This window comes from Malania oleifera, chromosome 9 (assembly GCF_029873635.1).
Source record: "Malania oleifera isolate guangnan ecotype guangnan chromosome 9, ASM2987363v1, whole genome shotgun sequence".
In the NCBI taxonomy this organism is placed as follows: domain Eukaryota; kingdom Viridiplantae; phylum Streptophyta; class Magnoliopsida; order Santalales; family Ximeniaceae; genus Malania; species Malania oleifera.
In genome coordinates this window covers 92,076,895-92,130,252 of record NC_080425.1, presented here as the reverse complement: position 1 = coordinate 92,130,252, position 53,358 = coordinate 92,076,895, and the positions used below count along the sequence as shown (strand labels likewise).

Here is a 53,358-nt window from a genome sequence, read left to right as displayed (position 1 = left end):
AAAATATGTGAAAAAGGAGCAGGTTGTTACATAGTTCTTCTCATATTCTTTCAACTGTCGTGAGGCATAGGCTATCACTCTCCTCCGCTGCATCAACACGCATCCGAGCCCTTTGTGGGACGCATCACTGTAAATCACAAACCCTTCTTCTCCTAAAGGAATTGTCAATACAGGCGCAGTGATGAGTCGCTGCTTCAATTCCTAGAAGCTCTGTTCACATTCATTAGACCACTCAAACTTCACTCCCTTCCTTGTTAATCGGGTAAGTGGGCCTAACAATCTAGAGAAGCCCTCAACAAACCTGCGGTAGTACCCAGCCAATCCCAGGAAACTCCTGATCTCGTGCACATTCTTTTGTCATACCTAGTCAACTACCGCCTCAATCTTACTCAGATCAACAAAAATACCACCCTTGGATATAACGTGTCCAAGGAAGGTAACCTATTCCAGCCATAACTTATACTTCTTGAGCTTCGCATATAACTTCTTCTCTCGCAACACCTGCAACACTATACTCAGATGCTCCTCATGCTCCTTTGGACTCTTCGAATACACCAGTATATCATCAATAAATACTACCACAAACCGATCCAAGTACTAGTGAAAAACCTTGTTCGTAAGATCCATAAACACTGTAGGAGCATTCTTCAATCCAAACGGCATAACTAGGAATTCATAATGACCATACCGTGTTCTGAATGCCGTCTTCGGAACATCTTCCGCCTTGACTTTCACCTGATGGTACCCGGAGCATAAATCTATCTTCGAAAAGATCTGTGTCCCCTGTAACTGATCAAACAAATTATCAATATGCGGGAGCGGGTATTTATTTTTGATAGTTACTTTATTTATTTCTTGATAGTCGATGCACAACCTCATCGAGCCATCCTTCTTCCTCACAAACAAAATTGGTGCTCCCCAAGGTGACACACTGGGCCATATGAACCCCTTATCTAACAACTCCTGCAACTGCTCTTTCAATTCTTTCAGCTCTACCGGTGCCATTCTATACGGCGCCTTCGAAATCGGCACTGTCCTTGGAACCATATCAATAACGAACTCTACTTCACAATCATGAGGTAGTCCCGGCAAATCCTTGGGGAATACATTAGGAAAATCCCTCACCAATGGGATATCCTCCACCCTCAGTTCCCCTTCTGATACAGCCTTCACATAGGCTAAATATCCCTAACAGCCTTCTAATAGCCATCTATGCGCTTGAATAACAGATAATAACTGAGGTGGGGTGCGCACACGTGATCCCACGAATTTGTACTCTTGTCCTTCTGGAGGTCTGAACACTACCACTTTCTGATGGCAATCAATGCTAGCATAGTGGGCAGCTAGCCAATCCATGCCCAAGATTACCTCAAACCCATGCATGTCTAAAACCACTAGATCAGCTAACAAAGACCTCCCCTGAATATCCACTGGACAGTCCCTGAGTACCTTTCTACATACCCCTACGGTCCTAGTAAGCGTAGCAACAGACAAACTAATTTCTAACTATTGAGGCTCAAACCCACATAATTTAACATAATCCCGGGCGATAAACGAATGCGTCGCCCCAGAATCAAACAAAATAGTAGCTTTAAATGAAAGTATTGAAATAGTACCTGTCACCATATCTCCTGCTGCCTCAGCATCGCCCGGCATTAAAGCAAAAACTCTGGCTGGGGCCGTATTCCTTTGCTGGCCTCCTCGTGGTGCCTGGTAACCTCCTAGTGCAGGTCTAGGAGCAGTACCAGTCTGTGTCGGACACTCCCTCATCATATGTCCTGACTCCCCGCACCTGTAGCAGACACCTCGCCCAGCACGACACTCTCCCAGGTGTTTCTTCTCGCAAGATGGGCAAGCGGGAGATGGCTGTGCACCCTGGAAACTGCGATTCCCAGTCTTCTGTCTCCGGTCCCTATAATAGCCACCTCTCTTCCACGCGGCACGGTCGACTCCCTGCTAGAAATCAGAAGGTATGGATCTCTTCTTCTGCCTCTGCTCCTCAACCTCCAATCGCTCACCAATCTCTGCTATAGTGGCTCGGTCAACCAGCTCGGTGAAGTCCTGCAACTTCAATATCGATACCTGCTTGTAAATTTCTCTCCTCAAGCCTCTTTCAAACTGTCGTACCTTCTTCGCCTCATCTGGAATAATGTACGGGGCAAAACGAGATAGCTCGATGAACCTCGCCGCGTACTGTTGCACTGATAGCTGTCCCTGTTTCAGATTCAGGAACTCTACAATCATAGCCTCCCTGGAAGAGGCTGGAAAATACTTGTCGAAGAATGTTTCTTTAAACTGTTCCCACGTCATCTCTACAGGTACAATCCTCTGCTGCTCTAATACTCTCATCGCCGACCACCACCTCTCGACCTCTCTAGTCAATTTATAGGTGGCAAACAACACTTTCTGCTCCTCTGAATACTGCAGTACTGCAAATATCTTCTCCATCTCCTACACCCAATTCTTAGCGACTGCAGGATCCGTTCCCCCTGAGAAAGCTGGAGGATTCATCTTTATGAACTTCTCGATCGTACAACCATGGCCTACAGACGGACCACCCTGCTCCTTCGAACTCCTGGCAATTTCTGCCATCACTTGCTGTGCTACGCTGCGTAGGATGGCATCTGAGTCACTACCCGCAGTGCCCGAGGGTCCAGCACCCTCACTCGCACTGGCGTGGGCACTATGGACACCAAGTTCCATCCTGAAAAACATGTAACTTAACTCAAAACCTCATTCTCTATACATATCACTCAACTCATATGGTATATTTTCCTAATTAACTCGTCACTCTTAATCTTAATTCAAGGTTCAATCCTGCAACCTAGATACCCAACCCGACGATAATTTACAATGAATTTCCTGAAGTCGTCACCTCAGGAAAATCACACAAACCACCACGGAAGTCCTGCATCTAGACTACAAAATTTGACCTCAAATTCCCTTATCCTATACTCTGCTATTATTACTGCTGCACTCTAGAGTCTACAGAACCTAATATCCTAGGCTCTGATACCAAATATAACGTCCCTCAATTTCTTAACATAAAATATCACATAATAAATAAAATGGTCAACCCAAACCCGTGGGTAGCGAGGACACCTGTCAAACACAGCGAAAAACCTAGTAGCACTAAACATAAAATCTCAAACATCCAATCATAAAACATAATACCAGAGCTTTCTATAACATCAAAATACTGTTATGATATACAACCTCCAAAAGTCAAAATAACACTAGGATTAAATAACAAAAACTCCCGATCCTAGTTCAATGCTCACCCTTCTAGTAGGGAAACTCCAATCACTCAATGGCGGCTCTAGCCTGCCGGTCTCACTGGATTCCTGAAAATCATTTAATGTTCGAGGGTGAGACACTTCTCATTAAGGAAAAATAAACTAAATACAGCTATGTGGCAACATGAATATTTAATGTATTTATACGTATATAGTACATTTCATAAATCTATAAACATCATCATATCGTACTAGGTAAACATATATTTTCACATCTATTAATAAATTATAACATACATAAAATCATCTGTTATAACTGTAGTACTGAAAACAAACCCAGGATGAATAACTAGCTGGTGTCATGTATTACCCCCCATGACGGGTTGTGCAGCCCAAAGGCGGGACCCGACAATGGCTGGCCGACCATTGCCAAATCAAATATGTCTGTAAGTATAATGAGCCCACCACACCCTGGTCCGGACTGCCAGGTGGACGTCCACACTCTACTGAAAGCCACATCGACTATCCATCTCTCATCCCCTCGTGGGATGGTTAGCACTAATCTGATGTATATATCTGATCTACACATATAGCTACGGTACCGAGCCCCTGAACTGAACTAAACTAACATCCTGGTGGTGATAACATATAATACATGATCATATATATAACATCATTACGGTCTCGTGCCGAAAATATAGTAATTACGGTCTCGTGCCGAAAACATAAATACATGGCCTCGCGCTAATAACATAAATACGGTCTCGTGCCGATAACATAAATATATGGCCTCGCGCCAATAACATAAATACGGCCTCGTACCGATAACATAAATATATGGCCTCACGCCAAAATTGTTTCAGGTATATATATTCTAAAAATACATCATTTACATATAATCGTCAAAACCATCACAACATAATTCATCTTTTCATAATAACTGAAAACATGTTTCGTTCATAAAATTTTTCAAATCATAATACATTCCACGTAAAACAATATTCATGCCACACATGTGTTATAAAAAAAAGCCATCCTTCATATTCTAAAATCGTGAATTCCTTACATCTCATACATACATATACATTTTAATCATCATAGCAGTATTTTTCCAATCGTACATTTCATTCGTAATACACAATATAACATATGCTTTTCTGAAAATAAATTTACTCATAATGAATAATAATTTGTATGGAAAATTACTGTTTTAGTTTATTCCCTTACCTGACTACTGATAAATTCGTTAGGACCCAAATCATACGCTATTGGCGTCCAAAATTTAACCCCTGCAATTTACATTTTCCCTAGATTAATTAACCTATTTCTCCAAAATAGTACTCATCTAGCCTTCCCTAGCCTCCATATACCTCAAATTAATATTTAAACTATTATTTAACATCCCCACTTAATTTTTTAAATTTTACCTGCGGGTCCCAAAATTACACCCGCGACGCTCACTCAGGCCCTAAATTCCAGAAATCCTACTTCAGTTCTAGATGATTAATATTTTAGCATCTCTAAATTAATGTTAATTAATTAAAAATAAGCCCCTTAATAACCCCTGCATCCCAAATTTGGGGTTTTGGCCCGACACCCCCACGAGAATTTCGTCCCACTAGACTTGTAGAGAATCATCCCTAGATTCTCATGGTGGTGTTCGTTCGTTAATTGGACTTATATTTTGTAAGAAATTAAAGAAAAAAGGAAAAATAGCTTACCCCAGGGAATACGCTTACGCCGCTCCTAACACCGATCCGCTTCGGTAGAAATAACGGCAACGGCGAATGGAGTCGAGTGGTATTTTTGGATTTTTGATTGGGCAAAAATCCATCACGAAATCGAGGAGAGAGGGAGAGAGAACGTGAGGAGAGAGAGAGTGAGTTCAGTACTGCGCAGGGAAAGTGAAAGAAAAGAAAAGAAAAGAAAATAAGATAAAGAAGAAGAAGAAAATAGGGGGAGGGGGCGTGAATCAATTTTAAAGAATCCACCTGAAGCTTCATGATTCAAAGAATCCACCTGAAGCTTCTCTGAAGCTTCAGGTGGTTTAACATATATATATTAATATAATAATAATAATAATAAAATATTTAATTAATATTAATAATATATTTTATTAATAAAATAAAAATAAATTTTAATTATTTGTTTTCTTTTTCTTTTAAATCCAATTAATTAATTAATTAATTAATTTTTATTTTATTTTTATTTTTATTTTTTATTTTTTGAAAATCATTCCACTAATCTTTTATATATCTTTTTGGGGTTTTTACACAACATTTCTTATAATTGAGGGAAAGACAAATACTGAATAAAATATCTTACCCTGAGATTGGGACGAAATTCAACCCAACTTTTCCAACGATCAGCCCTGGCAGATTTGTAAAGAACTTTGCCAGAAGCGTCGTGGTAAGCTCAGATCTTCGATTCGGTGAAAAATAGGCCCGGAAACGAAGAGAGAAGGAGAGCGGGTTGTAGGAGAGAGAGAGGGGCGCTGAAATGAGATAAAAATATGATTTTTCCTTATTTATAGGACCAGATTCGTCGACGAAACACGTCACCTCATCGACAAGTCCTTCATTAAATTTGTCGACGAAACCTTGTATTCGTCGACGAAATTCAAAGCAGCCTATATCCGTCTCTCGGTATTTTCTCGTCGACGAAACCCTGTATTCGCCGACAAATTTCCTGGCAATTCCTTGAAATTATTATTATTATTATTATCTCCGAAATGCGATGTCGTCGACGAAGTCTACTGTCTCCTTCTGTTCCCGTTTCCATTTTCCTCTCTCTTTAATATTTAATTATCAGTATTTTCCGAGTCATTACAGTTTTACCCAACATCTTTCAGCTATTTTACCCAACATTTTTCAACTGTTTTACCCAACATCTTTCAGCTATTTTACCCAACATCTTTCAGCTGTTTGCATGGTTGCATTAACACACACAAGTAGTATAATTCATATCATATTTCATTTTCAATGCATTACTTACTTAACCTGCATCTCATACATTTAACATATATTTGTACAAAACTTACATTTATTCATACCACACAATTTAGTAATAAAATTAATACACTGCCTGTAAAATAAGTCAACCAACATTTAATGTTTATATACTGAAAATACCTTTTATTTCTTACATAATTATCCTGGAAATATTTTCCACTTTCATCAGTTTATTTTCGCATATACGTATCTAGTAAACAGCCCTAAACTCAGAAAAACATAATTTAAATGGTTGGCATTTTAAGCCCATACAGAAACCTATACACACGTATATAACACAATTCATTTTCCATTAAATTCATAAAAATTCTGATTTAATATATATTGTTTCCCCTTACCTAATTTCTTGAACTACGTCAACAAGGACTCTGAAAAATACCTGCGGCGCTCACTCGGAACCTAAGTCAAAAATCCTAATTCAATTAAATCAACCTTAAATAAAATATTATTTTAATATTTCCTAAGGTCATAAATTCCAAATAAATAGCTATACTCTCAAATATAACCAATTTATCTAATTTCCCAAATCTCACTCTCGCTTTGGAGTGGGACCTAAAAAATCCCAATTGAAATTTATTCATGCCAAAATGACGACGATCGCGACTAGGACCCTGTAGTGGTGTCTGATCGTCGATTTAATGGTAGACTTAAGGAGAAGTTAAAGATTTAGAGGAAATATACCTTTCCCCATGAATGATACTTACGCTGCTCCTACGACAAATTCGCTCCGGTAGAAATGTCGGTGGCGGAGTTAGGAACCCAACGGTACCTTCCGTTTTTTGATCGGCGCTCGTTAAACCAACAAAATTGAGGAGAGGAAAAAGGAAAACGGAGGAGTGAGACAGAGACTGAGAGAAACTGAGAGAGCATGCTGCTTCCTAAGGAAGATTTCTTCCTCAGGAAGTTTTTACTTCCTATATAAATAATATATATTATTATATTATTAAATCTTATACACACACACACACACACACACACACACACACATATATATCTATTCTTTAACTTATATAAACATATTATAATAAACTTATATATATATTTATTTATATATATATATATCTTTATTCCTTTTTTTTACTATTATTTATTTATTTATTTATTTACTTAATTTAATAATAATTAATTAATTAATTAATAACTACTCTTAATTTTTTTTCATACTATTTATTTTTACTTGTTTATTTTATATATTAAGTTAATAATGTTTAACTATTTAATGATTAATAATTTTAATTAATTAACTTTTTTTTAATTTAATTTTTTTAATTAATTTTTTTCCCGGGTAATTACAGCTTCTTTCTCATTTTTATCATCGGTGGCTAATCCATCGATTTGATCCCAAGTAGCATCATTCATGGGATTATGATCTCCATTTAGATTATTTTCTTCATTTTGATTTAAGGGGCAATTTATCATATCATGCCTAGATTTATTCCAAAAATGACATTCAATGCATAACTCTTCCTTTTCTTTTTGTTGCATTCTTTTGCTTAAGATTTTGTTAAGTTTTCTTGTAAAGAATGCAATATCATCCTCACCTATTTTTTGGTAATTTGCACAAAGTGTATCTAAGGCCATTTTCTATCTTAGGTTTTTCTAGATTTCTAACTTCTTCAATGGTTATTGATGACTTAGGTAAAGATTGGAGAATTTTCTGAATATAATCGTTCAATGAATAAACTCTACCATGTGCCTTTAAATTTTTTATGAGATGTGTGAACCGAGTAAGCATGGATAAAATTTCTTCATCTTCATTTAATTTAAACATTTCATATTCTCTAACTAGTTGCATGCATATTTTTGATTGTTCATTTTGTGATGTGTTTCCATATAAGTTTTCAAGTACATCCCACATTTCTTTTGCGATTTGACATTCGCAAATAAAACTATGTACATCATCATTTAAACCACAAAGAATAATATGTTTTGCTTTAAAATTTAGTTCAACTAACCTTTTTTGGCTTGGTGATTGTTCCAATAAAGCCTTTGGAATATCCTCATTTTTCTTTGTGATTGAGAAGTCTCCTTTGAAGATGATTTCCCACAAATCCAAGTCGTATGCTTGAATGAACATGGACATTTGATTTTTCCATGCACGGTAGGTTGAACCGTTGAACATCGGTGGTTGATAAATGGATCGTCCATATGAAGAGGTGTTCACTGAATACTCCATTTGATCTTTCATGCTCTAGATTTTACTCCGAAAATGCAAGCGCCTTACTCTGATACCACTTGTTAGTTGTCCCAATCCCAAGAGTATATAGTTTAGAGGGGGGTGAATAGACTCTTTTCACGGAATGCATATTTCTCTACAAAATAAAAACTCTTGGTAAGATACAAGAAATTATATTACAATATAAGTAAATATAAATCATGCACAAGACAAATAGAATGAAGAGAAGGGTAGAGAAAATTAATACCGGTATTTTTACGTGATTCGTCACCAAGCCTATGTCTAGCCTTGAGACCAACCCAAGGATTCCACAATCCACTAAGGAACTCCTTCACCGGCGGAGAAGCCTTACAACTCGAGAACAAATCCCTACCCGCTCACAAAGAGCCTCTTCAGTTCACAAAGAACCTTCACCAAATGGTTCACAAAGAGCCTTTACAAGAAGATGATGAAAATACAATATAATGCTCCTCAAATGAGCAAATATTAAATACAAAGAAAACCTCACACTATCTCTCAAGTAATGAATCAAACACAATTAAAGAGTAAGAGAGAATGATCACTTGTGAATGAAGAACAACAATACAAAGTGCTAGGTGCTTAGGTTTTGGTATAAAAAGATGTTTTTCACTAAGAATGATCAAAAGCCTTCAAAACCATGTTAATACAAGTCTAATAGCTTGTATAAAAAACCCAAGAGCCTTAGGAGCCGTTAACTAGCCATTGGGGGGGAAGAAAATATTTTTTTTTTTTGTAAACTAGTTGTTTTCCGCCCGTTAGCGTCATTCTGCCCGTTGGACTCGTCGACTAAGCCCCCGCACTCGTCGACTAATCACATACTACAACTCATCGACGAATCCCCTGTGTTTGTCAATGAGGTCCCTGAATTAGAAAAAGTTATCAACATGAAAGTTGTGACACTTTGTCTTAGTTTTCCAAAGAGACCAAGATCGTCCCATTTGGACTTTTCTAGCAAAAATTATGCCCAAAATACCAAAAGATATTTAGGACTCAATGCTGCACTACAGTAGTGACAATTGCTTTGTTTTTCCTTATCAAAAAGCGTTTTAATGACTAAAAACATTCTTGGACAAAAGTATATGAAATATATTAAGTCTAATGAAGATTAAAACTTGTCCAAATGAGTTTCCTTTTGAATATAAGATATCTTAATTAATAAAACACCTTTGAAAACCCATTTTGATATCTTATATGCTTAGTATGTCCTTTTATAAATATACTTGACTTTCTTTGCACCTTTAGGACATAAAACTTGTTTTAACACAATCAAACCTAAGTATAAAAATGTTCTTAAAATTAGGATGTTAAAAACTTGTCCCTTTGAAAACATATTTGAGTTTTAGGATTCATTTGACAAACTCTTGTTTTGACTTAGAAAACTATGAATCGTGAGTTTGTTACTTTTGTGCAGATTCTATATGCTCATGTGTCCTAGTATGCTTATGCACTGGCTCAACTCTTACTCAAAAAATTATGCAAGACACACATAGCAAGAGTTACAGTACGCACTCACTCACACAACCCTTATTACAATTAATTTATACATAATAAAAATTTCAGGATGTGCTTTGGTGCTTCTGAGTTAGCGTCCTTCCGATCTTTTCTATTTGATGTCTACTCTGTCCGATCTTTGCTTCTGATTTGGTACCTCTGTGTATTCGACACTTTGTACTTGTACTAGATAAGATCAGTAAGGATGAAAAATACTAGGAACAACAAATAGGTTAATATCATCAAAATATATAAACCAAGATAGTGTAACTGTCAGGGCTAACAAACTTAATTGCAATGACCTTGTGAAAAAAACTTTATAGTGACATTATACTAAGGAAGATTATATTTGTAGTAACCCAAAAAATAATAACATTTTAGTAATAATAAGAGGGAGAGAAAATAGATACAGAAACAGAAGGAGGTTGTAGACTTCGTCAACGAGCGCGGAGCGTTTGTCAACGACATTGCATTTTGGAGATAATATTAAATAATCATAAATTCCAGAAATTGCCCAGCTTCGTCGACGAACACAGGGCTTCGTCGACGAGAAAATACCGAGAGACGGTTCGGGCTACTCTGAATTTCGTTGACAAACACAAGGCCTCATCGATGAATTTTGTGAAGGGCTCATCGACGAACCTGGCCCTATAAATAGTGGAAACCCGGGATATTTCTCATTTTTCTCGCCGCTCTCTCTCTCCTCTCTCTCTCTCCCTTCTCTCTTCATTTTCGGCCCCACCAATTGCCGGATCGACGATCCGAAACTACCACGACACTCCTGACGGAGTTCTCTGCGAATCTGCCGGAGCGGATCGTTAGGAAAGCAAAGTTGGATTTCATCCCAAATTTAGGGTAAGGACTTTTATCCAGTTTTTGACTTCCTGACAGTTATAAGAAATGATGTAGGCAGAAAAATATTGATGTTTAGTTCTGACAAATATCGTTTTCAGGGTGTTGTATAGGAGGCCTTGCGGGTATCAAGCTAGAGTACAGTAGGGGCTTTTCAGAGTTAAGGTAAGGGAAATATGCTATGCTAGGTATTTCTTAAAATATTATACAACTTATTTATTTATGAAAATTATGTATTTATGTATGGTGTGGCTTGTGAATATGAATATGGTACAGGTATATGTTTTACGAATGCTAGTTTCATGATTTTACGGATTTCAATACCATGATTTTACGGATTTAAGTGTAACGACCTGCTCCTTTTTCACATATATATATTTTTTTTATATAAATAAATTATCATCACATCATACATTCCAACTCAGTAGGTCACAATCCACCTGGGCCCGTGGGCACCAGGGATATAACAAAACATACAGCAGAAGCCTACGCAGCAGAAAGTATAAAATCATATACATCTCATCATAATGTGCATAACACATACCAGAGTCACTACAATTACTATCTCACAGTATATAAATCTCAAAAATGAAATCTAGGGACAATCCCCCACAAAACCTAATTGTCCCTACTAAAAACTTACCCTTCCAAAGAGGGCAAACAACTGATCTAGATCAGCGGGGCTTTTCCCGCTCTCTTATCAGGGGCTCCTGAAAAATGTATAAGATTTAGGGGTGAGACACCTCTCAGTAAGGGAAATAAACTAATACCAGTGTGTGGCAACATGAGTATTCTGTGTTCTACATATACCATACATAACATATTTAATGTTGTTTATCAAATTTGGGAAAACATATGCATATCAAAATATGGTAGAATATACTGCATTTTCATAAACATTTCTCATCTCATATCATAATAATAATAACATAAGAACAACCCTGGTAGGTTAGCTGGCTGTTGTCATGTATTACCCTCACATGACTGGGTTGTGTGGCACGAAAGCGGGACCTGACAATGGTTGGCCGACCACTGCCAAGTCAAACAGTAGTCTGTAGGTCCGATGGGTCTACCCAGACTGGTCCGTACACCAGGGGCGATAACAGCACACTTCTTGAAAATAACCACATCGACCATCCAATCTCACACCACTCCGTACAGCGGCGTTAACACAGATATCATGATCACGAGGACCATGGACACATAGCAACGGTACCGTGCAAGTGCTAGCCTAGACCAAACCAACTAGGTTCTGATATCATATACATATACTAAAACTGTGATACATAAATATCTCATATCATTTATTTTCACATCAATCATATCATTTCACATATATACGTGTATCATAAAAATCTTCGGCCCGTACGCCGGTATTACACATTTTAACATAGCACGGCCCGTACGCCGGCAAATCACATAGCACAGCCCGTACGTTGGCAAATCACATAGCACAACCCGTACGCTGGCAAATCACATAGCACGACCCGTACGCCGGCAAATCTCATCCACATAGCACGGCCCATACGCCGGCAAATCACATATACATATAAAAATATCTCGGCCCGTACGCCGGTTTTTCATCATAGAAATCCATATCATCCCCATTCCAAAAAAAAAAACAGTATTTCACAACATTTTTATACTCATGCCACACTAAACAAATTTTCTACGTATTCAACATATCATCATTTAAACAGTATTTTCCAAATATAAATATATTTATTTTTCCTGAAACCAGATGCTATATATATACATACATTTTCTCAAAACAAAACTAGCTTAGTTTATCCCTTTACCTGATTCCTGAAAAGCCCCTAAGAAAATCTTCCCCGTACCCACAAGGTTCTCAACTCAATACCCTGAAAATGAAAACTCGCAGAATTAAAGTTTAGTATTTTTGTACGTACAACATTTTTTATAACTACCACTAAGTCAAATTCGACTTAAAAAGTCTTACCTCAACTTAGGGATGATTCCCAACGTTCCCAATCAATACCCTGGAACTGAAAATTTCCATTATTAAAGTTCAGTATTTTTACGCGTATATCACTTTCTTCAACTGTCAAAAATCCAAATATTGAATATAAAGTCTTACCTTGGATTTAGGATGAAATCCAACTTCGTTTTCCTGACGATCCGCTCCGGCAGACTTGTAGAGAACTTCGCCAGGAGCGTCGTGGTGGTTTCGGTTTGTCGATCCGGTGTAAACTAGCCCGGAATCGAAGAGAGAGAGAGTCGTAGGAGAGAGGGAGAAGAGAGAGAGAGAGAGAGAGAGAGAGAGAGAGAATGAACTCAAAGCTTCTTTAAGAAGCTTGTGTTATTTTATATATATATATATATATATATATATATATATATATATATATATAATAGTAAACATTTATTAAAGTGTAGCTTCTTGAAGAAGCTTTTATACTTTATATATATATACACACACACACACACACACACACACACACACATATATATATATATATATATATACATGCTTTAATATTTATATATATATATATATTTGTTCCTTATCATACTATTCATTTTACTTGTTAATTTAATTAATTAATTTTATTTTATTATTTTATTATTATTATATATATATATATATATATATATTTTTTTTTTCCCAGTTACTACATTAAGTACTATGATTACATGAACTTTAGTACCATGATTGTACGGATTTTAGTACCATGATTATACCAATCTCAGTACCATAATTATACGAATTTCAGTATTACGAATATACAGTTCCATGTTATGATTATTCAGATTTCAGTACGTTTTGCAGCATCATGGTTATTATGATTACTTTAGAATCATGGTAAATCAGATAAATATGTATAGAAAAATATTATATGATATCAGACCCTGTTGGACTTGCAGCTAAAGAGCACGGTACCGTTGCTACAGATACTATGTTACTTTACGAGTGCAACCACCTATTCAGATATACGTGGTAAAGTCGACCACCTAGGCCCTTGAAGAGGTTAGGCTTCCCATCCAGATATGGGTTGAGGTGGGCAGGTCGACTGATGGAGTTCAGTGATTTATTCCTGGTTAGCCAGCTAGGGTAAATCCAGCCTACGGGCCGCACAACCTCGTCATGAGGGGCATGTCATGACACAGATAGCCACAGGGAACAATTTCAGTTACTATTACTTACGTATTGATTTACAGAATCGGGGATCCTACTTATATACATTAGAAGTATTTTGAATTATAACCATAATACTGATATGTCAAGCAATAGGGAAAAGGGGTGGTGTACTTTATTATTTGTGCTGTACTTTTGTACTCAGCTATTCATGTTTATATGAAACAGATTTCATGATATATATATATAGTAGCTCATTTGCCATACACTAGTAACAACATATTTCTTCTTACTGAGCGTTGGCTCATCCCAGTGTTGAAATATTTTTTTCAGGTGATCCAGGTAGGCGAACAGATCAGGCTCGCAAATAATAGGGCGTCTGTAGTGCCCTGTCAGAGAGTGGGTATCATTTTTAGGAGCGTTTTTGTATATCCCAGTATAGTTGAGGGAATTTTTGAAAAACAGTTATATGTGTATATTTTGGGAAACACAGTAGTACTCTGGTATTGGTTTTGTATTGTATATAATGGTTATGTTTGTATGCTTCTGCTTCTTGCTGCATAGGTTAATATCATGGTATCAGAGTATGTTATTTGCCATTTAAAAAAAAATCAAAAATCAATTTATTAAGCAGGTCGTTACAATATTTATGTGGATAAGACTCCCATTAGATTATCTAAGAGAAGGTATGATCTTACTTCTTTCTTCTTTTTCTTCTTCTTTTGCAAATGATATCATTATGTTTGTAAAGACTTTTATAGATCAAATTCTGTTGGTTCAAAAATGTTGGGAGGATTTTTGAACTAGTTTGGAGCAAAATGTGGGTCGCAAAAATTGAGGATCTTTGTTTCTAAAATTGTTGATAGTGATTTGAATAAAGTTAGAAGTTGACTTCCCTCCAACTTGAGACTTGAATTTCAAGCTTATTCTTGAGAATGTTTAAAACTGATTAGTTGGTTGGAAATTAAGCACGTACCATCTCATTTGTTGGAAGAGTTGTTATTTGTCCAATTGCTAACTTCTTCAATCCTAATTTATGTTATCCAAATGGCTTTTCTTCCTAAATTTGTGCTTTCAAATTGAAAAGTAGCATAGATGTTTTATTTGGTATCTATGGCCAACTCTAGAAAGCTTGAATTGATGGGAAGAAGTCTATAAACTTAAAGGATAGTGGAGATATTGGGATTTGTTCAATGAACCAAGCAAATGTTATCATGCTAGCAATAATAGTGTGGGAAGTCATGAAAGAACCTTCAAATATAACAAATATTCCACTGATGCCTACTTGTGCATGTTTTGATTGGGCGCTATTGCAGTCAAAAATGTCGATCAACCTTTGGCGAGCTTTATATTTTGGGTATATCAGGTGCCTCATAAGAAGATAGATGACAACATTGCTAAAGTTGAATATTGAAAGCTATTGCTTTGATTAAGTATGAAAATATGTGGTTCATGTTGGTTGCCCCAGGGCTGGGGGAAAACTCATCCCTTCATACTATAAGAGGAATGTCTAATTCTTTGTGTGCTTTGGAAATGCACCAAATGGAATACTGGTAATGAAAGAATTGTCATGTTCTAGTTAGACCCATGATTGTTGAATCAATCACTTCTTGTGTTGCAATAAGAAATATGGTTATTAAGGCAATGAGAAGAAAAAAGAAAAAAAAAAAAAAAAAACCATAGTTGACCTTTAAGATGAAAACATTGGATGGTGTTGGATTATATTATTGGATTTTGAGATGGTTGAGATGGCAACTATTCATTTTACTTTGGGTGTGAGTATTGGCATGGGGAGGTACTTTTAGTAATTTGGTTTTTAGCGAACAGTGCTTTTTGGATGATAAGATAGGACCCACCACCATAGGCAAAAATGTTACCTAAAAAAAATTGAAATTAAGACACCTAAAAGAATAGGATGCTTCCTATGACAAATAATGCATAGGAAAAAAAATTAACAAATAGCAAAATTTGGAAGAGCAATTTTACAATGAATGTTGGATGTATTTTTCATGATAAAGGAACGAAGATGTTCTTTTATGTCTTGTGCAATTGTGAGGTCAATCGTTAATAAAATTTGGCTTGGATTAGTCATGGTTCTAATAGGTGAATATATTGCAATGGAGATCTTCACAATTGGATTGAGGTTAGTATTAGCAGTGCTATAGATACTTGGATTGATCTTTGCTGGGAAAAATGATTCCGAACTCCAATTGATATATGTTATTCATGATGTTCGATATTATACGACTTGGAAAGTACTTAGAGGATTAATGGAGCAATCAACACATGATGGGAACTAATATTAGGTGGGTTCAAGTAAATATTGATGGTATAGTTAGAGGAGCACCAAATTAGCAGGCATTGGGGGAGTTATTCGAGATTCCCGGGGAAAGTGGCTTGGTGGGTATGCATTTACAATTCTTTGCATGTATAACTTTAAGTCATTTGTGGAGGTTTTGAAACTACGTAGATTCATCATGTCTATAATGAGGAACCAATCTGAGTGGACATTCATATATCATCGCCATATAATCATCCCACATGACTAGGTTATAAAGCCCGAAGGCGGGACTTAGTCATGGTTGACCTACTAGGCTAAGTCAAAAAAAATCTCGTCTGTAGTACGATTAGCCCACCGCAACCTGGTCCGGACCTAGGGTCGGTCAACATCTCTCCGCAGGCCCAATCGACTTCCAGTACCAACACTCTTCCCAAGCAGTGTAGTTGCACTGACTCATTTCCTAGCAACAGTACCGTGCTCTCATGTACGTCACTGGTCCATAAGGGTTCTTATTTCCACATCTCAGTATAAAAACTGTTATTTCTGTTATTTTATTTCTCGGTATAATACTGTCATCACATATTTCGGTATCAAAAGTATCATGTTTGTATTTCGGTATAAAACCATCATCACATATTTCAATATAAAAAATATCATGTCTGTAAAAATCACATTTCTCAGTATCAAAATATCGTGTCTATACTTTCAAGATTTCCTATATACAAGTATAAATTACATTTCATCATAAAAGATTCTCACATGTTTAATATACGGTAAAAAAATCATTTCTCATGCCACACAAATTTTAATTAATATTTAATAAAAGAATAATTACCTAGATAAATATATTATAATTATTGTTAGCCCTGACAGTTACACTATCTTGGTTTATATGTTTTGATGATATTAACCTATTTATTGTTCCTAGTATTTTCCATCCTTACAGATTTTATCTAGTACAGGTACAAAGTGTCGGATACACATAGGTACCAAATTAGAAGCAAAGATCGGACCGAGTAGACATCAAATAGAAAAGATTGGAAGGATGCTGACTCAAAAGCACCAAAGCACATCCTAAAGTTTTTATTGTGTATAAATTAATTGTAATAAGGGTTGTGTGAGTGAGTGAGTATTGTAACTCTTGCGGTGTGTGTCTTGTATGATTTATGAGTAAGAGTTGAGCCATTGTATAAGCATACTAGGACACGTGAGCATATAGGATTGCACTAAACTCACCTTTCATGGCTTTCAAAGTTAAACTTAAGGAATTTGTTAAATGAATCCTAAACTCAAATATCTTTTCTAAAAAGACAAGTTTTCAAACATCTTAGTATTTTGAACATCTTCATACTTAGTCCCGGTTTTATCAAAACGAGTCTTGTGTCCTAAAGGTTCAAAGAAAGTCAAGTATATTTATGAAAGGACATACTAAGCATATAAGATATCAAAATGGGTTTTCAAACGTGTTTTATTAATTAAGATATTTTATATTCAAAATAAAACTCATTTGGATAAGTTTTAATCTTCATTAGACTTAATAGATTTCATATACTTTTGTCCAAGAATGTTTTGAGTCATTAAAACACTTTTTGATAAGGAAAAACAAAGCAATCGTCACTACCGTAGTGCAGCCTTGAGTCTTGAACACCTTTCGGTATTTTGGGTATAACTTTTTGTTAGAAAAGTCCAAATGGGACTATCTTGGTGTCCTTGGAAAGCTAAGAAAAAATGCCACAACTTTCATGTCGATGACTTTTTCTAATTCAGGGACCTCATCGATGAACACAGGGGATTCGTCGACTATTCGTCGATGAGGTGCAATATATGATTAGTCGACGAGTGCAGGGGCCTAGTCGACGAGTTCAACGGCAGAATGACGCTAACGGGCAGAAAACGACTAGTTTACCAAATAAAATATCTTTTCTTCCCCCCCCCAATGGCTAGTTAACGGCTCCTAAGGCTCTTGAACTATAAATACAAACTATTAGACTTGTATTAACATGGTTTTGAAGGTCTTTGATCATTGTTAGTAAAAAACATCATTTTATACAAAACATAACACATTGCATATTAGTTCTTCATTACATCTGCTCATTCTCTCTTGCTCACTTACTGTGTTTGATTTAATTCTTAAGAGAATAGTGTGAGGTTTGAATTGTAAATCACATTTGCTTATCGTAAGGAGCATTCTTTGTAATCTTTCATTTTCTTGTGAAAGGTTCTTTGTGAACCAAGTTATAAGGTTCTTTGTGAACCAAGTTATAAGGTTCTTTGTGAACCGAATCGGTAAAGGCTCTTTGTGAGCTGTAGGGATCTGTTCCCCGAGTTTGTAATGTGACAACCCGAATAATAATGAGATTTAAATAATGAAGAGGAAGGGAAATGGAAACAGCGACAGAAGGAGGAAGTTGGTTTCATTGACGAAAGCTCCGTGTTCTTCGACGACAATGCATTTTGGAAATAATAACCAAGGGAAATATCAGGGTCTCGTCGACGAATACAAGAGATTCGTCGACGAGGGTATAAGGGGACCTCATCGATGAAGGCAAGATTCGTCGATGAGAAAATACCGAAAGAGGTTTTTGAGCAGTCTGAATTTCATTGACGAGGAGTGGGTTTCGTCGACGAAATTATTGAAGGACTCATCAACGAGATGACATGGCTCGTTGACGAATCCAGTCCTATAGATATAAAAAACTCGAATTTTAACTTCAAAACTAAGAAATCTCTCTCCTCTCTCTCTCTCTCTCTCTCTCTCTCTCTCTCTCTCTCTCTTTCTCCGATTTCGGGCCGGATTTATGTCGGTTCGACGATCTGAAGTCACTATGACGCTCTTGGAGAAGTTCTCTCCATGTTTGCCGAAGCGGATCGTCAGTAGAGTTGAGTTGAAATTCGTCCTTGAGTTGAGGTAAGACTTTTTAAGCCAAATTTGGTATTACAGTAGTTATAGGAAATGATATACACATGAAAATACTGAAATTTAGTACTGAGAGTTTTCATTTTTAGGGTATTGAGTAGGAAATCCTACGCGTGTGAGACCAGAGTTTTTAGGGGCTTTTCTTAGTAGTCAGGTAAGGGAATAAACTAAAGCAGTTATTTTTCACGCAAATTACTATTGTTTATGAACAAAATGATTCTCTGAAAAATATGTACGATATTTGAATATTATGGAATAAATGCATATTTGGGAAAATACTGCTGATGAATGGGAATTATGATTTTAGAATGAAATGTATGATTTACCCAGCTTTGTATGGCGTGAATGTTATTTTTCATAAAAAGTATTATGATATGGAAGATTTTACAAGTAAAGCATGTTTTCAGAAATTACGTAATAATGCAGTATATGATGATTTTAAAATACATGATAATTGTTTTATTTTCAAATTGATATTTATGAAATGTTCGACACGAGGCCGTAATTATGAAATGTTCGGCACGAGGCCGTAATTATGAAATGTTCGACACGAAGCCGTAATTGTGAAATGTTCGGCACGAGGCCGTAATTATGAAATGTTCGGTGCGAGGCTGTATTTATGAAATTCTGAAATATGCTATAATATCATGTATTATATGTTATCAGAATCCGAATGTTAGTTTAGTTCAGTGCAAGAGCTCGGTACCGTAGCTATATAGATCAGATATCTATGTTAAGACTTGTGCTAACCACCCCACGAGGGGGTGGGAGATGAACCACCCCACGAGGGGGTGGGAGATGGATAGTCGATGTGACTTTCAGTGTAGAGTTGTAGACGTCCACTGGCAGTCCAGACCAGGGTGCGGCGGGCCCATTATACTTATAGACATTTTTGACTAGGTAGTGGTCGGCCAACCATTGTCTGGTCCTGCCTTCAGGCTGCACAACCCGTTATGGGGGGTAATACATAACATCAGCTAACTATTCATGCTGGGTATGTTTTTAGTATTATCAGATATAACAGACGATTTATGAATGATATGAGTTACTAGAAAAATATGAAAGTATATGTTGATTCAGTATGTTATGATGTATGTTCATAGATATATGAAATGTATTGTATATGTATAACTGCATTATATATATTCATGTTGCCACACAACTGTATTTAGTTTATTTTCCCTTACTGAGAAGTGTCTCACCCCCGAACATTAAATGATTTTCAGGAAACCTAGAGGGACTGGCGGGTCAAGGCCGCCTTTGAGTGGGTTTAGCTTCCCTACTAGAAGGGTAAGCGTGGAACTAGGATCAGGAGATTTTTGTTGTATGATCCTAGTGTTATTTTGACTTTTTGGAGAGTATTTTGACGATGTAGTAAACTTTGGTATTATGTTTTATGGTTGGATGATTGAGATTTTATTTTTACTGCTGCTTAGGTTTCTGCTGTTTATGTCAGGCTATCCCCACTACCCACAGGTTCGGGTTGATTTTTCTATTTATTATGCTACATTCTATATTAAGAATTTGAGGTCGTTACATGTAAGGCTTGCTCTGCTGTGGAAGAAGCGATTATAGTGGATTGTGGAATCCTTGGCTTGGTGCTAAGGCGTGGATGTAGACTTGGTGCTGAACCACGCAAAAATACCGGTGTTATTTTTTCTCTCCCTTACACTCTTTATTTTATATCTTGTGCATGATTTATATTTATATTGAAATATAATTTCTTGTATCTTACCAAGAGTTTTTATTTTGTAGAAAAATACGGATTCCGCAAAAAAAGTCTATTCACCCCCCCTCTAGACTATATACTCCGGGCTGAAACTCCCAACAATTATAAACCAGTATTTTCAAATGTATGATACATCGGGAAATCATATTCAATATTTTCATATTCTCATGCTTTTAATTAATCAGTTGATTTTCAAAATGCCCGACATAATTTATTCCCCTTACTTGTTTACTGAGAATATTCTCGTAAGGATCCTAAAACAGTGTCTACGACATTCGTACAAAACCCTCTATTCATATACTTAGTTTAATTAGTTCAATCCCATAAACTATTTAACATTCTTAGGCCCACACATTCCCAATAATTGATTAAATTTTTAAAAACATCTTCCTTACCTTAGTTTTGGTGTGGTGCCTAGGACCCCCAAACAGCTAATTTGTTACGGTTAAACTGTAGAGAAATGTCGTCAGGATCTCGAAATGACGTTCCTCATTCAATTCGAGCTTATACCGGGTGAGAAATCAAAGAGAGAAGAAGAGGGTCACAACCCTAGGAGAGAGAGAGAGGGAGAGGGAGAGAGAGTTAATTTTGTCTACAAAAAAATGACTTGAATTCAATTTATAGGCTGTTGGCTAGAGAAAAACCATCGACAGTTTAGTTTTAACCAGCCATTTTTTCACCGTTTTACCCTTACTATCCCTCAGTAACTCAAAACTGTTGACTATTTTCTTTGAGTTGAGAAAACCATAAAAAAAAAAAGACTTGAATTCAATTTATAGGCTGTTGGCTAGAGAAAAACCATCGACGGTTTAGTTTTAACCAGCCATTTTTTCACCGTTTTACCCTTACTGCCCCTCAGTAACTCAAAATCGTTGACTATTTTCTTCGAGTTTAGAAAACCATCAACGGTTTGACCTGTGCCAAACCCACTTCCCTCATTTTCTTTACCATTTTCATTATTTATTATTATTTTTCCTTCTCCGGGTCTCTACAATATCCTTACAACAAGTAATTGTTTAATTACTAAGAAAGTAAATTAGAATTGGTTAATATTTTGTTATTATAATATTTAATTTTAATTATCATGTACATGCTGCTTAATATTTTTTGGTTTAAAAATCAAAACAATTGCAATGTCACTAAAGCTTTGGAAGTCTAATAAACAGCGTTGATATATTTTTATGAAAAAAATTCTAAGGTATTATTCATATTCAAATACTTTTTCATATGTACTGTCGATACCAAGTAGCCATAAAAAATTCAAATTTATTCTAGCTTACCTTTAGAATATAATTATAAATAATTATTGGAGTCGAATAAAGTAAAAAATTAAATTATAAAATATTAAATTTGATTTCATTTTATGTTATTTATTTTATTTTTGTGTAATAATGGCTAGTGATAATAGATGACGTAGTATAAATAGAAACATAGATTAATGTTATTTAATAAAAATAAAAATAAAATAAAATTAGTTTAGAAAAAGATAAAACATGCAATCTACTAATTTTATTACTATTTTTATCAAAAAATTAAAAATTTAATTTAACATGAACAAATAATTCAAAATTTAAAATTCAAATTCAAACAAATCCCTCCAAATGTGCCACCGGCACTAGATATTATTCATATTTTGATTTCAATAGTCATTTCAATAATAATAATAATAATAATAATAATAAATCCCCCCTACATGCAAGACCCATTGCCTTCTAAAAAAGACAAAAAAAATAAAAAAATAACAAACTGGGAACCGGTGGCCGGGTCGGCGACCGGGTCAATGCAAGCCCCGTCTAGTCCGGTTCGCAGTCAGAGCGCGTTGCATTTAATGCTTCTCTCATATATTCGTCAGTGCTTGCTGAACTTTTTCTAACCAAACAGCATTTGGCGCCCATCGCTTCTCTCTCTCTCTCTCTCTCTCTCTCTCTCTCTCTCTCTCTTTTTCTCGCGAAAAGGTTTGTGATTTGAATTCTGCGATTTGAATCCGTTATCGAGAGACGCCAGGAATTTTGAAAAATACGGAGAGAGAGAGAGTGAGTGAGTGAGTGAGTGAGAGAGAGATGGGTCCCTTATTTTAATCTGTCCATTTTTGTATTTTCTCGAGAAACCTCAATTCCTTTCTCTCTCCTCCGCTCCTCTCGCACTCTGTCTCTTTCTCTCTCTGTTGACGGCTTTAATTTGAAACTGTTCTTCTGCTCGCAGACGCACAACTTCGTCTTTACTATTAATTCATACACCGACGACCCCAAATTTCTCTACTCGTTTCTGATTTGCCCCAAATTTTCTCTCATGCGGTCCTGATTTGGACGACGCCGTCGTTTCCAGGTACCCGTCTCTCATTCTCTCTCCAGAGTTTGTGTGCGTTAATGTAGTTCTGGTGAAGAAGTTTTCTTTTGTTTCTGTGACTGAATATTTTAGATCCGTTTGGGTTTTGATTTGACCCTTTCTCTGGGTATAATGTTTTAGGGTTTTTTCCTTGAAAAGAATTTGAATATTCCCCGTGTGTTGTACTTGCCCCGATCTTCTTGATCATTAAGTTTTTGAGTTATGGGGCATTTTTACTATTTCTTTTTCCAGTGAACAATGTCACAAGCGGGTATGCTTTGCGAGGGCTTAAACGCGACTCTGTTGCACGTTATGTTCCTATATTTTATTTTATTTTTACTTTTTTTTTTGTGTGTATGATTTTCTTGAAACTGCACTATTAGTGCCACAAAACATGATTCGCTGTTCAATTTCCTTCCATTTGACACCCATATCATTGGATTTTGAAAAAAATATATATGAAAGTTTTCATAAGAATTTCAAATTCAAGTTGTGTAACTGTTTTGCTTTCATGCTTATATTTTTATAATATACGACTATAGTTGTATAGAACTCCGTTCGGAATGATTACAATGGGAAGCAGTTGTCATTTGGTGGAGGTTATTTACGATGTCTATAGAGAAGGGATTGAATTTGTTAGTTGTATGTTTTTGTTTTTTATTTTTATTACGAGCGCTTGAGATGGTAATTACTAAATGAACTGATGAGATTATATTGCCATATTTGTAAGTTTCTTTTATAGACATGAGGTAATTGCCTGGACGAAAACTAATGATAATGCATATGCCTCTAGTTTCAGTAAGACTTACCTGTAGGGAATGAGAGGATTTCCCTCTTTGATTTATATATTTGGTATTTTTATCTGCGTGTTGGGGTGTGTGAACAGCATAATAGATTTTTTATAAAAAATTATTGTTTATAAAAGTGGTTTGGTTTTAGTCTATTTATACAGTTTTCAGTTTACTCTCAGCTCTAAATAATTCCCCCCCCCCCTACCCCCCTAATAATTGTGATTTATTCATCATTCATTAAATGACATTTCTATATTTATTTACAATAAATATTTATAGTATTTGAAGTTTGATAACTTAGTTGCGTTAAGCAACCACATATGCCCATAGTTACCATAAAATGCCAATACCCTAGTGAACCATGTATTGCTACAAATATTTTGAGACACAGTACAATTTTATTTGAGAATGTTAAATTTAACTATTCTAAGTTTTAATTGAATATTTTTAAAAACATATTATGTTTTTCAGTTAAATGGAGAATTATCACATAATAATTCCTTCCTAATTCGTTATTTATATATTTCACAAAAGAAAATTTTTGATTTTGAAACACTTCAACATCCTCCCCAAAAAATACAAGTGCCATTGCATATCTTTCACCAATATATAAATATATAGAAGTATACTACTAACATTCCACATTTTAGAGCATCTACGGTACCACAATCCCATTCCCATTCCATGAACAGGAGCATTCCACATTCTAGGTCACAATGTATTGGCTCATCTCCTTGGCCTAGTGTTTCTTTGAGTTCATGGCAAAAGGGTAATCGTTGCATAAATAATTGCTTTTTCCTCAAGCTAAGTAATATGTGAAATTGTTGGAGGTCTAATCCATTGTGCCTTTTAACCATGATAGGGATGTGGAATTCAGAATTATTTTGTTTGTCCTGAGGCCATCCATTTCAGTGTTAAGAGTCACCCAACTTTTTAGTATCATATGACTGGGATGATCATACTTATAGGACAAACAAACATTCTATCTTCCTATTCATTGTCCTCGATAATTTTCTTAGTTAGATTGGGCCTATCTGCTGCATATGTGTTACTGTTTCATTGCTAGCTCGGCTTCTTGGATTTTGCCCTTTTTAATATTTTTCTCTTTGAGAGGATTCATCTCTCTGGAAAATCTTTTTCTTTGGATGCAGCTAGGAAGGACACTCTTTTTGGTTAATCATATTGTAATAATTATCCCCTAGCCATATAGAGTACTTTTAACTTTTAAGGGAATTTGCGAGGTCATGGAGCCGTTGAATTACTTGAAATTTAATAAAACCTCTTGATGATCAATCTGTCGAACAAACAAAAATTGACTACCTTAACCTGGTGGACATTCATGCAAATTGCAAAGACTTGTCAGTTTGGTGCTTATATTTGAGATGGTAATCGCAATTTTGAGCTTTAGGCTGAAGTTTGTTAGGAATTTTGGATATTTGCAACTTGAATTTCTGCCCACATATAGGGGATTATGTGAGTATCATCAGAGCATGGAGAAAGTAGAGAACAATACAATAATGGGAGATTTATAGATGACCTCTCATTATAAAAAAATATTTAGATTACCTAAAATAGTTGATTATGACTGTTAAAGAAAGTCATGTTAATTGTTAAAGAAGAAGTGTTTGGAATGATAATATTCAGATGGTGGTCAAGTAGAACTACAAGTCCAACTCAACTTGGACGATTGGATGGGCGACTTTGATGATGGATGGATGAGAATTTTTGTAGTTTTGTGAAAATAAAGTAAAATTTAAGGGATTAGTATTAATTAAATACAACCATGTGGCCCATATTTTTGCTGGTTAAAGGAACATCATACATAAAAAATTATGATATTATATTTAATTTAAATGGAAAATTTTTTTAGTTTTGAGATCAGAATATACTGTGTTTAAATACCATATGGTGGTAAGGCATTAAATATACTGCATGATAGTTCTCTTGATAGTTGTTGTGCTTGCCCCTCTTCTTGTTCCTCTCTCATAACGCTCTGGTTCGATCATGGCTCCTGCTTTCCATGGGAGGGGGGTGGCTCTTATCAGACAGTACAGATCAAAGGGCCCTTCAATCTGCATATAGAGGGAGTAGGGGGGGAGGGTCGTTTCATTTTCTTCTTGAAAGGAGGAACCCCCTTTGCATAATTGGATAAAGGTTTCTTTGGCAGCAGTGAGGTGGTTTGTCGATGGTCTGTCCTCATCTCTTGGGTGGTGGAGAGTTCCTTTCTTAGAACAAGATAAGGGAGGGGGTGGATTAATAGCTGGTTGTTAGATTGATGACGAAGGGAAAGTTCTTAGAATTAGGGTTGCAGTGCAATCGGAAAAGATTCTCCATTTGCATCCCTGGTGGTGCTTGTGATGAGTGAGTTAGGATTAAATATCCTTGAATTTATTAAAAGAAATGGTCCATGATTGCATAAATTGGCGGAAAATGATTCATATAGCCACTCCAACCTAGTGGGACTAAGGCTTGGTTTTGTTGTTGTTGTGTTTGTTGTGGTGCTAGTGATGAAGGCTGGCGGAGTTTTGTGAGGGGACTTTGTGTGTTGGCGGTGGATTCAGTTAATGAATATAGGTGTAAGGGGACTGGAACTTCTGGTGCAGGGCAGCAAGCTCGTTGTTCCCGGAAGGAAGTTGTATTGCCGAGGAAAGAGCAATTTTGTGGAAACTGTGGTGTGAACCTGCAGCCATGGTTATAAGTAATGGTAAGAGTCTGCATAATGGTAAGAATCATGGTGTAACAGTCACAGCCATTGTGGACATTGTTTATGGGTAAAAGACATTGCGTTCGTGAATTGATTTTTTGCATAAGCAAATTTCTTAAACCATATAGATTCACATGTTTTGATCACAAAATCCTATATACTAATGTTTTAAATTTTTTCTAATAAATTTTAATCAATTTAAATACAACCATTTCTTACAAGAAAACCTTCACTAATGCAAGAGAAGGGAAAATTTTACAGGAAAAAAGAGGAGAAACCATCCTCCTTCGCAATTTAAACATGACATGTACTATAAGTATTGGATGTCATTGTGGTTGCTTTTGGTGAGAAGAAGCATGCATTTGCTACTTTTAACTACTTTATTGATTATAATGAAATTTAAACTAAGAAATGACAAATATAAAGAAATATAAAATATAGAATGCCATCTTTTGTACTCCTTTAGTCTATATTGGAATTTTTGTTATCCCAAAAATAAAATATAGAATGTTCATATGTTAAACAAGAACAAAAAAAATGCATATAATAGAACATATTTTAGTCTCCAAACTAGATGTAAGAAAAACAGGAAAAAATAAAATTGAAAGAACTTAGATGAACATATGTAATTTAATGAGAGAAAAAGTTGGGTTTATTTGAATGGTAGTTATTAAAAAAATACATACTAAATGTAAGGAAAAAAAACCTAAAAATGATTTTATTTTTTAATTTAAAAATCACTAACTAAATAAACCAACTTAAAATTGAGTTTCTAAAGGGAAAAGAGTTGAAAATGCAAAAAAAAAGGGACTAAAATTAAAAAAACCTATTTTAGTCATTCATAGCCAGTTTGGCGCTATAATGGCCCGTAATTGTCCATAATGGCCATTACAATTGTGAATTGGACCACCTCTGAGATATCTGCCCCGTAATGGTCTTGAAAGCTACCGATACTGTTACATAATGTCCATAACGGCTGTTACACACCAATTTTTAGAACTATGCCTGCAGCAGAAGTCAATTAGGAGTTTAGAACTGATGTGGGTCAGTTGGAAGGGCAAGGTGAAGAGGGTGGGTTCCAGCCTTCAACAGAAGCGGCTAGTGTTTTGCAGGAGGCTACTTAGGGGTTGAAGGTGGTGATGTAGTCTGGGCCTGGATCTCTCACTATCATGTTAGATCTGGAACATCTGGTTATATGATTATAGTGAATACATGCATGCATGCATATATGCATAAAAGGATGGTTATTAGTTACACAAAATATACTCGCATATGATAAAATTGATTCAACTAAGAGAGGAAAACCAGGGTTGGAGCAGATGAAAGAATGAGAATTATTAATTTTAGTGTATTTTTTTGGACAAAGTATTTGTTGGCTAAGATGAATATGTAGGTTGGAGGAAAATATTGCTGCAAATTGACATTTTTGTTCACTTGTGAGCAGGATAAGGCATGAATAGGTGTGAAGCCAACTTTGTCTCACCCTAATAGACCACAGGTACTAATACATGCTTCAAAATGGATACAATATGTAGTTTATGTTAGGAAATTTAATAAGACTTTGAAAGATGTAAAAAAATATTTCCTTAGCTTGAAAAGGCTGACTTTTTTTAGGGTAAGTTTCATCAATGAGATTCTGAGAATATTATCAAATAGGTTTTCTAACCCAACTATCAATTATTATTGGTGACAGTGTAGTCCGCCACCGTTTTCAAAACTGTGGAGTAATATTCTGCTAGAGAAAGAGAAATGGTGGCAGAAGTGCAGCATATCATGATAAATATCACATGAGAATAATTTGGAAGTCTTTTTATTGCACCTAAAAATATAGTAGTATATCATAGCTGTGTTGGAGCTTCCTTGTGGTTAAACACCCTTCCACTTAAATAAGACGAACCCCAGAAATTGGGGCCTTGGACACATGCCGTTTTTAGGAAACATTAAAAAGTTGTTTTCACTATTTGTGAAAAAAAATGCTCTTTAGAATGTTGAATCGAATGGAAAATCATTTAATGCCACTTGCTAGTGGCGAACAGACTATAGTGGTGAATAAATTAATTTGTTTGTTCAAGACAAAATTTGTTTTCCTTGCGCACACGATTTATTAATATAGTTATTAGAACAGACAAAGATAATTATTGAAGGTTGTGTGTTTCTCCTTTTCCTGAACGCAAGGAGCTTTTGCTGCTGTTTCTCTTTTGTAGCATCATCTGGTCCATGCTTCAATAATATTGAAACTAATCTTGTATTGTGTTCTGTTCTACGAGTTATTTGATAATAAGCATTTTGTTTTGGCTTTTAGATTTAAAGTACTGGCCATAATAGCAATGGCATCTGCAAATGCTTATTTTGATGACATGCGGAGCAAGCCTGAGGTTATTGATCCTCCCCAAAGTGAAAACATGTTGGATGTCAGTGAACATGTGAATGATCCTGCTCAAAATGCTCTAAAATCTAATGTGACTGTTTCCAGTAGTGTCCGTGAGCTGTTGGAGTGCCCTGTGTGCTTAAATGCTATGTATCCTCCTATCCATCAGGTTTGATTACTTGTTTGCCTTCCAAAAATTTGTTAGTATGAATGTTTTTGGTGTTCATACTATATTTTATTAGAATCCTTAATTTTTAAATTTTATTTATATAGATTGCACTCAGTCTGTTTTCATCTTTGAAGGCTTGATGTGTTTTATCATAAGACTAAACAAATAATTTATGCAGGGTTCCATTAATTTGCAAGTGCATTTATATTTGCAGACATACTTCTATGTTTATACATTTGTTTTTTTTTTTTTCCAGTTTCACTTGATTAGAAAATTACATCAATGGTTAAGTGTCTCTCGATTATAAATGTTTTAATTTCACTCTTTTCTCCTTGATTTTCTTTTAACTGCTAAAATACTTGATATTTATGTGCTGTACTATCTTCCCAAGTACAGTCACTATACTCCTAGCATAAACACCCAGTGTTGTGCTGCTAAAACAGAAAAGAGGAGCAAGGTTTAAATGCTGCATTCATGAGTTTTGTACCGTAATTGAGTGGAAACTCTTTCTGTTGTGTTGCAACAACCCAATAGGCAAGGGGCTAGTCAATTGTCAATTTTAGTATGTGAATTGTGTGTCCAACATGGACCTCATCATAATTGAGCCTTTTTTAAAACTATACCATTTCTAAATGATAAATTAGGTGTTCAATATGCCCACAGCATTACTGAGGTTAGTATAATTGCAGGCTAGATGATAGTTTCTCTGAATATCCTTGTTAAGTGGTCTGTCCCTCTTCATTTAAGGTGACAGAGATTGGGTATTATACATATATTTCTCCAAATATTCCTTTATCAACCACTTTTTTGGAGGGTAATTATTGGCATTTTAAATTGGAATATTTTGAGACAGTAATGGAGAACGTTTTATGCATCTATATTTTTTTCAAAGAAATTGACAACCTCTGATGATCTGACAAATAATGCAAGGGAGATTTTGAAGTCAGCTCTAATCAGGGTTCATATCCTACTTTCTGGATTCCAAGCTCTATCAGGTCAAATATAGGGTGTTGCAAGCTATATGCAGAAGAGCGAATCAAAACTGTGAATAAGGCTTTGATATGACGCATATTGCAGTTTCATCCTTATCTGAACCACTATAGGCTTTGCTTCACTATGGTGACGAGTTGATTTGGTTAGGCAACAGTTTGTAATTTGGCAGACAAGCCTGGCTAAGTTGAAGATTACCATGAAGCGGCTGGTGTACAGGTTGAAACGTGGCAAGCTAGGCAATTGCAATTCATTGGGTTTACTGAATGAGAATCTGTTCATGTTGCTTAGTTTAGCGATCACTCAATATATTTCTCTACAATGGATTGATAACTGAAGTCAATTCTCTCCTTCTCTCCGCCCCACTCTTTCTTCCCCACAAATATAACACACACATATATTATTATTATTATTATTATTATTATTATTATTGCTTGGTATAATCATTGTTTATTAAACCTTGTGTGAGCCTTTTCTAAAGGTATAGTTGGTTTTCTTTCTTATCAGAATTTACCTTCATTTTCTTGATTGCAGTGCTCAAATGGTCACACATTGTGCTCTGGTTGCAAGCCCAGGGTGCACAATCGTTGCCCCACTTGTAGACATGAACTTGGCAATATTAGATGTTTAGCATTGGAGAAGGTGGCTGCATCCCTTGAGCTTCCTTGTAAATATCATAATTTTGGGTGCGTGGGCATATATCCTTACTACAGCAAGTTAAAGCATGAATCCCAATGCGTCTTTAGACCCTACAACTGCCCTTATGCTGGATCAGAATGCACTGTCGTTGGTGATATTCCCTATCTGGTGGCCCACCTGAAAGACGATCACAAAGTTGACATGCACAATGGCTGCACTTTCAACCATCGGTATGTCAAGTCGAATCCGCATGAAGTTGAAAATGCCACATGGATGCTGACGGTATTACTTCCATCCTTGTCTTGGTTCTCTTTATTTTACTTTGTTTCCCTAGTAGAAGAGGAGTCATCAAATTTACTTTTTCAATTTCAGTCCCAGATCAGTGATGTGATTTTTTTGTCTATCCACTACAGAATTTGAAAGAATGGATTGACATTTATATTGCTGCTTTGAACATCCTTTGTATCTGATTAATGTGGCAATACATGTGAAACTGAACTCAAATTCGCTTTTTGTTGCTTATAATGGAACAAGGATCTTGGCCTGTCAATAGGATGGTGATCAATCCAAACCAGTGTCCTGTATGTTTAATGACGAAATAACCTTGCCACTGCATAACATGACCCAGAATTTTATGCATATATATTTGGGTTTTTATTTATTTTTGAATGTGGGGGGTGGTGGGGTGGGGGAAGTAGGGGAAAGTAAGCTCTTATTTTATAGGTAGGTGACATTTGAGATTTTCCTTGCGTCTCCAGGTTTTCAGTTGCTTTGGTCAGTACTTCTGCTTGCATTTTGAAGCTTTTCAGCTTGGAATGTCCCCTGTTTACATTGCATTCTTGCGGTTCATGGGTGACGACAACGAGGCAAAGAATTACAGCTACAGCCTAGAGGTGGGAGGGAATGGGAGAAAGATGATATGGCAAGGGGTGCCAAGAAGCATAAGGGACAGCCACCGGAAGGTTCGTGACAGTTTCGATGGTCTCATCATCCAACGCAACATGGCACTCTTTTTCTCGGGAGGAGACCGGAAGGAATTGAAGCTTAGAGTGACTGGTAGGATTTGGAAAGAACAGTGATGGCATTCTCTCCCCCTAATGTAACTTCTCTCCTATGTTGTTACCTTCAATGCTATCGTAGGTAGGTTAGTATCTCTCTCTGTAGTAGCAATGCGAGTTACGAGAGTGTATTTTTTTGGGACTGGAGGAGAGGCAAAGGCTCTTTGCTTGTCCATGCATTCATCAGATGAGTGGAAAACGCACTGCTTTGTTATCATGAAGAGATTTAGATATTGAGGATAAAGTGTAATATAGCCAATTGCCATTTATCTGGCTTCATGCATGGATGGTAAAACACTTGATCTAGAACTGTCCTGTATTTGAGCTTACCATCGGAAAAACTGAAAGCAAGAATTTGCTTGAAGTTGTTAAAAATTGCATTCTTGCAAACCAGCATTTTTGTATTTTTGAAAATTTGCATGAGGGCGACTAAGTTGCAAATAACCCATTAATAAAAAAACAGATTACAAGAATCTTTCCCTGCTGAGCACTTTCTTGACGAATGTTTGGCGCCCAGGGAATGGATTGTAATTCCTCGCTCTTTGATTTTTTATTCCATTCCTCTGAAACCCTAATTCATTCTTACACCCATCAGCACTATCATCATCACCCACATTCTGCCCTTTAATCACCAACTTCTCCTGCATTCTCTCTCTCTTCCCTCTCACTCTCACTCTCCTCTCTCTTCTACCCTTCCCCTCCACGGCCATCGCCACCTTCTGTGCACCGTCTTTCCCCAAATACCCGAAACCTTTTCCCCTATTTCCATCCCTGTCCCCGCCAAGCCTGGGTATTCTTCCCCCATTGGTGGTCCCCAGGAGATCAAAATCGACCTTTCTCCATCCAACCTTATCCTCAACATCCCACCCGAACCTCTGGCTTATCTCCAAAAAAGCATCCATGGCGTGCTGATCACTCACAGGCCTCGAGGAAGTGGAAAAAGAAGAGGACAAAATGTCACCGTTCAGGAGCCTCTGGGCGTGCTCCCACTCCAATCGGTCTCTGTAGAGAGGGTCGCGGAGGACCTCCTCCGCAAGCTCGGCCCACTCGCGGAAGTCGCGCGCTCTGAGATTGTTGGAGACCCATTTGAGGTAGGTGGATGGGAGGGTGCCCAGCTTCTTGCCCTTGTGCTTTCCGAAGTCTACCACTCTGTCACGCGCCGCCGGCAGCCGGGCGAAGACGGTGCTTCTTGAGTTGGGCGGGCAGGTGCCGCGCAGGAGAGAGATTGAAGCGTTCATGGTTGAGAGAGAGAGAGAGAGAGACAGAGGGGCCTTCCTTGGGAGATTCTTCTAAATTCAACAAAGCAAGCTTTAAAAAAAAAAAAAATCAGTAAATTGCAGCAAGCTATTTGGGATGAATCATCATCGTTTGGAGACTATTAATATAGTTTATAAAAAATTGGTACTTCTATTTTCTGGAATTTTGAAAATATTTACATTAATTACTATTCAAATCAGTATGTTTATTTTTCGCGCTGTAATCTTAGTTATTATATTTTAAAATTTTTTTTGGTAAATTGCAATAAGTAAGGGAAAAAAAAAAAAACTTTTAAAGAACATCTACATAATCAAAGATTAAAAATAGAAAATTTTGGGTTTCAACATTTTTCAGCCCCCTTCCTTTTATGGGTTCAAAAATTTACACTTAAACTAAGTCCACTAAATTTGTTACCTGCTTATGATGATTTCACCATTAAAAAAGTCATACATAACCTGTTTAAGATTAGGTCGACTGAACATGTTACTAACTTCAGGAGTCTACAGAGACAAAATAGAAACATAATTTAAAGTAAATAATTTTAAATTACACTGTTAGTTCCATGAATTATGTACAATTTTTAAAAATATCTTGACATTTTTAATACATCAAATTCAGATGGTTTAACTGAATTTTTGCACATTTAAGAACAATCCCCGAGCAGTTTAAAAATGCTCCAAACTACAGAGAGTAAAGTGAATATCATTCAAAATTTAGTCACAGAAGAACAATTTACTCAGAGCTTATACATGTACGCCAGAAGTCCATGGTAAGTGCCAGTGTTTCGGAATATCAATTTTCCTTTTTGAAATTCATTTTTATGGTCTATTTATCAGATTTATTGCAGTAATCATCATACAATACGAAATTTTAATTTGCCATGCTAACAACTCGACAGCCTAAATCATAAAACTCACTCCTTGTAGTCTTAAATTGTACAGAGACTGATGAGCAGGTTGAAGCAGATTTGGGTAGGTTACTTTGTTGAGATTATATTTCCCCTCTTGCTTACAACTTTTCTCACGCCCACACACAAAGCTGGGCGTCAAAACATCAAATACAATAATAATAACCTCAAACAATCATTTATTGAGGCAAAATATCTGTTGACTAATACAACGTGAACCGAAAAAAAAACCTTAGGCTCATCTGGTTTCATATCGTTGCATTAAATAGATCAGACGAGGGGAAAGCAACTAACTCGAGTTCTCAGTGCATTTAGCCAAGTATGCATCCCATCCTTGAAGACGATACTCACGAGCTGCATCCGCAGGGTGTGCAGCCTTGATGATTCCACGCCCGACAATTATTATGTCGCTTCCTCTGTCATGGATTACCTGCAATACCACCACCACCACAATGATCATGTATCTGATTTGGGTTTGAAGTTGTATATATTTGACCAAAATTCAAACTAAAATTGTATTGAAAGTAGATCAATTTCACAAAAGCTCAAATATAAAGCTCGAATTTTGTGCTCCCACACTTTAGTTTCAACAGTAACAATGACTTGCATCACTGTGTGGAAACTTACGGAATAGGGGGTGTTGTATTGCTGGCCCAGAGCATCACCACCAGTCACCATTTGAACTCCGGGAGTTGCATGGATAAGTGCAGGGTTCACAGGTCCCCCTGCCCATGATGCTGGGTTCACTGAGATGAAGCCAATCACAAAATCTGAGTGATCCTCAGCAATTTTCACAGCTGCTGCGGTGTAGTCTCCCTTGGCAAGGTTACCAGATGAACTCATCTCTGCCAGCAGTAACAGGCCTCGCCCACGGGGCAATCCCTACAATTCAAGATTATTTGAACACCAATAGATAGATTAGTTCCCTCTCAAGTAGTCGCCCTTAAGGTTTGGTTGCTTTGTCTTTGTGTTAGTGAATCAAAATGGCTCATGAATTACTCCCAACTCAACTCCTCTATCACTTGGCTCCATAAAGTTTGAGTAGATTGATAAGTTGTTTCAGTTCGACAATGCTACTCGTCAATCTAATTGAGCTTAATAAGATTTTTATTATTTTATTATTTTTATGTTATATAAGTTATACATTAAATAGTTTATGCATCAACACACGTTAATATTATTTCATAACTACATTAAGCTTAATTAGTTGAGCTTGAGTTCATCAATTATAAGAAGAAATTCAAGTTGACTTCAAGCTCAAAATTTTTTAATTGAGTCGGGTTTGAGGATAAAACTGTTTCCCTAATTGTTGTCATTGTTGTGTTGTAAATAGATTAGTTCCCTGGCCTTGCACAGGTCCACCATGAAATTAAGAAAATTCGTTGATGCATACCTTCAATTTCAGCCCATCCACGATTCCAGGACCAGAGATTATGTGAGCATTAACTATATCTGCCCAATCCAATATACGGAAAATGCCCCTACAAGAAGTAAAGCCAAGAGTCCTCAAGGTTGGTTGAGGAAAGGAATATAAAAAGGAACTGGGGCACACGTGAGGGAAAAAGCTATTTCTCACCCTTCATATTGCATTGTCACTGTGTTACCAATGTCAGCAAACTTGCGGTCTTCAAAGATTAAGAAATTGTGTTTTTCTGCAATCTTCAATGGATTTAGGCAAAATTAGCTAATATAGTATGGATATTTTTAATTGACAATAACCCTATAGAAATACTGAAGAATACAGTCAAATAGTCATTTAACAAAAGAATGAGTAGCTTCCAAATAGTAAAATGTCACCAATTTCAGATACTGATCATCACACAAATAATTAAGATTATTAGACTCGATGAATTTCAAAGGGCTTGTATTGTTAAGGTTTCAAATACAAAGAATACACAAAATTTGAGCTGGTTAAGTGTTTTTCAAAAACTGTTTTAGAAATGTATCCAAAAACATCACTAAAAAATACAGGTTTTTAGGACGACTTAAGGAGTTTTCCGTGATTTCAGCTATAGTTTTTCGGATGCAACGGAAGACATAGGTAAGGGGCATAAATTCATTTTTCAATAATAATAGCAATAATGATAATTATCATTATTACTATTTTATTAAAAAATTGCAACTAGGATCAACCTTAACCAAATGTACTTTTACTATTTTCATTTCTGTGAACAAATATAGATAACAGTTGACCAAACGCGTTTTTTAGGATAAAAAATACATGATACAATCCCTTGTTTTCATTTTCAAGAACAATAATAAAAAAATTCGTTTTTGAATCCTTAACCAGACAAGCTCTAAGCTATTCTTCTATATTCAGTTGAAATCAAATAAAAGTCTCCAATTAGCGGTCAAAACCCTGAAAAAAAAAATATGACTTTGTTAACTTGAGTATAGTATAAACCGACCGAGGAAGAGAAGTGATTCAATAGAAGAATAGAAAAATAATTACAAAAACCATCAAACCATATAGGCGTGCACAAACACACAAGAAAATAAAGAATTTTTTTACAACAACAATAAGCCTAGCCTAAAGTCCCACTAGATAGGGTTGGCTACATGAATCCTTTTTGACCAATTCACACAATCAAGAACATTTTCCTTAGAAAGCTTAAGAGCTATTAAATCCTTCCTCACTATCTCATTTCTTATTTTAGGTCTAACCTCGGCCCCTTCTACTACCATTCACAGTAATTAGTTCACACATCCTCACTAGTGTATTATTTTGCATGCATTGCAAATGCCCAAACCATTTAAGTCGTCTCTCTCTTATCTTATCTTCTACTAGTGCAATGCCTAACATATCGTGAATATGTTCGTTCCTTAATTTATACCTTAATGTCAATACCACTCATCCACCTCAACATTCACATTTCAGAAACTTCTACATTTTGGATATGTTGCTTCTTAGTTGCCCAACATTATGATCCATACAATATGATTGGTCTTCTAGTCGTCTAATAGAACTTTCCTTTTAATTTTAAAGGTATTACGATAACATGGCAAGCCTGAAGCACTCATCCATTTTACTCAATTTGCTCTATGTGTACATCCTCTTCGATTTCTCTTTCCACTTGCATAACAGGTCCAAGACATCAAATTCTACAAGGGCTATTAATTTCTTGACTATCAAGTTAAACATTTTCTCTAGTATTCCTTCAAATTACAGTTCATATATTACTTATGTGTTACAGTTCATGTATTCATCCATTTTACTCAATTTGCTCTGTGTTACATCCTCTTCGATTTCTCTTTCCACTTGCATAACAGGTCCAAGACATCAAAATCTACAAGGGCTATTAATTTCTTGACTATCAAGTTAAATATTTTCTCTAGTATTCCTTCAAATTACAGTTCATATATTACTTATCCTAAAATCTCTAAATTCTAAAGGATAAAAAAGAGTGTCAAAGATCAAGAATGATTTTCCAAGTAAAAATCAGAAAAAATAAAAAAGAAGATATTTCGCAACAAAACTTCAAACCTGACTTCCATTTCACTCGGTAGTTGAGAAGAATGCCCAACGGCAACAAAAAGAAACCAAGACATGAAGTCCACTATCAGATTGCCAGTATCGCATTGTATGGGAGGTTCTAACATGATTTGTGTTACAAATTTTACAGAAAGTCATTGGAATTTTAAGCAAAACAGCATCTTTGTTGCTTTATTTAGGTGGACAATTCAGCGCACTTCACAAGTCGGAATTGAGGAGACATACACCATCTTCCCAAGTTTAAGGAATACAAGAATTCACAGATGCACAATGAATCATGGTTTAAATGGATAAATTGGGTAGTTGAATGTTATGCTTCTGCTGCCTTGAGATCTCACATTATTAATTGAACTGAAGAGAGATCGCAGACAGCTATAATTCTCTGAGATCTCATATTTTTACAGACAATTACAACAATCAATCATGGCATAGACTTTATAATTAATGAGTATGTGTTTATAAAAAAAAAAATCATGTATACAATATACAATCATCACCAAATATCTACTGAACTGTGAACATCAAACATGCATTTGCTCATTCTAGATAATTGTTTAAGGCATAAAGGCCATATTACTTATGTGTTCAGATCTCATAAAATGAAACCAATTCATTTTATTAGAGCATCATACATGGCCCCTTGTATATAGTGGGTTAAACACTACACGTTGAACCCATAGAGCCAAGGAGACAACCCACCTCATTTTATAGAAAAAATGACATATTTTTTTGATAGGCTACATTTTCACAAACAATGACAAATATTAATGCATAGTATAGACTTATAATTATTGATTATGTGTTTATAAAAAATAATAAGGATCAAGTACATGTTGTGCAATCATCACCAAATACATACTAACTGTGAAACATCAATAATGCCATTTGCTCATTATATATAATTGCATAAGACTATTACTATGTGTATAGAGTTCATAAAATGAATGCAATTCATTTCATTAGCACCATACATTACCTCATGTAACAGAGGGTTAAATGCCATGCACCAAACTATGAAGCCAAGAAGACAATCCACCTTTTTTAAATAATAATAATAAAGCTAAGTAGGAACATCCTTTTTTTTTTATAAGAGATAGGAAACATGTTGTTTTGTTACATGCATAGAATTCATGTTCATCAAAACAAAAGAAAAGGTCAAATATTCCATCGTGGGACACCAAGAAATTAGCTATCATATGAATTCTCTTAACAAAAAGAAGTAAAACATTACATAATAACAGAGAAATCAAAGGGCAAAAGAATTATTAGTCAAAAATACAAACCACTGTACAACTTTAGGAACTTACTGAGCGAAGTTTAGAACCAAAATCTGGGGTGAAATCAGGCAGTATATCCACATGAGTTTTCAACATGCAGATCTCTGGTCCCACCTGGATAAATATTAAAAGAGCATCAAGATCCCCAAAAAAATATCTGCTTCTTTTAATTTAAAATTAGTTCAAACAAACTTTAAGAAAGAAAAACAAAGCATGAAAATTAAGTGAATGTGTGCCGACAGCACATGATACAAAACCACACAAAAATGCATACAAGCATGCACAGCCATGCAAATAAAGCACTCAATGAATTTTATCATATGATCAATGAATGACAACTGAAATGTTTTACTGCTCTCAAAGCAAAAAAATAAAAAGAAGACTTTTTTAAGCTCCTACAACCAATTGTGATGAGGAAAAAATTCCATTTTCTCCTCTATTTCATGAATGAATTGCTCTCTCTCTCTCTCTTTCACACACACACACACACACACACACACACATGCCCACACACAAAAAAACATGCACACACACAACATCTTCCATTTCATGCACAAAAGGCAATCAGAAAGTAATGCCATAATATCTCCCATATCTTTCATGTAAAATTCATCTATCATAGACATTTTTCTTCATTGGTGGTCTGGCCCATTTCCTTGCTCAAAGATATCCTTGTTCAGTATCTCTCTCTCTCTAACAATCCAAAATTTTGAAACAGAGTCAGTTCTGAGTTTCTGTCTTGATGTTACCTTTGCACTTGCTATGGGTGTTAGTATAAGCCCAGCTCAAAGGAAATTTGTGACTTGCAAAGAAAATGGAAGAGCATGGCTCAAGCTAATTGCTTATTAATATAATCTATAGGCCTCCTAGTTCCAGGTACTTTACCTTTTCTGTACAATGTAGCTCGTATTTTCTGCGGTACTTTCACGATCTAAGCTTTAGGGCCTCATTTTCTTTTCCTTCCCTTTTCTTCCTTCCTTCCAAGGTCCAAATACTTATTTTATACGATGGATTAGCGGAGTGATTCTATTGCATCGTACTTGATGTGCAAGTATCATTGGCATTACTTGCAAATTTAAGAATGAAAAGACATCTTTTTCCCCCCTGATCAGCATCATTAAGGAAAATGTAACACTGATTCCATATAATCCATTTTGGTCTCTCGGGAATCAAGCGGAAGGGCTTCCTTGTTTTGGTATCTTGGCATAGAAGGAAAATGGTTTGCCCACAGTTTTCTGGAAGCGTAAAGCAATCTTTAACCTAGTAGTCAACATTGATGAGCATAAGTGATAGACCAGAATAATATCAACATGATGAAGAGTGATTATCTGCACTATAATTCTGTTACCAGCTCAATCCTGAACAAAGACAGCAGTACCGACTCTATCTGCATATCCTATCCCCAAGGCACGGTTGGTGGCAATTCCTCCAAGTTAGCATCTGATGATCATATAGTCATTGTGGTTGAACATATTCCATGAAATCCCACTTGATTGGAGTGATAATGGGGGAAGGAAGTTTCCCGATTCAAAACAGCATTTCCTATGTTTCCAAGTGTGCCAAAAAAATATTTACTTGGGAGGAAAATGCAGACAGATTACTCCAAAAAGTTAAATAAGATGTAAATCTTGTGACTCTGGCGCATTCACAGTATCAAAAGACATGTTCCACAGTTCCCTCAGCTGAATGACAAACCAGGCAGACGTGGAGCTCCTATTTTGCTAGTAAAATGTTTCTAAGAAATTTCACCAGGCCACCTTACCTGCCATTTCTATTGTTGTCACTGCTATAAACAGTCTCTTTGGTTTTATTTATTGCCTTATTTCATAAATGTTCCTATTCTAGAGTTTCCATAATATTGACTGTAAAGGACAGCCCAGTGCACAAAGCTCTATGTATGCAGAAATTAAAAGAAAGTAGAAGGGCCTCTATTTTCACCATTTCTGCATGACAGTCGAGCAGTTTGGGTTTCAATATTATTGACTGATTTTAGCCATAAAAAAGTACCTATAGTTCAGAAATTAAAAGAGAGAAAAAGGGCTACTGTTCTCACCTTTTCTGCAATGTCAAGCAGTTCGGCGGCAGTGGAAACATCAGCAGCCAAACAAAGGTTACTCTCCTTCTTCACCATCATCTGGAACAACCTCTTCCCCGTCCCATTCTTCGCCATTTTCGCTCTCTCTTCATACGAACAAACCGCAGCCCTAACTCTCGGGTTCGCCGCTACTGCCGGCGCTGCCACTCTCTTGTTATCCTCCAAGAATGCCCTAACGGTCCGCTCCATATCCTCCGAAAGCCGCTCGTTTTTGCGCAGTATCACGAGCATGTCCGTCAACTTAATCATCGCGTGCAAGGTGATCCCATTCTCAGCGAGATTCTCCTTGCCGCCCTGCTCCCTGTCAATCAAGACGACGGCGTCAGTGACCCTCAGCCCGCAGTCTCTGAGCGGCCCGGCGGTCTCGAGGACGGAGGTGCCGCTGGTGACCAAGTCCTCGATGATGAGGCAGGTCTGGTTGGGGAGAAAGTGGCCCTCGATGGCCTTGGCGGTGCCGTAGGACTTGATTTCCTTGCGGCGCATAACCATGGGCACGGACTGAGCAATGGAAGCGCAGGTGGCGATGGGGAGGGCGGTGTAGGGGACGCCGCAGAGGAGGTCGAAGGTGGTTGAGGAGGGGAGGGAGGCGATTAGAGTTTGGGAGATTTGGGAGAGTAGAGAAGGGTAAGAAACGATGAGGCGGAGGTCTATATAGATGGGGGAGGAAATGCCCGATTTGAGCTTAAAGTTGCCGAACTTCACAGCGGAGATGTCGTGGAGTTGCAAAATCAGGGACTCCATTGATGACAGCGACGATGACGACGACGGCGGCGGCGGCGACATCCTCCCAAAGTTCAGTTCAAGTGGCACAACGAATATAGATTGAGGAGAGCACTGAGCGGCTGAGCGAGTGTGTCTGCAGTGTGTACGGTCGCCACTCGCCACTATTTGCCATATGTTTTTTATTATTATTATTTAAAAAAAAATAAAATTTATGACTAAATAATTTTTTTTATTTAAGTGATTTTGTATATTTCCTATAATCCCAAAGACAATTATAATTCTCCATAAATCATAAATTTCCACTTAACAATCACAACTTGGTCTTATTTTGTATGAATCAAAAGTCACTCTTTTTCATTTTAAATAATATCTCTTTCAAGTTCTAATCCATCAACATAACAATAATTTTTTTTATTTAATATGTATGAATATAAATTTAAAGTCTTGCATCTAAATTAGCATAAATTCAAATGAAATTAAATAATTTTATATTTTATTTTACCTAAATTTATTTAAATGAAAATCTAAAATTTAAATATAATGACTAAAACTTTAGACTTCTAGCAATTATTGCCTTAAAAATATTAGGGTAAAAGATATGATCTCCCCTAGATTTGTCAAGAAGACAAAGACCTTGAAAACTGTCAAGCTATTCCTTACATTTGCATCACATTCACACCCCCTTACAGAAACTTAACACCATTAAAAAAAAATTAATAAAACAAATTTGCCCTTAAAAATCAGGTGGCCTGTAAGGACCCGAACCCAAGTGAAATCCTACATATAAATTTTTTAGTCGACGCAAATAAATCTAAATTATTTTTATTACCAGAGTATTAAGTAGTTTTATTACAAATATATGTCTCAACTATTAAAATGTAAATTTTTAAAATTCGAAAATACATAAACATATTCTAAATTGTATTATTCCCGCTCAAGCACTTGTTACGCTAGATTTCTAGTTTACTTTTCAAAATGACCTGAAATGTAAAATAATGATTGGGGTGAGACGACGCTTAGTAAGTAAATAAAATTATTATTAGTGTGTGGCAAAAATGAACTTTCATAATTTTGTAAAATAATATTTAATACTATAACTTCAAAATATGCTTTTAAAATAAATATAAATTTAAAAATTTTTGCATAAAAACTTTTGTCATCAACTATAACAATAAAATTTTATAATCATATACTATAACTGTTAAATTAAACTTTTAACTTTAAAAACTGTAATTATAATTTTTATTATATACATGTATATACTTTTCCTTTTACGTTTCCTTTAGATCATCATTTAGGTACAATAATGGTTATATTCATATAAACTTATATTTTACTTTCAAATCATCAATAATTTTGTATACGTAATTAAATATGTATATACATATATTATAAAAATCACCTTCAGGCCTGTTAATCGTAAGTCATGTTTACCTCCATGACTAGGTTGTGCGGTCCGAAAATTGGACTTAACAACTGGCTGACTGACCAAACTAAATCAACATACATCACCATCATTAAGTGAAATTTTCCCTATTAAATCCTAATCAAACCTAGGTGTACATTTAGGAGAAATCCACTATCATATAAAATCACTCTACAAACAGTGTGGGTGCATTCTAATCCGTTCAAATTTTAAACTGTGGTACCGAAACATTCGTAATTTTCTGGATCGTTTGTATCATAAGGGATTTTAAAAATATCTTATTGTAGAATTTATAAAATTACAATAATATCATTAAAAATATTATTTTTACTCATATTTTTGTGAAATACGTAACGTAAAAAAAAATAACTCATGTCATTTTTACTTATTTTTTCGTAAAATATGTAACGTAAAAATAAACTCATGCCATATAATTTTCGTGTTAAAAAAAATTTCTTGAATAAAAATTAATACTGTAAAATACCCGAGGAGTTTAGAATATTTCTTAACTCAAAAATAAATGCAAGTATATTAAAGATAAAACTGATATAATTAAACATGTATAAAAATAAATTTGGAAAAATTTTATTAAAATAATTAGCATAATCAAAATTTACATACAAATAAACTTGGATATAAATAAAAATCTAACAAATTTACTTACCAATAAATTTAGGTTTAAATTTTAATAAAAATATAATATAATCAAAATTTACTTACAAATAAATTTGGGTAAAAATTTTAAATAAAAATCTAACATAATCGAATTTACTTACCTTTTACTTAACCTTATACTATGATCACAACGAATATCTTAAAAAAAATGAGGTCGAAAAGAGTGGGTGAGTGAGAATTTTAATTATAGCAAAAATTCTCCTTTCACCACTAATTATTTCACTCACTAATTATTCTCTTCATTTGAAAATTTTTTTGTGAAAAATAAATGTTGAGAGCTTCCTATTTATAGGAAAATTTTGGGGCACAAAATTGAATTTATAAAAGTGTGGGGAGAGGGATGAAATTATAATTTTTTAAAATTAAGGAATGAGCATAGATGTGTTAGGTATGAGTTAGATATGGGATGGGGATGGAGGTTATGTGGGAGAAATGAGAGTACTTGCCGACACTCACATCTAATTAAATTTTAATTAATTAATTTTTTTTAAATTATTATTATTATTATTATTATTATTATCATTGTTATTATTTTTAAGTTATATTTTAGTTTTTTTTTTTGAAAAAGAATTAAGTTTGAAATTCGAAAACTCATGTAAGCCCCACATAACTTTGAGATCTAAGTGAGTCTTATGTAACTCTAATAATTCTTACACGATTTTATGAGTCTTACATAATTTCGGGACTCATGTGGACCTTACATGACTTTGAGACTCATGTGGGCCCTACCTATATTATTATTATTATTATTATTATTTTATCATATATTTTTACAAATTATGTCTATCAAAATATTATTTTATGTATATGTATTTATTTAAGTGTACAAACAGTATCTATCCTATTTATCTTATAAAATTCTATTTTGACCAGACCGACCTCAAGGGAGTAACTGAGTCACAATGGTCTCTGAGCACTTGCTAAGATAAGGTCTTTTTTAGGCATCAAATATGAAATCAAGAATCCTACAGAAAAGTACTTCTGTATTGATATTAACTTAATGACCATTATTATTATTATTATTATTATTATTATTATGCTTTAATCGTATATAATGTTAGGCTTAGTACTTATATATTATAAATTAAATACATCTATGTTGTGTATGAGGTGGAAAAGTCATAATATAGTATGCATATCAAACATATTTGTAAGATAATATACCTTAAACATATTAAGCTAATACAAATGAAATTCATACATCATTTAAGTATTATTTATTATGCAAATAATGATAATTTAGACATAAATGATTAAATACAATGTTGTTGTAAGTTTATTTTTCATATAATTTCAAAAGCACTAATGATAACTTAGACATGAATGATTAAATAAAAGTTTTTGCAAGTTTATTTTTCATATAATTTCAAAAACACTTGTAATAATCTTTTGTTTCGATAAAACATAAATTAAATAAATTAAGATAGAAATTTCACTTTACTCCTAAATCTCTCATTTGAATTTCGAGGAAATTTCACTGTAGAGTTAAAATTTGGATAAATTTTGCTAAAATTTCAAGATTTCAATATGATTTGTTGAGATTTCAATGAAAATTATGCATGACAAAAATTGACTGTCATTTCAATTTCGAGGGTAATGGAAACCGAAAATTTCAACAAAAATTTCGACAATTTCATGAAAATTTAAGACCATGGGAGAAAGCACTCCTGGGTTTAGGGAACATCACTCGTTGGACTCCCTCAAGTGCCGTTTCGATTCAAGATCTCTCACTTTAACTTTGTATATATGTGTGTGTATGGAATTAAAGAATGCGGTTGAGATATTTTTCTTTTCTAGTTGATTTCTTTCATTTTGTTTGTATGTGTATGGCTTTCGAACTTTTTGTGTGTGGTGGTCTCTTTCGTTCCATTTGTTTGTGTGAAAGTGAAGATTATTTTCATCTACATTAGAAGGATTTTCTTCTCTGATTGTTCTGATTTTTTGGAAAAAAGAATATTGTATCGTGCCCAAGCATTCAATATTGCAATTGTTTGAGAGGTAGTCTTCATTTAATTGTGTTGGCATTCGAAAAATATAGTCAACACATTCTGATGTACTCCTTTGTGGAAACTCGAGAAATAGCCAAGAAAAGAAACCGGAGAATATGACATCATCCTTTTTTAGAACTCGTATAATTTGCTAAATATGAATTTTGAAATTAGTTTTCTTTTTTGTTTTTACAGTTGAAGAATGCATCCAAACCAGTCCATGAACTGGTTGTGTTCTATGGCTGTGAAAGGGGCAGAGTTTTGATAATGGACCTAGCAGTTATGCATGTACCCATTTATTAAATGATGTGTATGAGATTACTTTCAAGGGTTCTTGTGCTTCTTCTGCCATGGAAATCTCTTTGTTGGTCAAGGTCCCAGGAAAAAGGGGTGATACAATAATAAATTCTGATTCTCAAGTGTTAGAATTGTCTGAGAGGTATAGGGGAATTAAAAGTATTCCTATTATAGTCAGTGTTAGTCAGCTGCAATCTCAACCTACACAATTGGCTTTTGATTTGGTTGCTTTTCCTGTTTACAAATTTATACACACTGGGTCAGTGGATGTCACATTGGATATAGCACAGGATCTCCTCAGAGTTGCTGATCAGTACTTTTTAGAGGGATTAAAGCAAATGTGTGAGTATACCATTGCACAGATGTGCTGAGAAGGCTGCTTTGAATTTTTCTAATTCAGCCTTTCGGAGTTACTTGATGACCATTTCTATTTTCATTGGCAGGATATATCATTGGAGAATGTCTCAAGCATGTATGACCTTTCAGAAGCCTTCAATGCTTTATCATTGAGGCACACATGCATCCTGTTTATCTTGGAACGACTTGATAAATTGAGCGTTCAACCCGGGCATGTACTCTTACTGATTTAGGATGCTCCATCTATAAGGGAGGGAAGAATGCGCGAATCATAATCAAACCAAAACAGAGTATGTCTAGCCTAATATTCTGTCACATATTCTGTCATTAATTCTATATTTATAACTGATTCTAAGTTTAAATTCTATAACTGTACATTGTAACAGTAGCATAGATTTAGCTTCAACGTTTGTATAATTCCTAAATTAGCTCCTCAACTATTGTGTATATAAGATAGAATTGTTGTCAATTAAATGTGTGGGAAATTATTTATTGAAACTATGGCAGCATTTGTTTCTTTACACGTTGTTATCAATGAAATGTGTGGGAAATTATTCATTGAGGTTAGGGCAACACCTGTTTCTTTACACCAACTTCTCTTAACTTGGGGTCCTTCTGTCTATTCGAGCTAAATTATAATTTTAGTATGTTTCTTTTTTCATCTTAAAAATGTTGAGGTAAGTCTAAAGTTTTAAGTATCAGGTTCCATGGGGAGTATTTTATTATTAGAAGCGATGATTATCTCAAAAATGCTTAGAAGCTGGAGATCTTAAGTTTTGAGTCCAATAAGCATACTAATCGGTTGAGGCCTAGTTGTGCCTCTGCTTCACAATCTCGGTTGGATCATTCTAGAATTTTAAACATTTGTTCGATCACTTGATGACTCGCAGCCTTGAACATTTGTTTGTCATAAAGGAAAAAACAACTGGCAGGGCCAAGGTTAATCATGCTTATTAAGTTTGATTACTAATTTAATTGGAAATATGTCATTGAAAATTTGTATTGAATAATTAAATGATAGTTTTGTACTAAAAATTTTGGATTCAAACTTGTTTCATCATTTGATGAAATTATATAATAGGTGTGATGGGCTAGTTTTAAAAGAGCATATGTTTGAAAGTTTTGGTGGGGACATGTGCTCAAAATTTTCCTTTGAATGGGGTAAATCTCCTTTTCAACTATTGACATATACCAACCTGTAAACTAGCGAAAATAGATTCCACTGTTCACAACTTAGAAATGGTAGCCATATATATATATTTAAGGGTTTGTAAAGCTATAAAAAATAATTTTTGATATACCCCAAATATATCACCTACCATAAGTCAAGAAGAGACTAGAGTCCAACATTGATGAGGTCTGTTACCACCCAAGTCAATTTCTCGGTCAGAGCAATTGACGCCGATGTTACGATGACCAGAGTAATCTACGCCAACGCTATAATAATCGGAGCGATTCACACCCGCACCATAATTCGTCAATAAATGACATATCACCCTTGAGTCAAACTCCATCGTTATAAATGAGGATTCAGAGAAGAGGTTAAGATATTTCATCCTAACTTATTTATTGTTGCATAAAATCTCTCAAACTCATCCCTTAGACATCGGAGTGATCCCCCGGAGTACTCCTCGGGTCCTCAAAGCCTTACTTATTTATCTCTTTTCAGGTGGTCGTGATTAGGGATCGTGAATGTCGTTTGATTTTTGGCTGCAACAATTTTAAATTTTTTTTCCAATATATTTTTTTTCAATTTTCTAAGATTTGTATGAGAACTTGGAAAACAGTACAAAGATGCTTTTCAAGTATCTTATGCGTGTTAGGATGTGGCTTGTAATGGAGTAGGCAGCCGCGTAATGGAGTAGGCAGCCGCACCACCCAACCACAATCATTGATGTTGGAGACTGGCGGCTGCCTACCCAGCCCACCTGCATTGAAATTAAGCCACCTAGTTTGACTTCCACCCTCTACAGCTATGCCTATATATGTGTGTGTAATCTATGCTGTGAGGAGTGGCAAAAACATTGTGAGTGCAGAGGGTGTTGTGTGGAGTTGTGTGTAGAATAGAGTGCAAATAGTGAGCAGAAGCTGTGAGTGTTGTGTAAGGCAGAGTGAATCTTTATTGAGAGAGAGAGAGAGAGAGAGAGAGAGAGAGAGAGAGAGAGAGAGAGAGTTGAGTTGAGGGCAGTAGCCTCCTTTTCCTCCTTGTAATTCTCCCAGTTTACAGTGAAGTTGTGCGTGCTCCGTGGACGTAAGTCGATTCGGCCGAACCACGTAAATCCAGTGTTCCAATTTTTGATTGTTTATTTTGCTTGTATGTGATTATTGCTCCTAGATCTACCCCAACAATGCAAACATTGCAAAATAGAGAAATGGTGTCATATTTTTACTATTCTTTAGAAAATTAGAAATGGAAAAATGGAAGTTAAAGACTAAACTGAGCTTGATGCAAACCTTCATGGGTGGAAAGGAATACCTTGTTGGTGGATCATATCACGGTGTTAATTTGAAGGCAAACATCACTTGCAATAAACTTTTGTGTGTGTGCGCGCGCATGTGTGTGTGTTTTTAAAAAATTTAGTTGAGTGGATGGAAGATTGGTGATTATCTCAAAAATGCTTAGAGGCCGGAGATCTTAAGTTTTGAGTCCAACAAACATACTAATGGGTTGAGGGCTAGTTGTGCCTCTGCTTCACAATCTTGGTTGGATCATTCCAGAATTTTAAATATTTGTTTGATCACTAGATGACTCCTAGCCTTGAACATTTGTTTGTTATAAAGGAAAAAGAACTTGCAGGGCCAAGGTTAATCGTATTTGTTAAGTTTCATTACTACTTTAATTGGAAATTGTTGGGCTTTTGTGGAGTCTAGTTGTGTTTTAATTTGGATGACGACCCGACTTTTATTTAATTAGAGATTTCTATCCTAAGGCTTAGTCCAGCCGTACTTGTGGGGGTCCGGGGGTGGAAAAAAATTTTGGAGCCCATTCGGAACGGAACCCTAGGCGTAACATATAAAAAGGATTGCTTTCGGGTGATTAGGGTTGGTGTGGTTGTACCTGCGAGAGAGCGAGAGGGAGAGCATTGTATCGCCGCACTCTCTGTGTTTTCTTCTTGATAATATTGAAATCCCTACAACTCCGTGGACGTAGGCAAAATTACCGAACCACGTAAATATTGTTTTGTGCGTGTGATTGATTTTCTTTGGCGTTATTTTTCTTCTATTTTGTTTCTCACAGGTTTCGGAAATTTGTTCTTTATTCATAATAGAAATATGTCATTGAAAATTTATAATGAATAATGAAATGATAGTTTTTGTACTGGATATTACATGAATTTTGGATTCAAACTTGTTTCCATCATTTGCTGAAATTATATATGCTGCTGAAAATTTTGCAGGCATTCTCTTCTTGAGCAATCACCAAACCTAACCCCTATAACTTGAGGTTGTAGATGACTGGTTTTGATTATTCTGTCTAATCAAATACCAATATACAGAAAGTGGAAGGTCTCCTGGCCGCTGTTGAGCATGTGGAAGGTCTCCAATATTTTTGTGATGCAAGTCATGGTGTTGGATATTGCATTTTTAACTTTTGGCCTTTCACCATAAAGATATCTTTCATGTATTTGACATTGAATGGCTAGATGTGTCCTCCCAAAAAAAATCTTCTATGAATTAATATTAATTGGTGAAACTCGTATTTGTTGTATATCGATGGGTGTCTTGAATGAGCTTTTCTATTTTGATATTTGAGCAATTTTAATGGCAAAGACATTGAAATATACTTTACATATTTTGTTCTTATCGTAACGTAATGTAGTAGAGAATTTGACGGGAGATTGAAACAAATGAGAGAAATTTTTTTTATTATTTTTGTTTTAATTTAATAAGAATATAAAATTGAAGGTTGATTTTTATTTGGTAGAAATGTTTCTATTGTTTTGATGCTAGGCAATATGAAAAGGGCTTAATAAGGGTAAAGAAAGGGAAAAAAAAAATTCAACGATAAAAATATGCTGCTGTAACGACCTGAATTTAAAATGAAATTTAAATAATAAGGAAAGGGAAATGGAAATCAGAAACAGAAGGAAGCCGTAGACTTCGTCGATGACATTGCATTTCGGAAAAGAAAAACAAAAAGGGGGAGTTTCAGGGCTTCGTCGACGAATCCCCTGTATTCGTCGACGAAGGCTTAAGAGAATTCGTCGACGAGAAAATACCAAGAGAGGTTCAGAGGCAGCCTGAATTTCGTCGGCGAATATAGGGTCTCGTCGACGAAGGTCAGGCTCGTTGACGAAATCCTATTTTATAAGAATTAAAAATCTGGGAGAAATATCATTTTGTATGAAACCTCTCCCTCTCCTCTCTCTCTCTCTACGGTTCTCTCTCCCTTCTCTCTACATTTCCAGCCCCACCAATTGTCAGATCGACGATCCGAAGCCACCACGACGCTCCTGGCGGAGTTTTCTCCAAATCTGCTGGAGCGGATCGTGGGAGAAAGCTAGTTGGAAATCATCCCAGAGTTGAGGTAAGGCTTTTTAAGTCATATTTGGTCTTGCGCTAGTTATAAGAAATGTTGTGGGCATGAAAATACTGAAATTTAATACTGGAGGTTTTCAGTTTCGGAGTATTGGTCAGGGAACCCCTCAGGTGTTAAACTTGAATGCTTTTGGGTGAAAATTTTCTACCAAATATTTGGATTTTTGACAGTTGAGGAAAATATTGTATGCTTCGAAATACTGAACTTTAATTCTGAGATTTTTTATTTTCAGAATGTTGAGTTAGGAACCCTGCGGGTGCAGGACAGTGTTATTAGGGGCTTTTTAGGAATCAGGTAAGGGGATAAATTAAGCTAGTATTGTTTTGGAAAATGTTTATATATATATATATATATATATATAGTTATCATTTGATTTATGAAAAATGTATATGATTATATATATATATGTCTTATATTTGCAAAATACTGTGAAAATGATCGTATGTTGAATATGTGGAAAATTTACTGTATGGCATGAGTTAAAATGTTGTGAAATGCTGTTTTCTGGGAATGTGGATGAGATGGATTTTTATGATGGAAAACCAGCATACGGGCTGAGATGTTTTCATATATATATATATGGATGTGATTTGCCAGCGTACGGGCCGTGCTATGAGATGTGATTTGCCGGCGTACGGGCCGTGCTATGAGATGTGATTTGCCGGCGTATAGGCCGTGCTATGTGATTACTGTTTGCCACCGTACGAGCTGTGCTATGTGTAGCTGGCGTATGGGCCGAGCTATGATAAAATGTGAAATACTGGCGTACGGGCCGATGATTTTTATGATACATGTATATATGTGAAATGATATGATTGATGTGAAAATAAATGAAATGAGATATTTATATATCACAGTTTCAGTATATGTATATAATATCAGAACCTGGTTGGCTTGGTTTAGGCTAGCACTTACACGGTATCGTTGTTATGTGTCAATGATCCTCGTGATCATGATATCTGTGTTAATGCCGCTGTACGGAGTGGTGTGAGATTGGATGGTCGATATGGTTATTTTCGAGAAGTGTGCTATTATCACCTCTGGTGTACGGACCAGTCTGGGTAGACCCATCGGACCTACAGACTAGACTATTGACTTGGTAGTGGTCGGCTAACCATTGTCAGGTCCCGCCTTCGGGCCACACAACCCAGTCATGTAGGGGTAATACATGACAACAGCCAGCTAACCTACCAGGAATGGTTTTATGTTATTATTATTATGATATGAAATGAGATATGTTATAAAAATGTAGTATGTTCTGCCATGTTGATTTATATATATATATATATATATATATGTTTTCCCAAATTTGATGAAACAGTACTAAATGTGTTATATATGATATATGTTGAACACGAATTACTCATGTTGCCACACACTAGTATTAGTTTATTTCCCTTACTGAGAGGTGTCTCACCCCTAAATTTCATTAACTTTTCAGGAGCCCCGGATAGGAGAGCGAGAAAAGCCCCGCAGAATTAGTGTTGTTTATCTACCCTCTGTGAAGGGTAAGTGTTGATAGGGACAGTTAGATTTTGAGGGAATTGTCCATAGATTTATTTTTGGGTTGTATATACTGAGAGATAGTGTTGGTAGTACTCTAGTATATCGTATTGCACATTATGATGAAATGTATATGATTTTATACTTTCTGCTGCGTAGGCTTCTGCTGTATGTTCTGATGTATCCCTGGTACCCACGGGTTCAGGTGGATTGTGACCTGCTGAGTTGTGATGCTTGATGTTGATATTATTATAAAAAAAAAATGTGAAAAATGAGCAGGTCGTGACAGTTGCACTATGTAAATTAAGGGCAAAAAGGGAAAAAAATTTCAAATGCAAATAAGTCATACTGTAGTATTTGATTAAAGGCAAAAAGAAGAAAAAGTATTTTTAAAGAAAAATTGTATCATGTTAGTAACATATACTTAAGGGTAAAATAGAAAAATAATTAAAGCTAATATAGGGAAAAAAATTTAAAACACTATGTAGATAAGGGCAAAAAGGGAAAAAAATTAGCCATCATTTTTAAGAAGCTAGCGACTCTCAAAGGTTGAGGGCATAATTGGAAAAAATAAATTATTTTCTTAACTTTCGTTAGAATGTTAACAGCAAGTTGGCATGAGGGGATGTGAATGTCCAAGGATGCAAATATGTGGAGATATTTATGATATTTTTCAAATTTTAGGAAAGAACCTTAGGGGAAGTGAGTGTGTTTTGCCCAAAATATTATGACCAAACTCTAAATAATTCAATAACTCTCTTTATTAAACATTAATGTTGAATTGACAACATTAAAGGGCAGCACACTGCACAAACCTCCCGCGTATGTGGGGTCTAGGAAAGGTGCGAACCAAAATTATTATTATTTTTTAATCTATTTTTAATATAAAATCCAACCACTAACTTCTATGAGATCAATAATGATCATCGATCAAACCATTAAATGATAGTAATGACTTGGTATGA

At 35.6% G+C, this 53,358-nt stretch overlaps 3 protein-coding genes across 4 annotated transcripts; 1 reads left to right on the top strand and 2 right to left on the bottom strand.

The window, feature by feature from the left end:
- Positions 1–22,682: 22,682 nt before the first annotated feature.
- LOC131163828 (E3 ubiquitin-protein ligase DIS1) lies at positions 22,683–32,138 on the top strand. 2 transcript variants are annotated; one of them, XM_058120610.1, is made up of 5 exons: positions 22,683–22,766; positions 23,014–23,136; positions 28,934–29,168; positions 30,693–31,079; positions 31,556–32,138. In XM_058120610.1, the coding sequence occupies exons 3-5, from the start codon at positions 28,959–28,961 to the stop codon at positions 31,874–31,876; spliced, it is 918 nt and encodes a 305-aa protein (XP_057976593.1). In that variant the 5' UTR covers positions 22,683–22,766; positions 23,014–23,136; positions 28,934–28,958; the 3' UTR covers positions 31,877–32,138. The 2 variants fall into 2 exon arrangements, with proteins under 2 accessions (XP_057976593.1, XP_057976592.1); XM_058120609.1 differs by adding an exon at positions 28,076–28,129 and having other exon boundaries at positions 22,683–23,136.
- Positions 32,139–32,214: 76 nt separating this feature from the next.
- Positions 32,215–33,207, bottom strand: LOC131163829 (uncharacterized). Its single transcript, XM_058120611.1, has one exon. It carries the CDS (start codon positions 33,091–33,093, stop codon positions 32,320–32,322), a length of 774 nt encoding a protein of 257 aa, XP_057976594.1. The 5' UTR covers positions 33,094–33,207; the 3' UTR covers positions 32,215–32,319.
- A 779-nt stretch (positions 33,208–33,986) lies between these two features.
- Positions 33,987–41,762, bottom strand: LOC131163827 (uridine 5'-monophosphate synthase). The gene is made up of 6 exons (XM_058120608.1): positions 40,843–41,762; positions 38,820–38,903; positions 35,596–35,678; positions 35,413–35,500; positions 34,647–34,901; positions 33,987–34,449 (listed from the first exon to the last, which is right to left on the bottom strand). The coding sequence occupies exons 1-6, from the start codon at positions 41,665–41,667 to the stop codon at positions 34,309–34,311; spliced, it is 1,476 nt and encodes a 491-aa protein (XP_057976591.1). The 5' UTR covers positions 41,668–41,762; the 3' UTR covers positions 33,987–34,308.
- Positions 41,763–53,358: the final 11,596 nt, after the last annotated feature.

What these genes read in the sequence shown, in the direction of transcription:
- LOC131163829 (XM_058120611.1), bottom strand. Translation starts at nt 33,093, where the DNA reads ATGAACGCTTCAATCTCTCTCCTGCGCGGCACCTGCCCGCCCAACTCA.
- LOC131163827 (XM_058120608.1), bottom strand. Translation starts at nt 41,667, where the DNA reads ATGTCGCCGCCGCCGCCGTCGTCGTCATCGTCGCTGTCATCAATGGAG. An exon ending in TGCTTGACATTGCAGAAAAG is followed by an intron (nt 38,904 to 40,842) that starts GTGAGAACAGTA and finishes ATATTTATCCAG; the next exon opens with GTGGGACCAGAGATCTGCAT. An exon ending in AATACAACACCCCCTATTCC is followed by an intron (nt 34,450 to 34,646) that starts GTAAGTTTCCAC and finishes GTGGTATTGCAG; the next exon opens with GTAATCCATGACAGAGGAAG.
- LOC131163828 (XM_058120610.1), top strand. Translation starts at nt 28,959, where the DNA reads ATGGCATCTGCAAATGCTTATTTTGATGACATGCGGAGCAAGCCTGAG. An exon ending in TGTATCCTCCTATCCATCAG is followed by an intron (nt 29,169 to 30,692) that starts GTTTGATTACTT and finishes TCTTGATTGCAG; the next exon opens with TGCTCAAATGGTCACACATT. An exon ending in ATGCCACATGGATGCTGACG is followed by an intron (nt 31,080 to 31,555) that starts GTATTACTTCCA and finishes TTGCGTCTCCAG; the next exon opens with GTTTTCAGTTGCTTTGGTCA.